Raw genomic sequence first — 72,089 nt, 5'->3', positions numbered from 1 at the left:
TATTTAATTATTCTTTGAGTAAAATCACAAAGATTAAAATTTGAAATTAAATACAAGATTCAAATGAGGATTAAAGTCAGAATTTTTATTTAAATCCTTGATTTAAAAAAAAATGGTATATCCTATCTTTAGTCTCAGGATTCTCGGATTGAACTGAGAAGTTTTTCAAATACAGCATGTTGTCCACATAATCTTCTTTCACCACATTATCATTTCTGGAGACCCAGAGAAATCTCAGTCACTTTAATAATCACCAAATGATTTATAATTAGCAGATATGTAGATTATAAAAATGTTCCAACCAAATTCTCTCTCCACTACAAAATCTGACTCAGTGTCCGCTGTGTTTTAATGTATCTGTAATTTCAACCAAGTACAGTTTATGATTATTATAATTTTATAACAATGTTTTTCCTCAACTCTGCTGATCATTACAGCCCCTTCTAATCTATGGATTTTAGTACTGTAACTGTTGTCATGGTGACAGTGAACAATATTTCTCTGTGGGAGAAATGATTTGGTTTCCATGCTGATTTATTGATACTTAGTGATCTTATTTTCTTAACTCTTTTTTCATCTTTTAATTATAATATGTTGTGGATCTTGGTCTTATATATGTATGATGTAATGGTAATATACTGTAATATCAATGTGTGCAAACAATAAACAAATAGTGAATGAAAGCTTGGGTTTTACTTACTGTTAACATGATGTGTGTTCAAAGTCCTGCTATATTTTTATGGGCTAGTTACATGCATGGATTTCATAGGACACACACACACACACAAACGCACACAAGCATCCTCATCATCAGGGCACACTCGACATAAGTTATTCTTAAATCTTACAATGAAGTTAAACAGAGCAAACCTGTGCTTTTAAGTGCAGTTTGTATTGTATTATCTAAGGTCAAGAACATGGGAATCTCCTCAGATGCAACATATCACATACACTGATGATAAATCAATACAGGAAGTAATCGGTAAAACAAAACAATGTAATTGCAGTAAAATTGTTGGCTCCATGTTAATAACTTTTGAGGGGTGGAAGTAATGAATCACATTTTTATTTCTGACTCATTTGATACTCTGCGTATCTGTCTATGAACCTGATCACTGCTTCAGATCCTCTAGCAGCCCCTCTAGCTTCATTTTAACCTCACTGAAGTATAAACTTCCAGGCTTGTAGGCTTTTCTAACCGGCATTCATTTACTTTAATCCTTCTCTTATGAGTCTTAATGTTTCTCTTTAAAATTATACTTCATACAGAATTTTAAATCAGTTCATTCCTTCTGAAAAACTGAGCTTGTTTCCTCCTTCATATGAATTAGTATTTTTTCCCCCAAACAGAATACAAACACATCAGGAGAAAAAGAAAAAGAAAATAAATAAATAAATGAATTCTCCTTCACATGAATGATAATGTTTAAACTGAACTCATTGCCTCCTGTTCTCTATTAACTGCGCTCTCTCCTCTTGTGCTGCAGTCTGGAGAATCCTTTGTGAGTGTGTACAGTAAATTTGCACTGTAAAGTTTTCAGTCCCAATATTAAAGGAGCACTATATAGTTTTGGAGAGGAAGTTTTAATCAGAAGAGAAAAATCTTCATTGACTGACTTTTTATGCCTAAACAAACTAAATTAACAAATTGTCTTTGGCTGTCTTCTTATGAAGGGCCCCTTTCCTCAGCTCACTGAGGCTAAGGCCCTCCTGATCTCTCTCTTGTCAGTAATTCACCCTCGACCCAACATTTTCCTTTTACTCAAAATGTTTGCCTGAGCAAAATACTGGAGAAGAACCAACCAGAGAAAATAATGCATTTTAATAAATCCATACTTATGGCTTCAGAATCTTGCTATCACTTGCTGACTCAGCTGTGTGAGAAGCATCAGATCTTTGGATTAATGTTCAGACTGTATTCTGATAATCTGCTTCTTATCTCTTTACCTTAATCTCCAAACAGAAATATTCCAGATTGCCGGGGAATATTTAATGAGTAATCGGTGTACCTGCTGAACTGTAGTGCACCTGTTACATTCACAGCCTTGGTGGGAGCAGCTGACTCAGCAGGCTGCTGCAGTGGTCTGCTGCGTCCCTGTTTGACACAGCACTGCTGATGTGTGCTGAGATGACAACTCAGAGCTCATTAGCGGTTTCTCCTTCTATAGTTTTGACTCGTTAATTGAACAACAACATGACAATACACAAGTATAATGACATCCGAAAGTTTTATGACATGTGTTGTACAGGGTAGGCCAAGAAATGTAAAATTCTCTGCAGAGCATAATATCAGAAATTCATTTAAAGGATCCAATTAGCAATGTTGACCAAACAACACATTTAGGTCATATTCAAAACACAGACACAAAACAATCAACAGTCCTACCAATAAGGTAATTCAACTTTAGTTAACAGTTATATCACTGTTAACAAACAATCAACCATTTATTGAGCAAGTGTTTATTGTAAAGTTGCAACTGCTATTTATAATGCTTACAATACAACAGATTGCCAGTGACTCCCAAAACAGCACGACTGTTGCAGCATACCAGGTATAAGAAAACATCATGGTTTGTCTTATAACTACATTACTTTACAACATTACTATAAACGTATCTTTATACTTCAGTTACCTGATGCACTTGACGCAACTTTACTATTGGTAAGCTAAAACAACTCACAGTTGATTTTTGGTTTCACTCTGGACACAAACACTATCCCATGTGAAAGTTCCGTGTTTGTTTGACCCAACCATCCGTCCCTGACCTCCTCGCTAAGCGGACTTTGCCGCTCTTTATACTACCTCAGCTGACCTCCTCTTTTGCTACCATAGTATGGCCACTTGAGGTTGCCATCTAACAAGAAACAAATATTGGTTGTAATAAGTTGCTTTCACAGTTGATATACGTGGTCGTTTTTGATGAGGAAAGGCTGGATCTTTATAAACCTTTATAATTGCTTGATAAGTGGTTTACAGTACATTTGCGTCTGTCGGATGAAGTGTGCAGCTACAATAATGTGAGAATATGCTGAGAATAAGAAAAGACTCCTGACACACTCAGTTCTCTAATCTAAATGTCAAGTTGCTTTAAACAACACAGTGCCAGCTGGAGAAACTGGCAGGGTGTTTACAACACATTTATCTGCAGTATTACCTGTTCACCACCTTGTTTAACAACAATCTACATTAGATGGGCTCATCATTAGACATCTGCTATGTTCATTATACATTCTCCATGCCAGTTTGGAAGTTCTTGAGCATGTAATATCTCACCCACCTACAATGCAGTACTGAGTTCCCTCCCCAGACAGCCTAACAACCATTCACACCTGGGCTCACCTAGCCATAGCAACCCGCATGAAGGCCGGTCGGACCAACGACCCACAAGTGGCCCTAACGACTCTGAAACTCAGAGCTCACACGTGTCCTTAACGACTCTGTAAGGACACTCCCACACAGAGTTTAAAAGCCTGCAACTCCTCTCCAGTTAGTTAGAACTGAAGAAGCCTCTTGGATGAGAGGTGAAATGTCTTCAAGAAACTGAAACACGTCCAGTTGCCTACGATACAGCACTTAGAATTACCATCACCCGGATGACTGAGAACCTTCATCAACATCTTACAGGTGCATCAATTATCAATGCTAATTAGCAAGACCACAATGTAAAAACTACTGAAAAGATTTCCACGCTTCTTGGATGGAGGATGGGTCTTGGTCCAGAATAGATCCCATTAACTTTAGGTGTGGATCCTGAAAAAGGGATGGATCCAGAACCTTTTTCTCACTTTCTTTGACATTGCGAGATCGGACATTTTCCAGACATTTTTCGTTAATTTCTCAGGGAATAGTGAATTGATCTTAATGAAAAAAATCCAGGCATAGGTGGCTGGGATCTATCAGTGTGTAATTTGATGCAGATCCAAAAAAAAAAAAAAAGATCAAGTGGATTTAGATTTCTTTTATTTTATATTGGATAAGGTTTGATTGAAATAAAGGGGACTGTTAGGCCTTGGTGGAGGTATGCTCTCTACTGAGTACTACTGGGTACTGAATACTGCTGCCATAAAGCTGTAAGAAAGTGATGGCTGACTCTATACAGAACAACAGGACTAGGACTCAAAACTTGACTATCTTGTACATTACAGTCTTGGCAGTAGTCTTCATTATAGGTATGCAGTAGCTATATTAAACATTGTTATACTGATAACTGAAGTTTATTATAAATCTATGAAACTTCTACTTTTTTGCTTCGGTTTAATTTTCCTTCACACAGCTCCATTTTGGAAGAAAAAAATTCTACTTGAAACGTTTCCAGCAATATGGATACTTTCCCACAGCAGTGAGCTTTATCAGTGGTGTGCTGGTCTGATGAATGGTATAAAAGGACTGAGGAGGCAGAGGAGAGGTGCACAGCAACCTGCACAGGTTCAGAAGGTATGTTGTTGACCATGACTTTAATAATTAAAATCATATTTTATATCAAATATTCACACAAATTACTATGGAAACTAACTATAGAAGGTCTCAACTTAATTCAGCTACCTGTTTGATTCATTTCCTCTGCAGACACAAAATGAAGGTCTTTGCATTTGCTCTCCTGCTCCTGGTGGCAGTCACCTATGGTAAATACTGTTTTTTGAAGTATGTATTCTGTATTCTTGTGTAATCCCGGTGGGCTGATGAGTTTGTCAAGAAATGATGACCTTAAGTGTCTGATTCTCATCTTTACGTATTTGAACTTTTATGTTTCACAGTTTGAATTTGGTCTCCACTCTACAGCCTGTTTCTGAAGCCCTGTGTGTCTTCATGTGTTGTAGGTGAGGCCCTGCAGTGTAACAACTGTGTCCGTGAGGCTCCTGACTCTGGGAACTGTGCGGAGACTGTGGAATCCTGTCCTCCAGAGATGGATGCCTGCGCCAAAATTACCTACCCTGCCCCTCATGGTGAGTGCTGTGAATTTGTCAGTTAGGTTAGGAGCCGCTCCCTGTCATTCAGGAACTAGTCATGTTAAAGACAAACCAAAAGAAAGTCTGTAGTGATGCAACAAAAGTAGAAGTGGGCAGTCCATGTTCAGTCATGTTCGGCCTGGATTCATTCTAAGAAGACAGTTTGACAGTTAATTAGATAAAGTTTTGCCTGAATATTTTGTAAATAGATTTTCAAGTGTTATTATTAGTCTGTACTAGCAGAGAGTTCCCTGAAGTCTCTCCACTTTTGCACTGGAGGGTTAGTTTCTCTGAAATGCTAGAACAGAACTTTAAAACGGTATCACATGGTCATGTTGCTAAATGCTAATAAAATGATAATCTTGATGTCATAAACACCTTTTACCAGCAGGACATAATGCAATTTGTAATACATATTCTATATCTATCTCCACAGAGAACACTTTCCACAAGTCCTGCTTCAAGATGGCAGAGTGTCTGAAGCTGGCGTTCACTCAGGGACTGAAGGTCAGCTGCTGCAACTGGGATGGCTGCAACCAATAAGCTCCACCTGACTATAAGATACTTTATGTCACCCAAATAAAAGCACAATAAAAAACTTGGAAGAGTCTTTGTTCAGCTGTATTTTTCTGACAAAAATGAAATCAAATAAATTAACTTCATATAGTACCAGAAATAAAAGAAAGGTGATTCATTGAGCCTGGTACACTCTGGCATTTCTCTCCATATCTCTCCATATGCATTAAGAAAATAATAATCTGATGACGTTTTCAGGCCTTCATCAAGATCAACAACCATTGATCTTACAGAAGGCCTGTCATCAGAAATGCATACGCAGGCAGAGTGTGCAGGCGGTACCTTCTTTTCATTCAACTGATTTCCTGATTGCCTTGCACTTAAAGGGATGTGCACATAATAGCCTCTCCATCCAGGCAGTGTGCACAATTATTTTTCTATTGGTGTGCATTAGTTTTCTATTATTGAAGCTAAATTGAGAACAACATACAGTGAATTTTAAAAAGTCACACTCACACTGGAGTGTGCTCCATCAGTCTGTTTTAGAACTTATACATACATGTCCCATGATTTTATGATGATGTCCCATGAAGTCCAAATGGGAGCCACACTATGTTTTGTGCCATTTGAGCAAATGTTTTGAGAGCAAGGACGGTAGTTGCAAAGGTACAAACTGAGCAGTCTATCACAGCTGTAATGCCAGTAGAAACTCAGAATTTGCTTATCTCCGGTGCAAACCCTGGCAGTAGCACTTACCCAGGAAAGCTGTAGCCTAGGTGGCTGTGGTTAAATGGGATTTCAATTGTTTGGTCCTCAACAATCGGACTGAGATGTTGTTGCAGTAACCAGTCTATATATTGTTCTGGCAGGCAGGCAGGCAGGCAGGCAGGCAGGCAGGAGACTGAGGAAAGCTAGGTGGTCAAACAAGCTGAAACAGGCGGGCTATGAAAAGATGGGACATCTGGAGCTGGAGGAAGAGGAATGAGGTAGTAAAAGAAAGGAGGATCAGCAGCAGCCATGAAAATATATGTTTTCAACTAAAAAGTTTATTTTCTGTAGAAAAAAAATGAAATTGCTGAGAGCAGTCAGTTATTGCCCACTAAGCTATAACGGTGGAAGCAGCAGGATTATGACTGTGGGAACTGTTCATCCCAGAAAAATGAACAGAATTGGTCATTTGTTCAAACGCTCAAAACAACCTTTGTTACATTTACCTGACAAGCCCACCTTTGTGCTCATGTGAGTAATGACTGTTCCTAGATGATCAGGGATTATCATCATTAATGTTGCTCCAGGACTACATTTGAATTTATGAAAGAGCGACATAGTCCACATTATTAGTAAGCTGTTGTGGCTCGATGGGTTAAGAACAGGACTGTCGCCCAGGAAACTCAGGTTTGTATCCCATTTAGAGCTTTTATTATACTGTTGACTTATTTATTTATTTTGTATTAAGTTCCCTTATTATTTCTCCTTTTTAAATCAATTTTCTGTCACAGTTTGGTTAGGTTTAGGAAACAAAAAAACTTGGTTATAGGGTTCACACAGGACTATTATTTCCAGGAGACCTCATGTGGTTTATAATTTACCACCCCACCTTTGTGTTTCATTCACACGATCACCAGTCCAGTTCTAATTACTGAACTTCCTGTATCATGCTCAGACCTCTTCTTCTTCTTCTTCTTCTTCTTCTTCTTCTTCTCGAGTTGAACATGGAAAACGATAACGTGTTTGTTTATTCATTCTCCTGTAATGTCGGGTAACAAACCTGTAAGCAACTTTACCGTAGACACTGCTGGACTCCACGCCACCCTGCTCTGCTCAGCTGTGATGCAGACTCTGCCGCAGTCACTGCTGAGAGTACTGTAGTCAAAGATCAGGGACTGACTGAGAAAATAAAACTCTTTGGAAGCACATGTATTATCCAGTGGACTAAATAGTGGGTGAACAGACAAAACAGCTTGGGAGTTTGTGCCATTGTTGTGTATCATTGTTAAATAAACTGAATAATCCTTTGCTACCAGCAGCAGCATCAAGTCTGGACTTGACGTTGGATCAAAGCTGATCATAAGTCCATTTGATAAATGAGGCCCCAGTGCTTTACAGTCATGTCTTGCCAATAAACAGTAAGTTGTAATCTGTGTGGACAGATCAGCTAATATGTAATGTTGCCAAAATAAACAGGCTTAACAAGAATTTTGCTGCTGGACATTGTACTGTTTTAACAGTGCAGGGGTCTCATTTATCAAACAGACTCAATTATGATCTGAAAGTGATGTGCTATTGTATGAGGTACTTATCAGTGTCTTACCTGTAGTAGATCACTGTCAGCTCTCCCCCTGTGTGGGGACCCAATATAGTAAAATTACAGTACAGACAATACAAATACGTATCTGGCGGGATGTCAAGCAACATGGACCTGACCCTCTGGAAGAGGACAGAGCACACAAACACACAAGAGGCCAAGTCTGGGGACACCAAACAAACCAGCATATAAAGGGAGAGTGAGACAACAGGACGAAGATCTAGACCCAAAACATCTGGAACCGACAGCCAGGTAAGAGAACGAGAGAGGTCCGGGGATTGGTCCAGCACAGAGAAGCCTGAGTGAAAAGAGAGGACAGAGATATAACTATTAGAGAGCAGCAGTGGCTTTCAGAAAGTTTACAGTGTTCTCTGCAGCAGAACCTTCATATATCTATTTAAGATTTTACTCGTCACAATTCAGTTTAGGCTAATGTCAGTAGCATCAGGCCAATTGTAGAGATCACAGGATTTAATGATCCAGAATATGCTGAAAGTAAGTAAAAGAATCTGAACTTTAGTGGCGGATTTCAGACCGAATGCACTGTATGCCACAGAAAGTTAGGGAGGCAACCGCCATTCTGACATAACGCCATTCCGACATTAGGCCCTAATTGTCGGAATGGCAACACTTAAACCTTTAATGAAACATCCCATCATTCCGACATTTTTTGCCTCCTAAGGTCGGAATGGTGGTATTTATTTCTTTTTTAAATATCTTGCCATTCTGACACATCTTTTAAAAGGGTTAGGGTTAGGGTTGTGGGTTGCGGATTATGGTTAAACTTTGTCGGAATGCCAGGACGTTCGCATGTCGGAATAGCGGTATGTCGGAATGGTGAATTGTCAGAATGACGGTATGTCGGACTTTTGGGTTGTTGGAATTTTGGGATGTCGGAATGCCAGCATGTAACCAGAAAGTTAGCATGAGCAAATTAGCTAATTGATTTTTTTCATAGCATGCTAGCTGACACACCTGGCGGTTTAACCTTCTCACTTATTTGTCTCGATGCATCATGGGTCCTGTTTTCGTGTCGATAATGCTCCGCGCATATTAAAAACAGAGATAGAATCAGGAAAAGTTCCTGGCAGCTTCCTCTGCTGAATATTCCTCCACATATCAGTTTTTCAAAACTCTGTTGACTCTAAATCATATCTAACTAACTGGAGGGGAGTTGCAGGCTTTTAAACTCTGTGTGAGTGTCCTTAAAGAGTAGTCCAGTAGCCTACGTTATTAAGGTAGGCACCCTGTATTATTTGCCGTAACATCGGCAATTTTTTTTAAATTAACCAGCGGTCCCCCCGTTCTCCTAGTTCTGCATCAATCATTTGGCGTCCTGGTGTGTTTCCGGTCATCAGCCACCATGCACGATATTGTCTCGGGTCACTGTATGTGATACCAACCTCAGGCCCAGTGTGAAGGCGTCGCGCCACTATCGTGCCCACACCACGAAAATCTGAATCCGGCAGAGTTGGTTCACCTGTTGCTCCTTTTTGATTTAACACACATTTGTTATTTACCTTTTTGGGCGATATATAAATTATTTCTATTTTGTTTTGATATTTTCTTTGGTATTAATTGTGTATTTGGTTTCTTTTTCTTGCTTTTAAAACCATCGACTCCCCCGAGATGTCCCCACACTGTGCCTTGTGTTAATTTTGTGTTTTTCTTGTTTTACAACAGGTGCTGAGGCCCAAGCGAGCGGCAGTCCTCCCCTGGTGGTGGTGTTTGACACAGTTTTGGTTGCATACACTGGTGGTTTATAGCTCGGATTTTGTCCCCTTTTCGAGTTCCCTGCCGCAGTGGTAAGCCCCAGCCCTGATTTAGTTCTTTTTTTTGTTCGTTTCTTTTGCCAGTGTGGTGGCTCTCTATTTTAAACTCTTTGGTTAATAAAGTATATTTCTTGGAAACCACGTTCTCTGGCCCCGTGTGACTGTACGAACCTGTGTTGGCCTTGTATGGCTATTTCCTGGGTTAAAATCCCAGGTGGCGTTGTTGACGACACACACTATACATACACCAGCTCACACAAACACACACTCACACCCCGCGCATGCCACATTTAGAATAACCATGACCTGGATGACTGAGAACCTTCATCAACATAATTCTACAAACTACAGTTGGCTGAGATGTTTACACACATTCACTAGCAGTGACTGAAATCAGACAGTAATACTGCTTCTTTCCCCAGGCTGGGACACTCCTGAACTCCTCCATTAACTAACCTAACGAACTAGGTATTTAGTATTTTGTATTTACTAAAACCTTTGTCAGGGTCATACAGTAGACTTTCTACAAACTTAAACTAAAGCACTTGAACTAAATGATGTATATTCACAGTGTCAACTCTCTGGGCGGAGACAAAAATGAAAGCCTTCCAGGGTGCTATCATCCTCCTGATCACCTGCATCAGCTGTGGTAAGTCTGCTTTGTACATTGGCTTTGTTGTTTTTCGACTTTTGTATTGCTCAAAGGCATGAGGTTTTGTTCAAGCCACGAGAACTAATACCTGAAGTCTGTGGTAAAAATAAAAATCAGTGGTAAACACAAGTTTATGATACTTAATCTTCACAGATGAACACCACGTTTATGATTTTTGAAGTGTAAATAAAACTGCCAGAAGTAAAAAGCTAATGTTAGGCTATAAGGGGAGTGCATTGCGGTTGCATGACTTCAAAGCCATCACCACTGTCTCACTACACAATAACTATACACACTTCACCATAAATTGATCGATCACAAGTTGTTAAATTAGAGTTTGAAAGTTCGCATTTAAAGTCTGCCTGTAAAGACGGACTAGTGAGTAGATGAGTCTCAACCTCTGTAGTTTCATTTAACCACTTGTTAGAAACCGCCTTTTTTAACGCTTTTAACACCTTTTAAAACTAGTTAGGGATATTGGGACATGGGTGCATACATGCATGTGCATGGATATACAATAAATGCATAATGATATGTGTTGCATTATTTTTAGGGACCAAACATATTCACGAGACACAAAATAAAAATTCAGAATAAACAATCAAGTGGAACACTAAATTATCCCTAACTAATTTTGAGAAGTGTAATTCAGACGTGGGGTACTTACTATTGTATTTAATGTTGTAGAACACAATGTGAATATCTTTAAGCTTTTGTTAACCACCTTATTTCAGGTATTTAACCAAAAAGCCATTAGAGAAAACCCATTAATTTCGAGACGGGGAACCAGAAGTGCAAAAAAGCTAACTTATTTACAGGTTTTAGGACTCATTCCCATGGATCTCTATAGTTAAGGTTTGGTTCATTCAAGCAGCTAACCTGATTAAGAATATGTAAAGATACTGATTGTGGTTAAAAGAAACCAACATTGACTGTTGGTAGGAGACAGGAAGTGAACAGTGTTAAAGTTATCCCACCCATCCGTCCTCAACAGCTGCCCCCCTGAGAACTTTTGTGGCTCTGTAACAATACCACACTACTTTCACCTTTGCTTTTGACAACAGTTATCCATCCCAAATCCACAAAAGAACGTACGTCGGGAAAATGTTAACATTGGTCATCCAAAGTGTTTAAATGATTCACCAGCAATGCTGCCATTTTCCTGGTGAGCACAGTCAGTTACATTCACGATCAAAAAACGTGTTTAAAATCTGGCCCTTCGTTTTCCAGAATGGTAAATGAATTACTGCTGAACAGTTGTATCAAGATGTATATATACATACAGTATATATTTGTTTCTCAGCAGAGGCACTAAATTGCTTCCGCTTCAACTGTGTCAGAGGCGGTTGCATCTCCAAAGTGGAAACCTGCTGGAGGAACGGTGATGTCTGTGCCACTATCATCTGTCCAACTCCCAGTATGTGACAAAGCTTTTTTGCAATGATGTCCGTACAGAATTTGAAACTGGTAGCTGGAGAGGTGCCACTGGGCACTGCTGAGGTGCCATTGAGCAAGGCACCAAACCCCCTAAATGCTTTCATATTGTTCTTCTGTTCACTGCAGCAAACTTATACGTCAAGAGGTGCATGATGAGATCGGAAGAACCTCGCTATCGCGTTCTTGGCTGTTCGGTTTGGACATGCAACCACAGAGACCGGTGCAATGTTGGATGGTGACCTGATAGGTGACGGTGTCAACCTTCTGAAGACATAACTCGATTATAGCCTTATTGGAAATTGATTTTCATGCCTGGCCTTTCATTTTGATAAAAAAATTACTGTAAATTTTACTGTATTTTCACTTTGTTTTTGTTTTTTACATGTAATTGTATGTGTCTCAACTTAAACATGTTACCCAGTTAGAGTGGTTAGTAGAGTGAGAACTGAAATAGCAGCTGCTTTTGGCAGTTGAAGCAATATGCACAATGCCGCTCTGTAATACTGTGAAATTAGCTGCAAAATAAACAAACAATGAAAAAAATCCTGTCAAAGACAATTCAGACCATTTGTGGAGACCAAATTGTATTTGAATGGCATCACAGTTTGGTAGTCTGCAACCTGTATTTATATCGTAACAATGCAGTGGTGTGGTTTACTTACCTAAAAGTACCAATGATGTAATGTAAATATACTGCATACAAGTAAGGTCCTGCATTCAAATTTATAGGATTATTGGGGCAGGAAAGAAGAGAAAAAAAATAATTCTGCGCATTTTTTTCTTTATCAAATAGGCTCTGCTTTTCTGTGAGGAGTCGCAAGCCAGAAAGGTTGATAACCGCTAGTTTGATCTATAAAATGCATGGCAGTCTGTCGATCATTAGCTTACCATATGTTTTCTTAATCTCAAGAGTCACTGCTATCTACATCCAATCAATGTAGTGGAGTACAAAGTGCAATATTTCCCCTGAAATACAGTGAGGTCTAAAGTAGTAAGAACAGTACTTGCGTGAATGTATTTAGCTCCTTTATTCTATTCATTTTGTTTTGCCATATAACATAAGCAGATACAGACATCTAATTGTCGACCGGTCAGTGACAGGGTCCATGCAGAGCCGGCACAGATCCCCACTGTGCTCCTGCTGGGTCCTCGGCTGACATGAGATTCCCCCTCGATGATGTAGTGAACACGTTCGTGTTCCTCTGATGGCTCATCTCGTATCCACACTGCAGCAATGAAATGATAGACACATCAAGGGAGAGGTGTGCATTTCTCATCAAGAGGGTTGTGCTGTGATAAGTGCTACCTTTTTGCATCACTGCTGGAAAGTCAGTTATGTTGCAATCAGTTGTAACCACTAACTGCCTGCGAGCTGAGGCAAGCCTCTGGGTCAAAAGTTAGCCCTGGTCTTATTTGTAACCCTCCAAAGCCTCCACCTCTGATGTAAATGTATCTCTGAACATGCAGTTTGTAAGCATAATATCAATTGAAACACCAAAGGTTATAATTAAAGAGCCATACTCATGCACACCTTGAAAGTCTGTTTTTCCCATTTTGCAATCCAGCTCTGATAATGTCCACAGTCTGCATGAATTCATAGCAGTTTAGGTAAAACCTAAAGAAATCATACAGATAAGGAGACTCTGAGCTAGTGGATAGAGAAACAGTGTGGTGCACGTTCATACTTCACAAGAACTAGTTCAAAGTTCAGTGCAGATTAAGTAAGGGATAATGTATAGTTCGGAGGTTGTTATGGAGAAATAAACCCCGACAGGTTGTATGGAACCCCCGACACGAAGCTTCGTGTCCGGGGTTCCATACATACAACCTCCATAACAACCTCTGAACTATACATTATCCCTTACCTAGCTCACGGTCATAATTTAAATTCACAGTTCCAAAAATGAATTTATTCATGTTCATTTCTTCAGTTTTTCTTACTTTTAAAAGCGATGAAGACCACTGGAATAGACAATCTGATTTCATGGAATCAGACAGTTTAGTAGTCTGTTTGGTTTTATTTATACATGATGACACAATGCTAAAAAAGAGTTTTTTTATCATACCATAAAAACTATAGATACACACCACATATAATCACTTCAAATCAGCTATTTAAATAAACAGGCACTTTTTGGATAGAATAGACAAAGACTCTGTCAGCGATCAGCCAATCAGTGATTATTATTATCCTTGTAGATTCCTCTTTTGCAACACAGCTGGAAAGTCCGTGATGTTGCAGTCAGTCCCGACCAACCACAGCCTGTCAGAAAAGCAGGTCCTTGTGATTGATTGCACAACCGCTTTAAAACAAAGAGTGTAAAAGCAGAAGTTTGCTGGTGAAGAAAGGGACACAAATTTCAGAATCACACTTGAGCACAAGGTAAGAACAAATTCCTATTATATGTTTTTTTAACCTTTATTTATTCAGGGTTCACTGAGGCTAATGCTCTCCTCTTCCAGGAACTGGATTATACATGTAGATCATTGTTTCAGATGCATACTTTGTGATGCTATGGCTGTTTTGTAAATCTTACTTTCTTTACAAAGGCTGTCTTGCCTGACATGCCTGATATGTGATCTGTAACATCCATGTGGAAAAGGTCTTTCTATGCAAGTGTGCTGAGAACACTGACATCATAAGGGTTGATCAACCCTGATAGCTCAAGGCCTCTGCCGCTGCTTCTTCTCTCTCACTTCATTCTGGGTCTCTTTGTTAGATTCATTCACATTCTGTATGTCTGTTTTATGCTGATAAAAGGGGTTTGAAGGGGACTGTTAAAACCTGATGGTTTCTTCCTTACTAGTATACAAAGGTTGTAGGATGCTCGAATTTATGATGGTTTCCTCAAAACCACAGATCAGTTAAAACTGGACGTTTCTTTATGTTGAATTTACTCTTTCTCTTCCGTCACGCAGCGCTGTGCTTATGCTCTAGTTAGGTTTAGGCACAAAAAACACTTGGTCAGGGTTAGGAAAAGGTTTGGCTTAAAATACCTGTTTTGGTTGCCATGCTCACGGATGGAGATGGTCTGACTTCGCGTGAAAGATAGCCAGTTTGGGTCGCCACAAACACAGCTGGTAATGTCTCCAGGTATCTTTAATAATATCCAGCTGTGTGACTGCGGACGTCCCTTTGACAGCCTTGTTGGCTTGTAATACCACCACCATCCCCTCTACAGCCAGCTGCCACAAGTGGTTAATAAGCATATGATGTGATTTGGTACAAATGTCAGTCTTGGATGTCACTGTGTTTGCTGAAACATTAACTGGTAACATGATATCCTGGAGATCAGCATACATGGTCACAATGGATTCCAATGCGGACAGTTTAAAGGACTCACCTTCAACACTTTGACTTCTCCCTTGTCCATTCCAGACTGTCCTGACCAGAAAATAAAAACATGTGTTCGCTGTTCAAAGAAAACTATTCTAATGACCTCTTGCGGTCTTGTGAATAATCAGCATAGTAAAGTTGTCTTGTAGCACTGCAGTGCACTATAGAGGAGGTCAGGGAGGATTTTCAGCCAAACATAATGTTTTTGACACGTTGCATATCCTGATTCCTGTCTTATCAATAGTCAATAATTCATTTGCCAAGGACTTTTAGTGGGACATTTATCCACATTTGGTGGTCTATTGAGTATTACTGGCAGCAGGATGGTGTATGGTGGATTTGTCATAATATATTTTGACAGTTTTACCAAAATGTGACACATCACAGATTGTACAGCTCGCTGAGGCAATGTGTTTCCAGCTAACAAAAAACATAAATATTGATCATATTAGACCACTTGCACAGCTTTTTTAATCATTGTTTTTTATATTTTAACAGAAAGATCAAAATACAGTTTAGAAAATGAGAGCTGCAGTGTGTGCCGTCCTACTCATGCTGACCTTGTGTCCAGGTATGTGTGTTTTTATTCTTTTCATATGCAATACAATACATTAATACTAAACAAAGTAAGACTGACCCACAGGTTGATAAGGATATAGACTAACAGATAAATTAAGTCTTAACTAGAAACTAAACTAACAGTAGAACTAGGACTGTGCCTAGTAATATTCTGCTCAAGTCAGATGCCAAGAGCTTCATTTGATTGCATAGTGAATACAATAAGTCTATAGTATATATACATATGAGTATAAAATAAACAGCGGATAATAATAGTCAAAGTAGTCTGAGTTATGGTTATAATTAGAAAGCAAGCAGACAATAAATGTAATTTTTGGGGTATTATGGGACAACATATAGTGACATGTATATCACTCCATTCCATAATTACCAATATTTTTATTCTGATTTCTGTGTACAGGAAATACTATATACAGTACAACTGTTCACTGTTTCCCTCTAAGTTTTACTTTCGTGTAGGTGGAAACATGCCTGAAATACTGTATTGGCTGTTAAAAAAATCAAACACACAGATGAACTTATTACTGTAAGTAAAAGGGCTATTTCACTGTTTTAGTGTAGCATCATGATAAAGTTATACATCATCATGGTTATTTTCTTACCGGCTAGTCTACTTGTAGTTCCTGCCCCGACATGTGAGCTAAACTTCCCCAGCGGTGTCCTGCTGCTGCCACGCCCCCAAGTTTAAATCCAGTGATCGCCATTAGCTTTAGTTCCTCTGGGCTGCTACAACAAGCTAACTGTGTTGGCTAAAGCATATTTATTTGGTTAAAGTTAAAAGAAACATAAATGTTGGGAAATAACATTTGGGCTAAAATACAATTTTTTAGTGATGTGTTTAAAAGTCGTTCACAATTTGCACATTGTAATGAATCAGTTACTTTCCTGAGAACTGAAGGAAAAATTTGGAAGTATAATAGCACCCATGCAAAATGAATATTGCACTCTTGTTTATTGGGTAGGGAGGAGCAGTTAATGTGTTTTTGCCAATAACAGATTAGCATAAAAAAAAAGTCGCCTACATTAGATTAAGCATTTTAATCAGAATTTTGTAGATTTAGTAAAAGTTTATTTTAAACATTTACTCATTGAGGTTTGTTTGGATATCCATCTTGCCTCTTAAAAACAGAGAAAGAGCAACCTCTATGGACCAGCCTACTCTGCTGCATTCACTGTATTCAGATGTGTTCAGTTACATTACTTACTCTGTGATGATATTTGTGAATGATTTCATATGTGGTAATATGTGTGTGTGTGTGTGTGTGTGTGTGTGTGTGTGTGTGTGTGTGTGTGTGTGTTCCTAGGTGAGGCACTGAAGTGTAACTACTGTTTCTCAGAGGGGAGCAGCCTCTGCAACCCGACCAGCACCCAGACATGTTCAGGATCAGCTAATGCGTGTGGTGCTGTCATTTTAACAGGCGCGCTGAGTAAGTTTCCTGTGGAGGCTGGGGTGTGCCACCAGAAAGATAAATGCACTTTTCTTTTGATGTTTTCATTGCTCTCTTAATTTATGGATGTAAGTAAGTCACAGAATGCAAGATCACAATGTTTTAAGTCTTAAAGACTTAAAGACTTAAAACATCAGGTGAGGCTTCAGACTGCTGAAATTAACTTCAGAGAAACTGGTCAAGTAAATGTTCAGGAGTACATTATGAAGGGATCAGTATAAACAAGAGGAATGATTACAGCAAGAAAGAACTGTTTAAATGTTCATGTAAGCACCTGATTATTGTTTTAATACAGACTTAAAAAAATGTGAACCTGTCCTTTAATCCAGCCCTGGTACTACTGTATGTGGTTAAAACAGTGGACAAAACAAAATATGATATACATCATAATGTGTACGTAACAGTGACACCTGAGTTTAATTAGATCCCTTTTGTCTTCCTCTAGGCAACTCCTTCCGTCAGTGCATGAACATGGCGGTGTGTCAGGGCTTCATGAAAACACCAGGCGCGTTTGCAACATGCTGCAGCACCGACCTCTGCAACTGAGCCTCTTCACTTCACCCTCGGACCATGTGATCACAGATTTCGACTGTTCAAGCTGTATTCTTTAAGCCTTTCATTGCTGTTACACTCCTGTCATGTAAATCAAAGTGTTGGATCTCCATTCTTTAAATGGAATTAAATAATATAATAGGCTATAATGTCACTAGCACTATGTGAGGTCAATTTAAACCTGTTAGGCTCAGTGCCACTTACTGACACAAGATGGCAGTAGAGCACTGTGGAGAACAAGAAACATTCACTTTGGCCACCATTGCGTGTGTGTTGCTTTTTAAAGGGCATTATTAAAAGACAAATAATGAAATTGAGTGACATTTTCATATCTCTCTTACTCATATGATGAATTTGAATTACAAGTGGTGAGGCTTATCATTTATGAAAGACAAGTCATTTCACCTACAGTTTAATAATGGATTATCTATTGAGCAGAACATATGCAAATTCACCACATTTTCCCGTCACAGGTAAAGATCAGCAGAAATAGAGATAGATGCGTTCTCCTTTGTGTGGGCCGCAGCTCTCAGCCTGCACGCCTCGTGAGCTGACGGCTGGGCTTGTCACTTGTGAAAGAAATTAAGGATCTGAAGGCTATTGTACATTATTCAGTATGTAAACGAGATACAGTTCCAGCCACACTTGCAGAAGTTGTAGAAAGTCAATGTAAGGGTCACGCTGTGTATTGAAGCAATGTTAAACTTTTCATTAACACATGGATATAAGTGAAAACACAAATGTTCATTTGAGTATAAAAGGTCTTAGACTACTGAATACAGACTGTTTCAGATTTTAGAATGGGTGTTGAGTGCAGAAGGTCCATTATAATGCGCTGGTGTCATCATCGTTTTCTTAATCTTGATTATGATCCCACAACTTTCACTGCACGCACATAAGTAATAGTCAAACTAGTAGGAGATTTTATGTTTGACACAAGCATGTAACTATGGAATTAAATCGACTCACACTTTTGGCTGTACACGCTTTCAAGCGACAAGAGCACCACAAACCCCCTCATAAGCTCCAATGTTAATATTGAGCCAAAAACTGCGGGGGAAAGCAGCCAGGTGTCCCCCACTATCAAAACATGCACACTAGGTTAATTCTCCAGCCAGTGCTCTGAACCAAGGCACTGGCTGCAATCCGGATCCGGTCTCCAGGTGCTATAGCTGCTCACTGCTCCAGCAGGATGGGTTGAATGCAGAGTACCAGTTTCAGCACTGTGTGACATGTGATCAAATAGAAGATCTTCCATGCAGAAGGTTGAGAGGTATTTTTCTAATGAATGAGCTCAATGATACAGCGTAGTCCTACTGGTAGTATGACTACTAATACAACTACTGATACAGCTTTTCCTATTACTACTGCTACTACCTGGCTACTACTGCTGATACTACTATGGGGGGTATGCAAAAGGAAGTCAAACAAGTCAATAAATGCATTTTTTTAAAAATTTGACTCTAAACTAGAAAGCTGGATGATGGGGTGGTGGCGACAAGCTCGCCAGCTGCAGCAGTGTGTGGCAGCATTTGAGTAAGAGGGGTTAGAATGAGGAGGGAGTCATGTTTCTGCTTGGTTTGTGACTGATTGGTAACAATGATCCAATCGGCCGGCTGTCAGCTGATTACAGCTGGGGTGTATCCAGTGTAGAGCAATTGTAGCAATTGCAAGTGTATCAGTGTCCTGCATGAACAAAGGCAAAGCTTCATGAAAGGGAGAAAAGGAATGAAATCCTAAAAAAACATGCAGGTATTTGATTTTACTGATATCTAGATTTACTCTAACCCTAACCCAAAAGCCCAACCCTAACCCTAACTTAACCTTAACCCTAAATTGTATTTGACCATGATATTGACTTCTTAACTCAGTAAACTTCAAGAGAGAAGGATGGGAAATAAAGTACTACAAGCTTCTGATTGACTGAATGAAATACTAATAAGTATAGTGAGATTTCATGAAATAATACTTAGTGCTGATGTGAATACACACCAAGCATCAGGCACTTGTTTCTTGAGAAATGTTCTACTCATATATATCGTTGCTTTAAAAACAACTTACCATTCATAATGTGTATATAAGAGTGTATCATCATCTTGAAACAGAGTGGAGATGGATCGAACATGGATCTGGTTGAATTTAGGGGTAAAAGAAACCACATTTAAAATGTTCAGTTCAAAGCCAGTATTATTAATCCCAGTGAAATATGGTCTAAATGAGAACATTTAATTAACATTTCCAAATAATCAGTGAAAAAACTGTCACTTTTGAACCAGTTGTGAGCGTCTTTTGAACGGTGACGCTTTTTAAATGTCTTTTCATCAGAACAATGCTCAATGAGAAGGAATCATTTTAAAGGCCCCCTCCTGTCAAAATATGTTTATCATATTTTGCCTACAGTTGAATGTTTGAGCTTCATTGTGTAGAATGATGGATGTGCAAGAGTTTGACTGTAGAAGGCTGTTTCCACATTCGTTGCTCAAAAACGCTCGCTGAAGATCTGATTCTAAGAGGCGTGTCTATGAGGCATGATTTGTGACATCACAAAGAGTTTGGAAGCCGATCTTGGTCCACATCTTAACAAGCTCACTTCATAAGTCGAGTAATGTAACACAAGAAGGAAATCATATTTTATATCATATGTCCTCTTTAACAATGATGAACATCCCTCCCTCCCTGGTGGACTTTAGGGCTGTTGTATCAGATTGTTGTTCCTCATTGTTGTGCGCTCACATCTGAGGACAGAGAACAGTCGGCAGCTCTCTCTCTCTCTTGGATCGAGCGAGGGGTGTTTCACCAAGCTTCGATCAGTCAGTCTAAACTAGGCAGCGAACATAATCATAAACCAGATTCTGTTGCTGCACTGCCCATTTCTGCTTAAATGTTGTCAGAAACATATTTTAGTCTACTGTTTAGCTGCGACAGAGGAAGTTTGTGAACCGCACTGTTCCTGTACAAAACTACAGTCAAACTGTGACAGTGCTGAGAAAATGTGAATCACAGTCCTGTTCACTGTCCATTTCTCTCCATCATTCTATGTAATACTATATTGTTTGTTACCAGCTGGTCGCCTTACTGTTACCTGTTTCAAAATGGACTATATGGCCTCAACCAAGCACTGCCTGACCTTCAGTACGTCACTCATCACCAGCAGTGTTTATTGGTCTGGTGTGGCGCAGTGCATTCTGGTTCTTGTTGGTTTCTACCTTTTAAGCAACAGGGAATACCACAGCCATTTTTTGTTTTCTCTGGTCATGTGGCACCAATTTCAAAATTAGTTTTGAGGAGGGCCATCTCTCCAGAGGGGAAAGACTTCCTTAATGTTGCTTTTTTGACATCGATCAACAGAAAAAGACCCTTTAATGTCAAAATGAAAACAGATCTCTGTAAAGTGAACTAAATTAATAACAAATATAAAATATTTGTTTGCAGAAGAATTCGTCCCCTCTAAGTCAGTAAAGATAGTAATGCTGTTCTGGCAGCGGCTGCAGCCTGGAGTCTGTGTGGATAGGTCTTTATCAGCTTTGCACATCTGGACATTGGGTTTTTTCCCCTTTTCTTTGCAAAGCAGCTCTGTCAGGTTACATGGGGATTATGAGTGAGGAGCCTTTTTCATGTCCTGCCACAAATTCTGGATGCGATTGAAATCTGGACTTTTACTCAGCCACCTCATTTACTGTATATGAATGAGGGTAGGCTAAATAACAGAAACACCTCTCAGTATAATGCAATACAGTTCAACAGAAACACAAACCTCATCCTCTAAAATGATCAAAAAGTGGAATCAACACCTCTTTAAAATAGTGTCAGTATAAATATTCTAACCTTCATGATGGTAGGATTTATTTCAGGACTGTTATATTAGTAGAAAATCATCCTGACGACAATTAATAAATCAGATGTTCTGACAATTAAAAGAAGACATCCAGCATCTGTGGCCATCGCAGGCCTCTAACTAGCTCATCCAATTGTTTCATGACATGACTGAGACGTCCACCTACTTACCTACCTGCCTGCACACACTCTGCACGTGTACTCATTGCGCATGACTGGAGACTTCCACAAGGCCACGTAGATACTATATTGGTAAAGCTATCAATAAGCTAGCCACACCAGAATGGCAGAGAAAGTGCAGCCAACATTTCCCAATACTAACATGCAAGCTTGACAGTGGTGAGTACTTACAATAGCCATGTTTGTTGTTAACGTTCATTATAATGATGATAGGCCTCTTTTGCTCTAGTTGGATACGGTTAGCGATGACAGTGAGCCTGGGCCTGTCGTTCAAAGCTAACCCAGGAGCACAAAACACACAACACCAGAGCCAGAGAGCAGAGCTGCTGTGCTCAGCTCAGCAGCAGCCTCATTCAGCGGTTAACCCACTTAGCACAAAGCACATACCTACAGTCATTCCAGGTTGTCTTTTCAGACTGAGGTACTTTTGTGTTTATATAATTGTGTCATTTAAGAGAGTCAGATCATCAGGCAGTGCATTTTGATGTGTTTTGGAGGGAGGCCTAGAGGAAGGAGGTGGGGTTTTTCCATTGGATACTTTCAAGACTTTCTGGTGCTGATTTCTATAATATTACCAACCCCAGCTTTAATAAACTGGCAACTGGTAGTAGATTTGAGATGTATTTGTGTTATACCAAGAGATACCTATGCAATTAATAGAAGTGAAACTTGGAAAGGTTTTCATTTAAATGTATTTTAATTATGGGTTAATCCAGCTTTATTTGGCAGAGGAGGATGCTGAGGGAAAACAAATGAGACAGAACTTTTCAGATACTTTAATAATATGTTGAACTTTGCTGAAATGTTTATTTAAATGTTTTCTCACTATGTGGATAAGAAGAATCTGTGTGGCATTAAGTGCATTCACTGTTGCAAATTAGTAGTGTAGAAATGTCATTTTGAAAGACCTGGTTTGTGAAGGGGATGAACATTTTTCGCAGTTTCTTAGCCAGCTGCCTTAACAAACGGTTGTCTGTCAATCATTAATAATACATGAAATATGTTTTTTTTTTCCCATAATAAATTAAAATAAGTTAACTACTGATTTGATTTATTTGACTGATGCAAAATCAGAGTTACATATTGGTAATTTGGAAAATGATGCATTTGTGCCCATTTCTGGTTGTCGGTAAATCAATTTTTAATACATTTAAAAGTCTTAACAGTGAATTAATCATTAACATCCCTAGTTTGTGAAGATTATGACCGACCTTAGAATGAAAGTGGTTCTCTTATGTGTCCATCAACATGTCCAGGCCTCACCTACAGAACGACTGCTTGCATTGAGAAGTGACTGGAGCAGAAAGACTGGAGGTATTCAGTTGGGTTCGGGGGCTCATCTTTAAAGACAGGGTGAAGAGCTTAGATATCCAGAAGCAGCCTGTGACAGACCAACCTCTCATTTGGAGTGAAAGGATCTTGTTGAGGTGGTTGAGGCATCTGATCAGAACACCTCTCTGTGCAGGTATTCAGGGCACGTCCAGTGGGGAGAAGACCCCGGGGCAGAGCTGGAGGGAGTACATATCCCATCTGACCGGTGAACACCTCAGGATTCACCAGGAGCAGCTGGAGGAAGTGGCTGGGGGAGATGCACATCAGATCTATCCTGTATTGTTTGCCGCCACTGTGATCAGGGACAAAAAATGACGTATATAGATAACCTGGTAACATTTTCAATGCGGGACTATTTTTTTTACAGTGTGGAAATACTTAACTGACATTTAAGGTGGAAATAAACTGATGTTTGAGCAAAACAATTTCTTTCAACCAAAGAACCTTGGACAACTTACTCGTAATTTCCTACTGAATTATGACCTGAAGCTGTTTCCTCACGTGCAACCATCTGAACAGATTACCCTGTGATTGTACAATATATAAACAAACTTCCATCAGATCAGTTGCTGGTGAGAAACCCCAGAATGTGGACTCCACACTCAGTAAAACCACAGGGAATGACCAACCTCCTCTATTAAGAGGTGTATCCCATTAAATGGGGTTCCCTTCTGTAACAAGTGCCTGGGAGCAGTGTGGAAATACCATTCAGCTGTCTGTGTGGAGCCTGGAGGACCCCACAACGAAATCTGGGATTCCAGCACACATGCCGAGAGGAAGACACGTGCATACGTATGAGCATTGACTGAAGCAATGGAAAACACGTGGGGGGAAATCCACAACAGACTTGAATTCCTGTGGGTTTTTTTCGGCAGATCCCGATACAGATATTTGTCTGGACTGATTCTCGTCTGATATTAATGTCATTTAAGGAAAAAAATGTAAAAACTGGTCTTATTTGAATCATTTCAGTCAGATACAATAACATTGCACTCACTCACTCAAGTTAAATATTATTATTAATTATTAATATTATTAAGTTAAACATTTTCATATTGTACATTGTACACTCTTCTATATATATTATCGTTATTGTTTCCTATATTTTGTAAGTTTTGATATTTTTAACTTTGTCACTAGTATCTAACTGTAAAACGGCATTCAGAGTGGAAGGCAAATGAAGAATTTTATTGTACAGGGAAACTTGTTTCTTCAGCTGTGCTTATGACAATGCTGAAATCTGGCAATAGATTGACATTCCAACAATATGGTCCCCAAAAGAGGTGAAAGCAACAGGCCGAGGTGGTTGAAACATTAATAAATCCCTTTTAACTGTAACTGTATTACAATATATTTCCCATATTCATGCCTGGAAGAATCTTGCAACACAATTTAAAATGCTCCTAAAGTGGAGTACCATTTTTTAAAAGAAGTGTTTATCTTGACATCAGTTGAACGTCTCGTCTGCCTTCCTCACTGCCATCATTGCATTGCTTACCATGTGTGTCGCACAAGCCAATGGAGACATTGTACATTAATAAAATAAGCTAGCTATCTAGCTAGTTTTGATAATAATTCAACTTAAGTTTCTTGCTTTCAGAGTTTCTGAATTAGATTGTGTCGAGTGTCTATGTAATAATGCTAACGTTAGGTAGAGTCCTACCTTATTCATTCATTCTGGTATTGGTAGTACAGGGTCTTCATTGTGGAATGTAGAACAAGATGATGTGAAATGTTTATTATTTTCTATTCGACTATTTGCAAAGTAAGAACACAGTTGACACATTTAGATAATTGGGTGGTATATGCCTTTAATGTTGCTGTGGTAGTAACACATCAGCCTACCTCTTTGGCGTGTTGGTAGTGTCTTTGTTATAGCTGTAATGATTCAAATTATCCTTTACTGTTTCACCAAAGACTTCATTTTCTCCATTTTATTCCTGTCTTCATTGAAAAGGATCCAAAACAGCATTTAGACCATCAGTGAGAACAATGAGGGAGATCCTCCTCACCCAGCACAGTGAGAGGATGTCTGTATGTCAGACAGTATAGGAGCACTATAAAGCAAAAGGAACATAACTATTCTTTTGCTGTTCACAGTGGTGTATGGGACATGTTGATGCATTATGAGTGTACAACAAACACTTGAGACAAAACTCGACATGGACTCTTCTTAGTTAGGCAAGAAGAATAAACGTTTGTCTGTTATTGTCATCAGTGAGACCCACATTCAATTTGAATAATGTAATAATAGTCCTCATTATATCACAATCTTGTTGATGTGGTGATTTGCTCTGGAAACTTATTTGATGTCACTTTTCATGGAACTTTTTAAGTCATTTTTTATGATTAGTGATCTTTATCTATTGTGGTTATTATGGGCATTCTTTTCTCTCCAAAATTTAAGCAATATCTTATGGTTTTACAAAAAGGACCCAAATGCAAGACAAACAGAGGCAGGCAGGTTGAAAAACAAAAAGTAAGCTTTAGTACCAAGCTCAAGTCCCAAAATGCAAGCAAAAACAACAAAAAAGAGACAAGGAGAATCCAAGAAAACTAAGAAATAATACAAAAAAACAGAGGACAAAACACAGAGAAAAACACAAGCAGCTCAATCTGACCAATCACAGTTCTTGTCTAGTGTAAATGTGCTAGTTGGATCCCCAGAGCAGGAGTGATAACTAGCATTCTTTCAAAAGTTATTCTCTAAAGTGGTGAACACTGTCTTACATGTCTTTTCTTAATCTCCCGCAGGATCTGATATCACCAAGTAATTAACAGCCCAGGATCAATGTCAAAGTTGTTCGCCCAGGAGCGCTGTAACCCTAACCTCTAACCTAACCTAACCTCTAACCCTAACTTTGACATTGATCCTGGGCTGTTAATTACTTGGTGATATCAGGAAGATCTTAAACTCCCATAGGTGTTTAATGGGTTGTGCTCTGGTCACTGTCAAGGTTTTTTTTTACAGTAAGTATTTTCTTTTAATAATGTATGTAAAGAGTAGCAACGAGGTACCGACGATAATATGGTCGGCATCTTTACATTAAAAGTTTGACATCAGACAAACACTGTCCATCTACTGTGACTGCATGTGGGCACCAAGCATCAATGACGTAAACACAGAGTCCTCTGCTGAAGTCCTGCGGTCTGTCGGTCTGAACATGGTTGCAGCTTGATCTCGGATGTGATGAGACCCAGTTGTCCCTCTCATTTTTAATAATAATAAACCTTGCTATTCAGTTAATTTCAGTCATTTTATCACCAAGGATAGGAGACCCTTTGCAGTCAGGGGCTTTGGTAAGGCCATTGCAGATAATGCACTTTCATTCCCACCAGTGATTCTTCAGACTGGTATGGAAGAGTCTGTAATGTTTCTACAACTATCTATTCAAGCATCCCCCCCCCCCCCCCCCAATTAGTTACTGTGAATAATAAGGAGCCTCAATCATAGTGAAGCTTTCATCGCATGTTCAAGCAGGAGACAACTGTCAGCCTTTTCTGCCATCAGACTTAGGTTCCACCTCAATTATTATCCAATTTACAATCTATTTAAGTCTTTTCTATCCTCCAATGATCATCTTATCTAAAGAACAAACCACCGCACCTGTTTTGTCTCTCTCTGCTGTTATTGCCGTGTGTTGCTTCCTAACATTGCCCCTCCACCAGTAAGCCATCAGGTCAGGGGCCTGTCGATTGGTCCCCGGGGAGATCTCTGATTGGCTACTATTTATAGGGCTCTATTTCTACAGATCTGTCAAATCAGCACCAAAGTTTTTATCAAATAAAGACTCCGCATTCATGTTTACTTGTGTCTCTCCTGATTGAACTGTATTTGACATTTTGAAAAAAAGCCAATACCAGCCCCAGCACACTGCCATACACAGCTGCACACACGATGAGTCAATTACACTGTCATAGTGTGTTGTTTTTATTTGCGAAACGGTAAGTCAAGCCCGCAGCAGGGAGCTCCCAGGGATTTTCTTCTTCCTGTTGTGGGTGGACCACCAGAGCATCAGCTCCACACATATTTTAGGAATACCCCAAGCAGATGCAAAACAAAACAGAAAGCACCACAGAGACTTTAGTTGTGGGCTCCTTGTTAGTCTCTCCAGTGAGTAAACTGAGAAGCATTCGGTCAGTCGGGTCGAAACGCGTGGAATTCTATTGGCTTCTGAGAACACCTTATTGCCTTCTAGTATATGAGATGGACCATGTAGCGGTGTAATGAACCTGACTCTGAATCAGAGAGGTAAAAACTCTCAGCTGCAAAGGCTCATTAGGCCAAAGACACAGTACTATAAAACCTGAGAGAGAGCACAACAGTATGAGTGTGTGTGTTGATAAATGCGATGCGGCTGGGAAAAATAGGCATCTCGTTAACACCGCAGGATGCTCCAGCAGCACAAGTGGGGCCCCTTGTGCCAGGCATGAGAGAACCAACAACCTGAGGAGGATCTCTTCAGAGTTTCCGACACGTCATGTTTTCTCCTGTCCCTGGGCAAGGAAAGCAGCGGTGCCCTTCCTGCTTATGAGAGATATGTTTGTGGTTACTTTAATAGAGGAGTCCATAAAATGCTGTTGTTTTGCAGCTACTAGTGAACGCTACAGCTGGAATTCCCTGGAAAATACATTGCCTGTATCCTCCTGAAATTAGTTGCGCTAAGAAGAGAACACTCACTCTCCTGGAAAAAGTTCCACCTGTCTGTTTAAAACAACTCAATTCACCAACATAAACTTCTCCTTTAAAGGACTTAAATGAAAACCACTGGAAAGATGCTATAAATCTTATGAAATATTATAACATCACAGGTATTGCTAATACGGTGGCAGCACATTCAGAATATGCTCACAGTTGTCATGATTCCAGTGTTCTTGTGATGATAGGTTGTACTTCCATTATGGGTTCCTACACATTCTTAATGGACGTTTCAGTAGAGTTTGGATAAACATAGAGAAAAAGTGATATATACAAATCATATTCAAACAAGCATCACTCTACAAATCTAGCCAGTGAGCATTTTCCTGTTGAAAATATGTTTTAAAAACAGCCCCGGCCATCGTTGAAAAGATGTTTCAGTACTGGTTAAAAACTGAAAGTTTTTTAACCGACTTTTTGAAGACGATGAAATGTTTAGACCTTATTTCACCAGGATTTTGCAATACGGCCTTCAACTGATGAATTTGGATGTGGTTTCTTTGTCGGGCTCCAAATGATGTTAGGGCTCTCATTTGCACATTGCAGAGGATGAAGAGTGTCTCTTATTTCAAATCCTGCAATAGAGACACCTGTCAGAGATCAGACCACAGACCTTTGGACAGCCACAACCCTTCCATGTACTTCTACTTCGCATTTATTTCAGCTTGTGCACTAAAGTGCAGCTCAGCGCACATTTTTCTGTCTGACTCCGAATAAGCCAGAGAGAGTAACTTTCTGTATTTTACGTTGGAACCCGTCTTGGGCCCAACACAGTTACATGTAATGTTAGCTGAATGAATGTTTGTGCCTGAAGAGTAAAAATTAGCCTCTGTGTTGAGTTCAAATCATTGTCTCAGGAATAACAAAACCCAGGACATAAAGTCCCGTCACAGACAGTAGGTCCATCGCTTATTATCACTTATCACTTACCACTTATTTTCACACTATATTTTTCCTAAAAGAAGAAAGAACCATTTCAATTGACCTGCCCAGCCTGGCCCATCGGGTTGCAGTAGGTTTGGGTGGGTTCAAATGTAAAGACATGATTTGTCTTTTCTTTTTTTCTTTTACTCATTGGACTAAATCACGGCACAAAAGTAGTCCAACCAGCACAGCACAGTAAAGACGGGCAGTGTGGGTACAGCATCCTTTATCAATTGTGCATCAATATCAAGATTTCCTTTGTCTAACCCAATCACCAGAATAAATGTTGGCAATATGCAATATATTGACTGGCCTTGGCAGCTGTCTCACCTAGTTGTAGCTCCAACACCATCACCTCCACCTGACGATATGAAAGCCAGGCCCTAAACATGTTAGGAGAACAGCTGCTTTGCCTCTGACAGAAGAAGCACTGGCCGATGGTGCATAAGTTGTGAAATCACTAAGGCAAAGTTTGAAGATTTTGCTTCAATTGAGGTCCATAAAATGATGATAAGCCACTGAAAACAAGCCTGGTTTGAGTTATTTAACTGACTTATAAGCAATGTTACAAAACTCCTGAAGTGTTCTCATAAACTATAATCTAGTGTTTATCATCATGTTTGATGTGATAAAACAAGTGAAACTGAAGAAATAAAGAAAAAAAAGTTGAAATGGTTTTGTTTATAAATGTATTGCTGGATATGAATGAGGTCAGGGAGGGTACTGTATATGTAGGGGTCATTTTGAACACATGTCCTATTTGGAGCAACATACTTTTATTTACTTGCGTTATAAATACACTACAATGAACAAAAATATACATCATAACATTCGACAGTTTTGTAACAATTTGAATGGGTTAAGGGTTTTTAGCATTATTTAAGAGAAAAATAACTAAAGCAACATTGTGTAGAAATAGGCACTTTGTGTGATTTGGCGCCCCCCACAGTTTCTGAGTGCAACACCACTCGGAAACAGAAGTTCCCAGGACTCATCATCATGTAATTGCAGTTACAGGAAAAACTCATCACATCAAAACAATGTTATGTGTTGAAAACTTGTACGTTGAAGTAAACATGTATGTCACACTGTGATCCTCCCCTCTCACTGAAGTTACATAGAGCAGAAACAAGAGACAGAGGAGACACCATTCACCCTGTTACAAGACACTGAACCATCAACATGATTTTGAAGCTGTTATTTTAAAGTTAAAAACTTACATAATGTTGCTTTAAATTGCTCTTAATGAAATCCTCCAAAAAGGCTGGGATCAGCCCTAGTCCTGCATATCCAGGGAGTACCCAAAAGTGTTAATCTATTACTTTGGTAAGAGAGAAAGTCAGTCAGACGAGTAGTACTTTAGTGAAAGTATCTGATATCAAGAGTATCAAAAGTTCAGTTAAAAGTAAAAGTATATATATGTTTACATGTATGTATATGCTGTATACAATGGATCCACCAATTATCAGACTGATTAATTTAATCATGGGCTGCTTTGGCTCTGAGCAAATATTCCTCTCAGTCATTGATTTTTCCTATCGTGAGTTTAGGCGCTTTATTAACGGCACAAGCAGTGAGTTCAGTGAACTGACAGCTCCGCCGGCTGGAGTTAAACCCTCTCAGCATCCTGACCCTGACTGTGTGTAGACGCCTAGCTCCTCTGGCTCCTCCCTTGGCTATATAATTCTTGTTAAAGTGGACTTCCATCAGTTTACTCCTCACCGCATCCTCTTGTTTTGCAGCCCCTCTCCTGGACGCGAGGAAGAAGATGCTGGCCACGAGCAGCGGTGTCATGACGAGCCTGTCTCTGTGGATTATTTTCCTCTCCGGCTCCGGTGTGTGCGCCAGGAGGCAGCACGGTGACACTGATGATGATGATGAGACCTGGTCGGAGACGGTCTCCAGGGCGAGGTGTGCGTCGCGGTGCCTCAGCCTGCACAGCGTAGCGGCGCTCTCCACGCCGCAGCAGGTAAGGACCAGCCTGCCTCTCTCTGAGGAGGGGACAGTCACATATTGTGTTGATGGTTGAATGAAACTTTGAACTTTCTTCAGAGCCATAAAATAATAAATAATATTTTTAGTAGTAGAAGTAGTAGTAGTGCAGTATGCAGCTTTTTATTTCCAGGCCTCACCCTAAACTTTCACTTTTCAAATCCCTCTCCACACTGCCAGAGATACTTCATATCTTCATTTAGTCGTCTTAAAAATAGTTTATATCATCTAAATATTGAGTTTAACTACTAGAAACAACTTATAAAATACCCACGTGTAACTTTTTCATTGTAGAAAAGTAGAATTCCATTATAGGATTTCACTTCTGAATCTATATAATAAATGATTTTCACCCACTCACTCACATGTTTCACACAGAGTTCACATCCTTATTAAGACTTTGTGAGCGACCGCAGCAGAGGGTCCAGAGCAGACCGTAAGATTTGTTATCCTGATTATATTGTTCAGAGATCCCTCCTCTGTCTGCAGCTGTCCACACACACACACACACACACACACACACACACACACACACACACACACACACACACACACACACACACACACACACACACACAATGCTCCAGGCTTTGGAGTGATGGGGACAGCATGCCTGTACACTCACTTAGACCAATGATAACTGCACAGAATGATGGTCCGGTCCACAAAAGAAGAAGAAATCAGGCTAATTCATGACTGCCTCAGAGGGGCTGTCTTGATAATCTTTAGCTTTTAGCTCCACTGACTACTGTAAGGACTACACACCTCAGATGCTCAATATCTAATACAGTCAGTCAGTGATGGTTTTGTGCAGCATTGATCTCGAATCATTGGCTGCTGTAGTGTGAAACGCTTCTCACGTTGCCCTCACAGACAGGGATGGGATGGGTTAGAGGGGATCCAGGTCAGCCAGTGACTCGGATCATCCCTCCAACCCTCTGACTGATGGGATAGGGTCAGTGTTGATTTCCAGTTGTCCCTCCCCCCTCCGTCCTGCCACAGATAATCTGTGAGCACGAACAGCACGCCTCTGATGCTGCTGTATTATTGCTTTGGTTGAACAAAAATCATATTCCGATTATTTTGACAAATAGAATGATAATAATAACTAACTAAACTGTCATAATGACAGAATTGAAATACTTTTTTTGACCCAGAGGCATCTGTTGGATCACACACTGTAGCCCAGCCCCAGGGCCCTGATCACAACACTATTCTCATAAATACCTGTCATTCAAAAGAGCGTTTACTCTTGTAATCAGTATTGTAGTGATCAGAGTGAGTGAATCAGCTTCTCCTCTGCAGGGAGAGGACAGGTGGCGGTGGTAATGTCAGATGTGCGAGTTTGACAGCGTGGTTCTGTCCCATCACCAGGAGTTTAAATAATAACTGTATTTACTGAGAGAGTCAGTCTGTTGGATCGCTGCAGAGCAAAGTGAAATGGACACTGTGCGCTCTCCTTATTACAGCCACGGTTTGGACAAGTAAATGGTGCCTGTGGTCAGGGAGGAGTTTTTATCTCTGTCCTTAACCAACAATTTCACATTTGCCCACTTCACTCAGTGATTGGCCAGATGTCTGGGGGTGACAAAGTGAACAGGGTGTGAACTCCCTCAAGCTCTGTCTTCATTTTTTGCAGACACTGGCCCAATCCCAGTACACCCCTTGCCCTGACCACTTATAGGGATCTCTGACCTCTGTTCTGTGCCTTCACACTTAGGTGTAGGGTGTCCCGATCTTTGTTGGGATAGAGGGGTAGGGTGATGTGTCAGGGCTACATGGCCCTCCAAATGCAGATTTTTCTGAGGCACACTTTAAAATGAGGGTTTTGAGAAGACACTGGCGTTGCAATGTAATGTGGTCCGTTTTTTCATAACAAACATAAAACAATAGCGTCCAGTTCACTGATGCCTTGGGAGGTAATTAGCTTGCTAACATAACTTTGTTATTGCAGATTTGTACACGACAGTCCCACTTTTTGGTGTATTCCAATACTGGGTGGGAAATAAAACAAACAAACTTGGAAATGGGATTGGGCCATTGATTTTATAATGTTATTCCAGTTTGTGCAGTTATTACGTGCCTCTCCTCTCTGTGTCTGCTGTGTTTTTCATGCCACCTTTTAGAACAGTTAAACAGTTAAAAAAGGATTACTAGCCAGTACCAATTGGCTACCGATCAGCCACAGCATCCCTATATCATTACTACTGCTGGGGGCTGCCTGGTCAGACACTGTATTTTCTGAGCAGCTCCATTGAAGCATAGTGAAATGATTTTCTGTGCAGCTCAGTTAGTCCTGAGGGAATTCAGAGAGCAGAGCACCCTTCACTTTGCTAATATCCAACCCCAGAGGAGACTATTCAACTGAGCTCTCCATCAATAACGCTCTATTTACTTATTGACAGAGCAAATGTCAGTGTTTGAAAGGCCACATGCTCACAACTCAAAACCACCAACACTACAACTGTCTGTAATCCCGGGGCGCTTCAGTCTGAATGTTCATTTCTGTTTGTATGCAAAACACTGAACACATGTTTAGTCGGACACATTTAATAATCACAAAAATAATCACAAAAAAAAATACAGACAATTTTCCGTGACAGTTAAAAGTGACGGATGAAAAAATGAGAGATTTGTAGATTTGGTACAATGTAATGACAATACATATACAAAACTATAGGGGGCAGCGTAAGTGCTTACTATTGCTCACTATACTCTTTGCGTTGCTGTCTTTGTCTGTATTGACAAGCTGCTTCTATCAAGTAGCTCAGTTAGCCATGGAGCTAAGTGGCCCTATTAGCTGACAAGAGCCTGCCCGCACTGCAGCCTCCTGTACAGTATGAGAAAAATGCTGGTTTTCAAGATTAAAGCCAGTAAATCTATCTCGTAGATAAAAGTATGAGCCTGAAAACAAGCATAATATGGCCTTTTTAAAAATGTTGCTATTTAACATAACTTAGGGTTTTGCAGAATTGTCTTTTCAGCTCCATTGTTTAAACATTTCCTTTTTTAAACACATCAATAAGTCACACTTGTGCACTCAGGCATGAGTGCCAACACACCTGATTCAAATAATCAGCTCATCATCACGCTCCTGATAACGACCTGTTCATTTGAATCAGGTGTGTTAGGGCAGGGAAACATCCAGAACATGCTGGGCAGGCAGCCCCTGGGAACAGGACTGAAACACACTGCACCGGGGGAGATATTCTTTCATTACCGCTTTAGTTTATTTTAACTCAATCCCACATTCACCGTCCTGTTGCCAGATACACTCACCAAGGCGCCAAATGCTGATTAATCCGCCACCGAAAAAAGTCCTCAACAGATGCACCACATCCTCCCGTTTGAGTAACATTTGCTAAAAACTACAGTTACCAGCTGCATTAGGAAAGTAGTGGACCTTTAAAAAGATCTATATTTGTTTTCAGAGCTGGGACAGACCAACACATTGTTGGTTTGTGTATTTTTGGCAGACACAGACGCAGGGAGCGATGCAATAAGAACGTTTTACATTCATTCTGGGAATTGAGGTGAGGAGAAGATGGTAGAAAGGTGCTGAGCTGGAAATGTGCAGGCTGATGAGGCTGTCCTGAGGCACATGGGGAAATGATGTTAAACACAGGTAACCAAACATGAGGGAAATCAGTAAAAAGACTGAATAAAGAGCCGGCGCAGCAACTACCACAGCAGAGACAGTAATCCTGCAAGGAGGGGAAGGAAAGCCATAGGGGAGGTGATGAGCTGATGGGAGGCAGGTGAGCAGATAGGGACAGATGATGAGTTGGTTGCAGGCAGGTGAGAGGGGTGGAGTCAGTGGAGTCGAGGAACATGAAAAAGAAGGAAGGGTCATTACGTCCCTGAATCTTGCTTTGGGGCCAGACTGTGGAGACAGCTGTCATTAACCTTCTCTCTGAAGTGCATTCTCTATTTTTCTGGAGGTATTTCTTCATCAGAAGTCACACGACGTAGATATTTTAAGTTTTAGTGTGTTTCTCCATGCATCACCCATTGACCTTTAATACAGCTGACACCACAGTCTGGCACCAAAGTAAGATTTGGTGACGTAATGACCATCCCTTCTTTTTTAGGTTCCCTGGGAGAAACAGTCTTTCAAGAAAACACCAGGGCACAGTCATGGGGATGCATATTATATGTGTCTAACCCTTTATGAATGGAGGCGAATGTTTTTTTGTTTTTTTTATTTTCATAGATTTAATCTGATCAGGTTAAACATACACAGTGTGTACACCTTAACAAATCCAAGCCATTAGAAAACAGGAGTGCTGATCAGAGACCAGGCTGCCTCTCAAGTCACATTGAAAAAAAAAAACATCTATTACGGCACCGTCTCATGTGACTTGACAAGTGATCTGGATCTGCACTCATTATTTTTCGGCAAACGGCCTCAGGCTCCCAGCAGGGAGCCATGAAGGACATCAAGTCAGGTTTTCCTCCAACAAACTGGAGGAAAAACAGTAATTTGTCTACATACTGAAAAATAACAGTTGTGCTGTGAACTCTGGAGCTCTGCGATGCTCTCCTGACAAACGGTAATTACATGGGATGCCTCGGAGCTGTGACAGCACTGTAATTAGGGCATTAAAATGTATTCCTCTGCACCTAATTCAGTTAGACCCATTTATTAATTTGTGTTTCTGTTTTTGCCTCCCTTTAATGCTTCTCTTCAGAATAATGGATCCTTGGGCTGGTGTCATAATCACAAACAGTGTGCAAAGGTAGGTGACCAGTGGTTCCCGCACTTCTTTAAGTCACAGCCCCCCTTGTTTGATTTTTCTGTCAATGCATGAACTCTCACACAGGACATCGTTTAGGTATACCTCTCTTAAAGGGTAACTTCACCAATTTTACACATTAAAGTGTGTTTACAGGTCTTTGGGAGTAATTCTGCATATGTGGAAAAAGTATAAAGCTCCAGAGGAAACTGCATGTTATCTGATAAATTGCCTCCAGTGATATCACTTAGTGGCTAAGTTAGTTAGCTAAGTTGCACTGTGGGTAATGTAGGCACCAAGTTTTACAAAGCAGGACTCATTATGGACCCTTTTTTATCCCACTCATTCTTCTTCCATTTCAAAACCTGGTACCTCTAAAAATCTATATATTTTTAAAAAAATGTTATTGGTCATTTCTTGTTTGTGATCTAATATTAAAACATACCGTAAAATAATTATTATAAAGGTTGCAGCAGTCTAGGAAGTCACATGGGACTTCCTAGTGTAATAAATCACTCTGCCTTTGAGTGTGTGCACATTGTGTGTACTCGTCGGCAGGCACGTGTGCACCTTCAGTGTGTGTGCATGTTTGTTTGGCAATAAATCACACCCCATGCAAACCGGTGACAGTGCGCTGTGCGTGTGTGTGCATGTACTGCATGTCCTGACGCATGCTGCTGTACTGTAGTGGTTATTACCCATTTCCCAGCTCCACCATTCATCACCCTTGCCTGTTTATTCTCCGATGCCCCATAAATCTCAGCTCTCCAGCTAATACATCAACACTCATGAAAGAGGCACACAGTAATAGATGGAACACACACTTGCAGAGCTCCCACCTATGATATTATGTTCACATTATAAAACGCTGTGCAACTTTCATGAAATCATGCTCGCATAATTTTATTTCACATCCACTGTGTGACTGCTTCGCCTCAGTGTTTTTTTGATATTTAACAGCCCCCATGAGAGATATTGTCTCCTTGCTGAACCATGGAGATATTAACACGCCTTAGCAGCCTCTCACTTTGGTAACCATGCGATCCCCGTGATGGGTAATTGTGATGACATGTTAGCGCATTAGACGTCTCGCCGGCTGCATTATTAAGAGCTTCTACAGTGAGTTATCCGGCCGCTTTAATGAACGATCACAGGGAGAAAATGTTTTCATCGCACCGTGAATTAGTTCGTAATATAAAGAGCTGCTTCAGTCTATTACGTGCAATGTGCATCATAGGCAATGCTTTTCATCAGTAAATGCTCTTTTGATTGGTGCGTCAGTGGAGCTTCATGCTCGATCCTCCCTGAGGATATGTGAATACAGAAATGCGAATGTATAAAACAGTTGTAATATCTTATTATGTTGAAGCCTCAAGTCTTAAGCATCCGTCCCCACTGACTCCTCCCTTGTGATGTAGATGTAATAAGAAAACTGTGGGATAACAGCTTTCCTATTCGTTCATCAGATCTGTTTCACTTCATGAAAGCAAGGTGTTCTTTATGCTTTTATTTAGTGCTTTCCTGTTTGGCTGTATAACAGATATACTTAAGGAAGGAATGAAGGAAAATGTCATAGTTATTGTAAAGTAAAGTATCAGCATTGGCACAGTCAGCACATTTGATGGAAGGGACTGAGGGGATTTCAAAAGTCATAAGACAGCCAAGGTATGAAAGTATTGAATGCCACAATTTCCCACTGCCACCCGTCTTAAAAAATATATACACATATATATCTGCATGTCTTCTTGTCTGACGAAAAAAGTTCAGCACTGTCCATAATTAACCACAAACTGTGCTTTACATGACACACGGAGTTGGATACAATACATGCCGTCTGTGAGTACAGAGCAGTGTTAGCCTTTAGTGGCTTTTAGTTTGGAGAGCCCTCCAAATTACACTCCTGTTTAATGGCGGTTAATTGTGAAATGAGAGGCTCTTACAGTGCGATGTGCAATCAATGCATTCCTCTAAAAGCCCGTGCGAGTGCAATTTACTCCGGAGCAGCTTGCTCCTCTGCGCGCTTAAGTTTTCATCAGTGTACAGCGGCGGAGCGTTACATGCAGATGTGGTAGAGAGCGGTCCGAGCTGCTCGGCGATGACAGGTGCTCTCTGAAGTGTTGCCGCTGAATTCACGGCTCTTTCATCTCGTCTGCAGCTTCTCGATCAAAGGCCAGCGTCATTAACAGGAGCTGTAGCCTGATTACGTCAGGGCTGTGGCTAGCTCCGTTCAGATGCATTGTTTTATTTGTGTTTGGGATGGTTTGATATGATTGGCTGCATGAAATGGAGGCAAAACTACATTTATGTGTTGGAAAATGTGAAAGGTCAGTTCACCCTGATCACTATTATAGCCCCTGTACTTTCAGCTGGGAGATGTAAGTGAGTGGCAAGTTCGCTAGGAGATATTTTTACACAAATATTTCCTTATTAAACAGAGTACAGGTTGATCTCTTTTACTGAACTAAAGTGAGCTTAACTGCCTTGTTAACTCCTCTTAAAAACACACTTTATTCAAACTCAACACAAGTCAAGTTAGATGTGAATATTCTGTCTCGACGCACCGTTTTTTGTCTGCTGCTGACGTCCGTTTCCCTGGGCCATGTCTGACCATTTCTGTCGGAACAACTTTCTGAACTGGCGATCCGACGTTCACAGCCGCCTCACTCATTGATTGGCCAGCTGTGCAGAGGGGAGAGAGTGTGAGCCTCTCTAAAGCTCTCTCCTCTATCTGATGCAGCTGTTTCTGTCATTTCTCATGCGAACGACCGCCTGCAACGCTACGAAAATCCGCCATTATACCCATTAGGGATGCAAATTTTAAGTAATTTCTTGAAACGATAGTTTTTTAAATTACAAATGACTTGTATTTTAATTAAATACATTTTCTCATACCAGTATTTTGTGTTTTATTTTGATATATTTGAAAAGCAAGCACCTGTAATCTGTAATTGTAAAATACTTTTTGATGTATCCATGCCGTCTGATTGTCGATTTAGACATTTTCAATCAGTTAAATTCTTAACAACGATTAATCCATTTATCATTAATCATTAACATCCCTAATACCCATCTTAAAACAATGAGTGCTGGTTGAGTACTCTGTTCCCATAATACACCCATGGACGTAGTAGATAGATGAGCACATATTATGGGTCGTGAGGTCACTTAAACTGAATAATTTCCATCATTGACTGATTTTTTTTTTAAGTCAGAAAAATCTGAGGCAGTCCATCATTCTGACAGATTAAAACTCACGTTAAGACACTAACACTGGTCGCAGAGGGGTGCAGTTGCCCTCCTGGTGCACAAGCAATGCGCGCTGCAGGACTTGCAGGATCGACTTCTAAACTCTGGCTGAGGTGGTGCTGGTAATTCCAGCCTTAAGTGTGGCAGCAGAGTTCTGGTTAAGAATAAAATTAAAATGGCTATTAGTAATCGTCTGTCCGAGGCAAAGACACAATAATGATAATTGCCTCTGCAACAATCTCCTTGATTACACACAAACAAGCACCCAGATTAAATCCATTCGGACCCGGAGGGGGGTATGAGTTCAGACAAGGTTACAGCACATCAATTAGTTCAATTAATTCTGCTTGTTAATGGTTTGTTCAGTATCTTATCTTAGTTGTCTAATTCTGTGAACGTATATCATTCATATTTGCCTGTAGAAGTGCAATAACCACTGTTTTAAAGCCATCTGCTTCGTGTGTGTTGACATGAAAAGTGCCTGCATGATTGGTTTCTGTTTCTCTTCATGCCGTTATAAATGCATATTCTGTAGGCTGCGTTTGTTATCTATATTAAATGTTAATGTTTTTTTTTGAAAATTAAATTCCATTAAATAGGTTATGTCTTATCATCATCTGAAGTAAAGACTTAAAATGCTGGGTAATAATAGATTATTATGGAATTTTTGAGACCCTGTTCGCCACAATGATGGAAAACAAGAAAGTCTGACACAACCCATGTACTGTATGGGTTAGGCATGTATGTTAAGATATAGGCTGGCAAAAATTATTTTTAAAAAAAATGTATTTATGTGATTGATGGTCTGATTTTTCTTGGTTTTTTTTATCTCGTCCCGCGTCTCCTTACACAAAGGGTGAGGCAGGTGTGGGTGGTGGCTCACAGCACTTAACACATCTATCAAGGTTTAGCTTTTTTGAAATATTCCTGATTCTTTGTTTTAGACTAGAAACTTTCAATTGTGTATTGATACATCCCTGTCCAGCCCCGAAGCTCAGACACTCCTGATGGGAAGCTTGTTGAAGCTCGTTGCTGTGAGACAGCCCATCACTTTGGCTCGTGACCATTTGGCCCCATGTCGTCCTCACGGACCCTGGTGGTAATGAGTGCTTGTTAATCCTTCTGTCACTATCTCCTCCAGGCAGACAGCCATTTGCAAGTGCCAGAGTTGATTAGCAACACACTCCCACACAGTCCAGTTCAATTCAGCTCTTTAAAATGAGCTAAGGATGGCACTACTGTAGCATTGGAGTCATGGAGGGTCATCGTGTGTATTCACTGACACCGGTGTCTTAGTTCACAACCTAGACAATTGGCATTGAGCTTGTTGTAACGACCTTCTTTCAGAAGCACTTGGCAGCCATTAGTGGACTTCAATACTCCCTACAGCCCTGTGTTAATGTTTGACGGAGAGCCAGACATCCTTTTCTTTCACTCCTCCGCGCACTTACATTTTCAAATGAATCAAAGAACAATTTGCTTGCATTTTGTTTCTTGGGAGAAGCTGAGGTCTTGTCTTGGGCTGTTGAAAAGGTCTGGAACGCTTTCAAAAGCAGTGCGAGTCGTTGAAACAGGAAGCCAGAGACAAACCGAGCCTGTTTGCTCTCCGAGGGGTTTGTCTGGGCAGCGAATCAAACATTGTCAAGCACCAAAAGAAAAGCATTTTGCACGGTCAGCAGAGAAGTTGTCCGCTCCATTATCTCCGGTTGGTCATGGAGGAGTAGCGCGCGCAAACTGCCAAGTTACGCACACACAAATTCACACAGACACACACACGCTTTACACTGCAGCCAAATAAACACAAGTCACATTCTGTGACCTAAAAGAACAGCTCGGATCGCAAACCAATTCCAATTTGGTGCGAAATTCTGCAGCCCAGACAAAAATATCTCTGCTGTCTTCACCAAAGTGGGACCAAGGTGCTCAAATCTCTCTCAACCACATCAGAAAGTTCCCCCCAGTCAGCTTTATTTGCGGTTTTGGAATGGAATGCTTGATTTAAGCTTGAAATGGAGCGTAAAACTAACTGATGCTGAGGTGACGCTGGGAATGGCACGAGGGTAGGAACGTCAGTCTGGATTAGTGGGCAAGTTCTCCTGTGGAGACCAGAAAGGGGAGATGGGAGATGGCAGGCCTGGCACAGAGCGATCAGACATGCTTCAGGGAGTCTTCATTACATAGCAGGAAGAGCCGTGCGCTACGTGCACTGCACTGTAGTCCACTTGGCAGCCACTGTTTTTCTCCTCTCCACTCTTGCCTTGAAGTGGTGCACATCACTGGCTGATGCAGACACTCGAAAAGCCTGAGTCAGCATTTTAGACCGTGTGACTGTCAAACATTGAAACCCAGGGTAATAATAATGATGATCACAGTTAGAACAGAACATCATGCATCATGTGTGGAACAGGGTCAGTTTACTGACTAATAACTCTTCTTATGGTTCGAAACTCAAGTCCCAGACAATTATAAGTCTCCACAGGATTCCCAAACTGTCAGTGCATCATGGCGTGGAGAGCCCTGAGTTTAAAGACGATGAAAGTAGTGAATTTGATTGGCCGTGATTGCCACGCCCACCTAAAGTATAACGTACTAGCATGCATTTTTTCTGATCCTGCCCCATTTTCAAGGGTGCTACAAGTGTGCCTGATAGCTCAGAAGGTGTGTAGTGCTCTTTGTTTAAATACTGGATGTGCAGGCACGTTTGCACATGCAAGGCATGCTGGGGTGCACGCACATGGTTACTTATTACAGCAACATCATGAACTTTTACCTTTTTAGCTATTCCAAGAAAAAATTAACCCTAAATCAATCTATAATATATGCAGTTGCTGCTTCTGTTGCTGTGCTCTCACTCTTAGTTGCTTGTCCTTGTGTAGCTCGGGTGAAATGCTGCCCCTCAGCCTAGCACACAGAGTACAGAATACTGTACGTGCCTGTCTCGTTTCATGTATATCACATAATGTAACGATGCAGAGCTGTTCAGCTTGCAGACAAGAAGATGCCAACCTTTGTTCCAGACAAACCGTGCAACTTAGTCGTTTTAGCAATTCATCACTTTAACACTTCCGCATTCAAAGGGATTATGCAACTGTCAACATTTGATTTCCTCACTCGGAGAAAAAAAGCGGCGGAGCGGTTCTCCGGCACGTTCCGGCTGCACTGCACCTATGCTGAGAACTCCCCGATGAGCCATGCTGGGAGCACTTGTCTTTGATCACTTGGCTGTGACAAAAGTAGAGCCCTCAGACAGATTGCAAACAAGCCAGCAGCTTATTCAGAGAATCCAACTCCTTTTATTATCTATTTGGAGGTCAAACTAAGTGAACGCACCTAAAATTGTTGCCGACAATCCCTCACTGAACTGGAAGACTTCACTCGCGTAATGTCATCGGTCAAAGCTGAAGCCAGGAAGTGTAACTTTTCAAATAGGTATGATTAAAGGCCCCGACACACCACAGTGACATCGAAGAACGAGCCACGTCACGGCGCACTGTTGTGTAGCCTCATGTCTCCCGTGCCCCTGCCAAGAAGCTGCACTTGATCACACCACAAAGACTGCAGCCAACAAGCTTTTGAGCTCTGCGCCTGCGTGAAAGGAAATACCTCTCTGCGGATATACAAACTGTTGATGTGATCAAGCAGCATTTTCTGACACCACTCCTGCTAATATAGCTGTTTCTATGTCTGATAAAAAGAGGCAGAGGAGAAAAATAAGGAGAAACTGTACTAATTGGCTGAAGTCATGGACCCTTTTCCCCGTTTCTGTTTCTCTTTTTTGCACTGATAGGCTTTACCTGAACAGCCAATCAGTGATTTTTCTCACCGAAGAACCGCCAATTCTACGTGCTCACCGGCCCCAAAAAAACAAACAAACAGACAAGGGCCCGACTGCTTGTGTTTAACTAGTATATTTATTGACCTCATGATGCCCACCCCTTTCAATTCTGGCTTGTCTCTTCACTTCCAGGTGCCTTTTCTGGCTATAAATACAATCAAAACATTGCTGTCCTAATTGATTCAAACAGCTTACTTCGATTTCTCCCGAATGTATGACACCATCAAATCCACCACAGACATCAGATTCAAAAGAACATCTTCATCACAAAGTTAGGCTCAGCATTAACTAGCGTTGACTAGCTTATTATGTGTTGCAGTGGCTCTCTGTGAGGAAAGTTTTCAAGAGCTCTGACTAACTCAGCAATTAATCAGCAACATTTACTACATTTCTCATCAGCAGTCACTGAAGCAGATGATTTTCAGTCTGCAGGTCTTTTTTTCATTTGTTACCTAACAATGTAACATAACAATATATTTTATTGATGACATCATTTTGAATAATTAGCTTGTTATGCAATAATAAGCCAGTAATGAACTGTACTGTGTGTAATCGTATAAACTACTAGATGAGGCCCATTTGTGAGTGTTTCTGATGAAGAAATATTGTATTAACACCCACAATCAGACAACTCATGCTGTTTTGTCATTTTTGGTTTGAAATATGTATCTTAGCCAAAAAAGTACAGTACACCATAAGCCTGTGCAACAAAGCTATTATAAATAAGTCATTGTATCTACTGACATATGTTTAGCTTTTTATTATCTTCACATATGTGATCTGGGCACTTTCCCTGGATAAAATGGCAAAATGTTGGCCGACTGATAATTCTAGGTGACCACAAGCAGCAAATTAAATACATTTCACACTTCCACATCTGAAACTTAACTCAAGTTAGATGATCCTTCATAGAAACCAACAGTCTGCTTTTATTGCTGTTAAAGGTCCCTTGCTGCTATGTGGTGATGCTGTGATAAGTGCATATTGGTTTGCCGCATAACCTTAATATAACTACAGTGTAACTACCACAACTATAAAAACAGGAATGACACACACAGACAGAATTCAAACACGTACCAAGTCTGTGTGAGTTGATGTTCACGCTGTGGTGGAATGAATAAAAAATAACAGCTACCTGGAAGCCCTGGAACACAGTGTAGATATAAAAACAGGGTAATGCTTTGGAAAATGTGTGAGGCAAACTGTGTTTTATTCATCACATCGGAGTTGGTTGAGCGTGACTGGATGATGATTTTGAAAAATTGATCTCAATGTGCCATCGACAAAAATATTTCTTTCAAGGAATCTGGAGCCTTGCGAGGGAATAGAGGGGAGTCTGGGTTTGTGAAGGAGTGATCCTAGAGATTTCGTTATGTTATGTCTTATATGTCTTATCTTGTCTTGCGATCCACATTGTTTACGTTGTCTCTTTTGTATTTTTTCTCTCACTTGTTGCATCACTTAAAAAAAAAAACCTTGAGAACCTTGTTCAAATCTTGATGTGAGTTTCCTAACCCTGGTGCGTTGTGCTGGATAGACTTGCAGAATGGACGCAATTGGATAGACCTACAACTAATCAGAGCGGCAATACATGTGCTTTTTCAAATCCTGGACCGGCGACACTGCACTGTCAGCCAAATCCAATCAAACCAGCCCTGTATTAGATAACCTGTTGTGAGTGGGTAACCCTAACCCGATGTGTATCTGCCGGGGAAAATGAAACACGAGCTCACAGGTTCAAATGGTTCTGAGTAAACTCAAGTTTGTTCAGAGTTCACAGCGCTTCTCTAACTTTCAGACAACTTGCCGCGTCCTTGGGACGCTTCTGTACATTGCACTCTTCCCCACTGTTTCTCACTACAGCATGAAATTACAATCAGTGTACACTCGCTCCCCTGGGCTGCCTCTGCTTACTAGGGCAGGATCCAGCTTTATGGTACAGAGGACGAAGCTGTTAATTGGTGACATGCTCCAGAAACATTCATAAACTTTCCCTCACATACAGTATGTTGTAACACAATCCATTTCAGATCAGATCTGCGCTCTTATTGACTCTGGATAATACAGCACACAAGATAAGTCAGCAACATGTCAGACTGTTGAACCAATTCATTTAACTGCTTTGTGACAAAATCTGATTAAATACTGCTATTTGCTTTTTCCAAATATATTTTGGAGGAAATGTAATTACAATTTGGCACGTTTCCAGTTTAAAAGTGCTTCATTTGTAGACAGAAGTCATACAGTGTGGATACGTGTACATTATAGGACTTTTACCCTGGAGAAATGAGTAAATGTGCAGAGCGTGTAAGATATTGGAATAATTAACCAACATCAAGGTGACCACACATAAGCAGTTGCCGGGAGTAGATAATATGAGAGAACTCATTAAATTAATTGAAAAAAAAAACATTTGACACGTGATTAAAAGATTGTAGATCTTGTTCTTATCCGACTGTAATCTGTCTCATTGCTCACACTTGTTTTTTTCACTTCCACAGTGCCTGGAGCCCTGCAAAGACTCCTGGGAGATGAAGAGGAAAAGCAATTGCAGAGAGATGTGTGAGGTATACTGCAACACATATTCAAACTGTGTGCTTTGTGCACACTAGGATCAGGGGTAGCCCAGACTAGCTGGCTGCACACATGCACATTTTCAGTGATCAAGTACGTGCGTGTGATTGGATGAGAGGTATTCCAGTAGAGGGCTTATAGAAGTAGGGTTACTGTATCATAGCCTTCATTCAGCACTGTTAATAGTTAAGATCTTTGGATCGGGAGTGAAAGTGACAAGATTTTCCAGCCTTCTGTGGAATATTCTTATTAAATTAATCAAAGCATGAAATTAAATGAAAAAATTAAAATCAAATCAAATCAGAAACAGTTAAAGATAAAACAAGTTAACTGGTTTTCTCCAACCCATCTAGCGCGTGTTTCCTAAAAAGCACTGGGAGTGTGTGACCAGCTGTGAGTTCCTCCAGTCGGTGTTGGAAGTGAAGCAGGGCGTCTGTCCACCTCCGGACAGAGCCAGCGGCTTTGCAGCGGCCTGCGTGGAGAGCTGTGACAACGACCGAGAATGCTCCACTCAGAAGAAATGCTGCTCCAACGGTTGTGGCCACACCTGCCAGTCTCCCAAAGACCTCTACAGGGGTAAGTAGAGTGAGAAGGACTCGCCCAACAGAGACAGATACTGGATAGCATGCTAATGATCTAGTGAGGACAAAGTTAATTATTCTACTTTGGTTGCACTACAGCAGGTAAGCAGTGATGAGATTCCAGCACAGGAGTGATGTGAACTGATCCTGTATATCACTTCTATGGTTAAGGTTTGTTAGGTCTGGATACAAAAACTAATTGGTTAAAAATTGGTTTTGAAAAGGTCAAGAAGAACAGCACAAGCCCATACTCGACTAATGCACTTTGCAACTAGAAGCACATGGAAGAGAAGCTGAATACATTATTAGTAGAAGGAATACAGAATCAAGAGGTCAAGGTCAAGCTTTCAGCAGACAGATGAAATGAGCTCATGGAGGCTGAGGAGAAATGTTTATCCTCATTAAAGCACAAGTTCACTTAATATTACTACTACTGGAAAGTTGGGTGGAGTTTTCGTCATCCACAAAACATTTCTGGAGCTTCACAGCAAAACAGCATTGCAGCATTCTCCTGAACAACTGAAGTGGCTGGAGACTTGTTTATAAAATGTAAAAAGCAACCAAAACGCCAGATTATGTGTGGCGTAATCCAAGTTTTCAGAGGGCCAAAGATCCCAAATTGAACTAAAACCCCCCGAAAAATCAACATTATTTACACCCTCTTTTAAGCCGAAATAATGACTGTAGCTGCTAAGCTGAAAGCATCAGCATGCGCCCCGTCATGAGCTTAGGGTTAAGAAGTTTAAATGATGTTCTTAAAAATCAATTTGGGATCTCAGGTCTTGAGGAGACTTGACATACGCCAGACAAACTGTATGGAGCCATTTTATGTTTTTATTTGTGTTTTTTGAATGTTTTTTTTACATTTTAAGACAAGTCCCCAGATACTGCAGTTGTTTAGGAGAATGCTGCATGCTTTTTTGCCGTGAAGCTGCAGAAATGTTTTATATCTATATTCATCACCCCATGGAATTCTAAGTTATGTAGCTATATATAGTTATATATAGTTGTGCAGATAATCCTGCAGGGTAATTAATACTGTACATCTAAAATCCATGATTCTACTCCTCCTTTGCAAAAGCTGAAAAGCCTAATATATGTCTTTAATGTCCAATCGGCCAGTTAAGCTGTTGCTCAAAGATTCCATTTTGGATATAAATGTATTTATGTTTTTTCATATTTATGACCGATAAATAACAAAAAACATAAATTAATTTATATCCAGAATATCAGCCTTTATCTATCCACTATCCACTTCCATGAGCAGGATTAAACCACTACTGCAAATATCCTCAGACATGATTGTGAGAGGTAACAAGAAAATGTCATTCTTAAACTTCATGAAAGAATAAAATATTTTCACTCTCCAAAAGAAATGTTCACTTTTCCTTTATAATGAAGATGTCCAGACAGATTTGGTTGAGCTCAGGACTCAGGACTGCTGTGTGTTTTTTTTAAATAAGTTATTTCAATGTTAAACTGGACACAACTGGACCAGGACAGAACAACACAGAGAAGCTGTTGGTTAGCAGGAGTTAGCAGTTACTTTTGCAACATGTAAAGCTATGAGTTCATCCAAATCAGTAATAAAGTTTTTTATAAATCCATGGCAGCATCATCAAAATGATTAAAGTGTTTGTCTTGGGATACACCCCGAGTGCAGGATGAGTCATCAATAGTTTTTCTAGGAATTGACTAAATCTAAAATGCCACTAGGAAAACCTACAAAACAACTCATTTGCCTTTGTTGGGCCTGATATGTATAAGTGAGATACAGAGAAAGACATGATGTGATGAGAACTTTGAGCCAATCACAAAATAGTAAAGGTCCAGCATGTATGATTTAGGGATAATCTCCTGAAACTAAGAATCATTGTGTTTTTGTGACTTTAGAATGAGCCTTGTATATGTGGGTCCATGAGACACGGGGTGTTCAATGGGGTTCAATCTGCAACCACACTGCAAGACCCCACTAAATCCTACACACTGGACTTTGAACTGGACCCTGACACATCCTGGGAGATTAAACTAGCTACTGAAGATGCTGCTGCTGCACCATCCCAGCATAGACTGTAGCTGAAATCAGTAAATCTAAAATCTTCTCTTTAATTTGAAAATACTTTCTATTATAAAGGTTCAATTATCATCAGAAAAGTGCTGCCATGTTCTAATTATCATTATTAATAAGCATCACTTACTGTGACACACACTTAAACTGTCATACATTCCCTGTCAGTCTAAAAGAGATGTCATCCCAGCCTCCCTTGGGCCTGTACTCAGATGAATGAGGTAATTCCAGGTGAAACATCTCTTGCTAACAAACAGTGTGCGGCTGAGAGTCTGAGTCAGGTGGAGTTTGCCCTACTTAAGCCTCCATTGTCGGAAGAGGGATCAAAGAGAGCTGGTGGAAAACAGATTCTGTGAGCTTGCAGCAGTATGTTCAGGCCTCACCAATGGTACCACACATGATAGGAGGGGAGTAATGTGAGGAAACTCATTTTGCCTTTTCACAAAGTAGCACAATGCAACGCTGTACTGTATATCCCTGCTGTCCTAAGGGACGGGTGCTGACCTGACTGAGAACTCCTGTCCTCTCTGCTGGGACATATGTGCTGAGAATCACAGTAGATGGTGGGATCTAAGCCTGACAAACACATCTGCTTCCTCACCAGGCTTTTATATAACATCCGATATATCTCTGCATATGTCTGTAGAGATCATAAAATGTGAATAGTTTTTCAAAATCACAGTCTGTTTGGCCTATAAAGGATAAATGCATCATGCAAATGTAAAAAGTTGGTAAAAAAATCATCCCTTTAGTTTTATTCTGTTCTACTTCTGGTGCATGTACAGTTCATGGCTTGATAACATGGTTTTGTCTTCAGGCGCTCCTCTGAAGCCGCGGAAGGAGCTGGGCTTTGAGGAACTCTCCTCTGGTCAGCTGGAGGTTCGCTGGTCCTCCCGCTTCAACATCTCAGCTGAGCCCGTCGTCTACATCCTGCAGAGGAGGTGGAACTTTGGCATCCAGCCCAGCGAGGACAGTGCCACCTCCTGGCAGGTGGTTGCACAGGTTAGTCCACTGCACCCAATGTAGATGTAGATGTAAAAAAATCTGGCTAAACTAAAAATAACTGGTGTTTCAGTTGTGATTTATGACGCCCAGTTTTGAAGACCTTTCCTGCAGAACCTATAAAATCTTAGGGGTAGGTCAAAAGACTTCTGAAGGTCTGAGACTGAAGCACAAGCACTTTTAAAAGTCACTGCTAAAAGTAGTGTGCCGGCACATCCCATGAATGCTCGATTGGATTGGGATCTGGGGAACTTGAAGGCCATATCTCATGTGCCTCGGGCCATTCCTGAGCAGATTTTGGGATGTGTCAGGGCACTTTGTCCTGCTCGAGGGCAACTGCCGTGGGAGGTGTAGCAACCCTAAACCTAACCCCAGTGTTATTCACTTCATCTGTTGGTCCTTTTATTGTTGTGGCTGATGGGTGCATTATTTATTTCTGAGACTGTGGATTTATGTCTTGTCTTGCTCCCTCCAACACTTCACCTGATCACTCATAGACCACGGAGCAGGGAGCGAGGCTGTCTGACATCCGTCCAGGTCGCTGGTACCAGTTCAGAGTGGCAGCCGTCAACACCCACGGGACCAGAGGTTTCACCACGCCCAGCAGACACATCCACTCCAGCAGAGGTCAGACCGACACCCTCTATATTCGTGTTTATGTGTGTGATCCTTAAAGGCACAGACAATTCTAAATGTCACCCCGAAATAACTAGCAGAGCTGCAACATGATTGTTCAGATACTAGGCTGAATGTAACAGAATAGCAGATGAGTCGAGCATAGAGTCTAGAAATAATCAGCTGCAGCACTTCAGGGAAAAACAACCAATCACAGGCTGGATGGTATTCTCCATCATTTTGTGACTAAAACAGTTAGGTTGAGCATTCCACTGCAACATGTTCTCACTCCCAACTTGTCAAGCATGGCAGCTCTGGTCAGTGGCCCAAAGCTTCAAGCTATGACATTGTAGGTACCCCTCCATAGCATCAGTTTTGTATGTGCAGGGCTCTGCACTCAAGTGAGCGATAATAAATATGCAACATCTGGTTAGACTTTTAAAATAAAGCTTGTCGACAAACAATTCACATGTTATGAGTTTTGAACTGTAAGCACAGTTTAGGCACCAAAACTACTTGATAAGGTTTTAGAAAATATTGTGGTTTGGGTTAAAGTAAGTATGCAGGTTCAATGACATAACTTACGTGACTTAAAGTAATCTTAAGAAATGACACTGAAGGGGAACCGACAGTGTGACAGTCTGAAGCGTTGGGTCACTGACCAGACTGCCACATCTGATGCGTTGGGAGGGAGAACGGGCTGTCCACTACAGCGGCTACCAGCCACATCTGATCTGATCCCACTAACAAACTGCATCATACACTACAGACTGCCGCTTAATGGACATGGAGGAAATGGTTAGCCATACATCACAATCAAGAAATTAGTTCAAGAAACAATCGAGGTGGTGGCCTCTTGTGTTGAAGTTTCCCCTTAGTTTCCTGATATGTTTACCATGTCTACACCCTCTATGGCTGGGGTTAGGTTATGGTTAGAAATAAAGTAGTATGTGTTCAAACAGAGTCCCTACTAATAACTGTAGTATTACTAATAATCCAAATAGTAGAAGTAGCAGTACTGACTTGTGCTAAATGTGTTCTAGATCCAGAAAACCTTTTATTTCTGTCATTTCAGCTTTTATGTTGTTGATAAAGTCAACTTTCAGTTGCATATTGCTGTGTCATGTATAACTGCATTTATTTTTACTTATGGAAAAATGTTAAGTTTTCCTTTAATATGATGATGCCTCCAGTTATTGAAAGCTAGTTAAACTGAAGAAAACTTGTCTATGAGTGGAGGGTTTTGTTGAATTACCAAATACAAAATCATCTACTATTATTATGTCAGCATTAGTATGTAATATTACTCTGTGACCGCATGTCAAACGGTATTAACAACATCCCCTCACCCTCAGACCCCTCCAATCCTCCGGCTCCCACTGAGCTGAGAGTGGCCAACATGAGCTTTGGCCCTGGCAGGGTGGTGTCTGCCAGGCTTCAGTGGAGCACGCCTGCTGACCTGGATGTTCCCGTCCACCACTACAAGGTCAGCTGGAGCTGGACTGCAGTCGGACAGGCCTCTGCTTCATCTCTGACCAAGAGGAGGAAGACAGTCAGAGAGGTGAGGACTGACAGATACTACAGCACTCTGAAAATGTTGCAAGGATACTTGTTGATGCCAGCCTTCATTAAATTCACAAAAAGTCAAGAAAGGAGATATTCTTACACAATTAAACAGAAAAATACATCTGTCCACCTTCTGAATTCAAGTTTCTCTCTTTTACTGAACTAAAAGGAGCATTTTCAGCCTCATTAAAGGGGCACTATGTAGTTTTGGAGAAGAAATTCAATGTCAGAATTTTAACAATTACAATATTAATGAGGTAATAATACAAACTCAGAAATATTTACTTTTTCCATAACTGAATAAACAAGCTGTTCTGAGAGGACAATAAAATCCCAGAACACTGTTTGAAGCTTAAAAGGTGGCAGGGTCCGCCACATATAAACAAAGTAAAACAGTATGAAATGATGTTGTCCTTTAAGGTCAGTTTGTTGAAGCTGTTTGAACACTTCCAACAGTTAGGAGGGCTTTAAACTGTCCCTGCTGAACCATCAGTACAAACAATAATAACAAAATGAGGTCAAAATCTACAAAATCTACATTTTTAAAAGTGAAAGGTAGGCTAATAGAAATTGCTGGATGAACTCAATTTGATTAAATCCATTCAGTTTAAATTTTTCAATTCCAGATTTTTATTTTTTATTTTTTTCTGAGAATTTAGCAACGGAATTAGATTGTGTTCCTGAATGAAACAACGACCTCTGAGGCTCATGGGTCCTGTAGTACTTGGTGTACTCTAAGAAACTCAACTGAAAGAAATAAAAATGTGGTATTTGTAAAATGAAATTATTTTTTGCAAACAATGAAATCACATCCCAGTGTTAAATAAGACTATAATCAGACTCAGACTCAGACCTTGAGGCAGTTGTTAAAAATAACCCTTGCATGCATGACTGAGGTGGGAAAGATCTTCATAGGTCAACATAATTCATCTTGATGCCTGTTGTAGACGCACGGTAGCATGTTCAGTCTCTGAGATCTGACATCAAGGAATGGTGGCAGGTAGGATGGACTAGCTGAGAATACAAACTGGCACATGGCCTTTAGCATTCCGTAACTGGCTGCTATTTTCAGGGCTTGTGGAAAATGCTGCAAGAAAAATAAAATGCGAGCAATGAAGATTTCAAGAATGATATTTTTGATGATTTTAAAGTGGATAGCTTGACTCTTATTTTCTATTCTATTCCTGTATGAGTGTGTGTGTGTGTGTGTGTGTGTCGGGTCCGTCACTGTTGGCATCACACCACAGAACAGGTCACTAAACTTCGTCACGCATCTTGAATGGCTGTTCTGCTTACAGAGGACTGTACGCATCCTGACAGGATGTGGACCTCATAGCTAAGAACATATCAAAACATTTTCTCCCCTCAGTGAGTGTGTCCCCTGTGTCTAATGTTCCATCTTTGTAGCACAGATATTTCTATCTTCCTACCAATACACCAGATGTTGTTGTGGTCAATGAAGAGTCCAAATCAGTGTTTGCCAATAAATACAGCTCTTGAATACCATCTCAGAACTTGGCCATTAGGTGCAGACTACTTGTTTTTATATTTGGCAGCCTCGGACATACACACAGGTTGGTTGTAAGAAGGCTTCGTCAACTTGAGATACCCATAAAGGAGGCTGAATGGCATTCAAAATTCTGCACTGTCTCAGCTATTATTGGTAGTTGTATGGCGGTATACCCCTGAGGACTGCTGTATGTTTTGTACTGTGAAGACCTATGCCACTGGTCCATGACTCTGTACTCCAGTGGACCTCTGATGTTGGTGTGCTGTTCTATGGAGACATAAGTTAAAGTGCGTCTGTGTTTATGTGTGTCTGTGTTCAGAACCAGGTGGAGCTGGACAGCATGCGGTCTAACAGGAGCTACAGTGTGGAGGTCCAGGCTGTGTCCTACTGGGGACAAAATCAGCTCAAAGGACCCCGAGCCATCCTCCACTTCACCACACAGCGCTGTAAGTCTTTATACGCAATCAATAAAAGCGATTTTAACATTTTGAATTCAGCCTAATACTTTTGTCAGGATTTGCAAGAGAAGAACGTGTCTTCTGCTCAAAGGCTATACACTTCAAAACCGCATGTTGAAGTGTTTAGCCCTCCCACTAAATGTTTCCTCTGGGTTTTTTTAAATGCATTTGTATGATCTTTCACACTTTAATTCAAGTTTTTTCCAAGTACCATTGGGAACTGAATATTTAAAAGACTTCCTCCTACTAGGATGTTAAATCTCTGATCCTCCATGTGTCAGAACTTCACTCCACCCAGACACAACCTTAACTTCCATGAGCTGCAGTTCCTTTCTTGTATTTTTCTTAAACAATATCATTTTGAATATCAATTTTTTTTTTTTATAAATCCTTACTTGGTCCATTCTTTTTAGTTGTAGATGGGGGTATTTAAAATGATATTTTATTATATATTTTATCTTGTTTTGAAGCCACCAGTGCTGCTCCAAGAGCCCCTACAGGTGACATTCTGGATGTGGGGACACCGTTCTACCAGGACGGACAACTCCAGGTTCATGTTTACTGGCAGACCAGCACAGGTATGTACCAGTGTACACGTACAGTATTTACATGAGCTTATGTGAGTGTCTGCCATTAAGATTAATGATGCATACAATTGGTCTTCCTCTGACACACACTTTAAATCTGTTTTATAAAGAGTATAGAGAATCTAGATTCTGCTGCATTGTTGGCCGCTGTGCGACAGTGTCTTAGTGTTGTTTTTTCATCATTGCATCAAATGGATTTACTTAAATATTGTCATCACACATTTGCCCTAACTTCAACCTGGGGTCTGTACTCAGAATAAATATAACTTCAGAGAGTTGGACAGTATTGTGAGTTCAGGAGTCTCACAGCCTGGGGAGTGAAGCCGCTCTGTGGTGGTACAGTAGCAGACACTTCTGTATCTTTTGCCAGAAAGCAGCAGGGTAAACAGACTGTGGCAATCCATTCATTTTTGTAGAGCTGCTGTTACAGGACAGTGTTGTATGCTCTTGTTGTTTGTATAGATCCTTCAGTTGAATTCTACAGAATCCAGTGGGGACCAGAGCATTGTAGTCACAACCAGACCAGACCCATGGAGAAGACCAGCACACAGGTAACCTGTTAAAACAACATTGTCATTGGAAAATTCTGTCAATTTTAAATAGTTATAAGCATGGGATACCACTCAAGTGTACTTGCAAACTGTACACACTAATTAATTTATCAATTAATTAATTAATAAAGTTAGAAAGATAAACTTTTCATAGTGGAGTGTTCAGGATGAATTGAGGAGTCTCACAGCCTGAGGAGTGAAGCTGCTCTGTAGTCTGGTTGTATGGCAGCAGACACTTCTGTATCTGTTGCCAGATAGCAGCAGGGTGAACACGAACATGAGCATTGTGGCTGGGGTCGGTGTTGTCTTTTAGTATACGTTGGGCTCTGTGCAGACATCTCTCCTTGCCAATATCACTTATGCTTGGTTTCAACTTGTTGTTATGGACATTTGATGGGCGAACATACTTACTGTTTATATTGTTTGCTATATGAAGTCACTTACAATAATCTTGGATCCGGCATTTTGAGAATCAGCCATCATGCACGGACTAAATGTAACGTAACGATAATTGTCTTTGTCTGATCTAGGAGAGCTTTGTCAGCCTGCAGGGCTTGCTATTCTCCTGTAAGTATAAAGTCCTGCTGCAGCCAGTCAGCAAGAAGGGTCATCCTCTGGCAGAAAGCGCCATGTTCTTTACTCCCTCCTGTGCTGCCATCCAGGCCAAGAGTCCAAAACCCATCACCTGTCCTGGAGAAAAAGGTGAGACCACAGAAACCCTAAGTCTTGAAACTACATGGTCATGTCAAAGCGATGGATTATTTTATTTATGGCTTTCTGCTCACTTGGTCACTTTCTAGACTTTTCCTGGGTCTTCTGAAAGCTTGATGGTGTCAGTATGAAGCATACTTACACTTTTTGTAGCTTGCAAATTCTGTTTCATTCACTTGTTCTGTTGATTTCACTGCTTCCAAAACCCAGCTTCCCCAAGGTGGTTTAAAGTCAATGTCATATTATAGTACTGACTGCAAGACTTTTAAATTAGGGGGGAAAACAGTCTTCTAGTTGTAATTGTGGGATTTCTCAATACCATTATTTCCCACTTAGTAAAACAAACAGAGTAGATGCCATACAGAAATGTCAGTAGCTTTGTTTGGTTCTGGTGTCACTTGTTAACAAACTATTAAATAAAGCTTTACTTCCACTCATCTGAAATGGGGGAAAATATTTAACACTGTTTGAATGCATGACTCCAAAGTCAGAGTAACCTGGGTTTTTATAGTTCTTCCTATAGAGTGGTGTAATCTGTAGTTCTTAAAATCATTTAGCATTTTTTGCACATCCAGTTTCCTTATCTCAAAGTCAATGGTGTTCTGTAATTGTTTTTTTGGTTAAATGTCTGAAGTAAGGCTTAAGATATTTACAGGTTTTGTTCTACAATATAAAATACATAATTAAATGTCCCACAATTTAATTATAAGGTGCTAATGTGTCTTAAAAAAGGGCGGCAGAAGTGTCTGCTGCTAATGTATCAATGAAAGAAAACATTTAGCGGATCTTGATTTGATGGATCTCTCAAACACTTGTAACCGTACTGGTGCAAGTGCTGGAGCAAATACTGATGCTGCATTTGTTCATCGCCTTTATAAAATATGGATGGCGCTTCTGGATCTGAAAAGTGAATCCATTGCGCAAATGCCTTAAACCTGCATTCTTTCTAATAGCCAGCAGGGGGCAACTCCACTGGTTAAAAAAAGAAAGCCAATTATATGTATGGAAATGATGCTACCTTTCACTTGATTTATTACCCTATTTAAGCATTTAATAATGAGTTTATGGTCTTCAAGTTTTCTTCAATACAGCATGATGTTAATTTTGTAAACGATGGTCTCACTCAGAATAATGTAGATGATAAAGAAGGGAATGCTTTTGGAAAGTGGTCGTCATTCGGTGGCCCACGGGTCACATCTGGTCTGACAAAGTGGGACCCTTTGTCAGACCAGATGTGACCCGTGGGCCACCAAATGACCCACAGAATATTTATCAAGTCAGGAAATATGCTCATCTCATACATGATACTCACAAGTGGGAGAGGCCCAGTCTGTCCGGAGAGTGATTGTCGATTTGCTTACTAGTATTAAGTTACTCTTTAAAAAAGAAATGAATGAATATAATGAAATGCTTGTAAAATCTGTATTTTGTATATTGCTAACAAAAAAGTAAAAATAGAAAGTTGAATGATGTTGAAATGGAACACAGTCTAGAAATAAATATGCACAAAATATTCAATACTGGATGAGAGACTATCAGCTTGTTCTACTTGGTTCTTGGCATGCTCCTTGGCAGTTTCCCGTATATCATGAACATGCAATAAGAACTTGTTCACCATACTACCACCTGTCTTCATTTAACCCCTGGCTCTGCTTTTCTTCAGCAGTGTCCCCTCAGAAGGTCCTGGTGAAGGCAGTCAACCTGACAGCATCCTTTGAGGTCCGGGGTGGCAACCTGACAGCCATCTTTAGCTGGGATTTGTCCACGGTCCTGCGCCACCGGCAGTTGACTGGTTATCAGGTGACCTGGGCGGAGGTCATCCCCACCAGCCGCCACAACAACAACAAGTTGCCACACAGCCTCATCTCCCAGTCCCAGATCCTCCCCCCGGTCAGTGTTGTTATAAACTGTAAATCTTGAGTTTGGTTAATGTTTGGCTGTAGGCTCAGTATACCCACTGATGGTACAACATCTGATGTACATAAATTAAAGACAGGGCCATTTCTTCACAGAGGTCATGTCCTCTGTATCTTTTTCTTGGAATTTCAAACTTTAGTAACCACAATCCTGCTGAAAAAACAAATCAATGAGCAGCCATTACTTGTGGCAGAGGTCACACATCAACATTTTCCCTGCTAGAATCATACTCCTAGCCTTAAACAAAAAAAGTGTAAGTGTTTAAAAACATTTACAACAAATATACATCTTTATGTTGGGAAATACTTACAAAAACATAAGTAGAATTAGATAAGTTGAATTATTAAATTGACAAAAACCAAACCAAATAAAATAAAATAAATTATTCACATAATTTTTTGAGTCTTAACTTTTGGTGTGTTTTCTGTCTTTTGTCTTTGGAGTCATGACCTACGGCCCTGCGATGTGAGGGTGGCATGTGCTTTGATTTTTAATAGAAATATTGTAAGCACTGTTTTGCAAGAAAACTGAAATGGGAATTGTGTTACAAAATGTCATTATTTAAGTGAGTTAGTTAATTTTTTTTTCCATTTCTGTTTCATGCCAATATCTGTCCCATCCCACATGGGATTAAAAGACACCATCGCAACGTATAGAACATCATGCCATCTTCTGGTTTTACAAATATCAACAAAAATGAACAATACATAACATAATTTCAACTTCAAAATACTGTATCACCAATTTCAAATTAATTGTTCAGTTAAAAGAATTTTTACAAATCTACAGTTTTTCTTGATTTTTTTTTCTCTCCAGGTAACTGGCTGGTCTGAATGTTTCATATGTTCACAAATCTTTGTGTAACAGGCTGAAATGATAGGTTAAAAATAAAAACTTTGTTGAAACAGAAAAGCCTAAATGCTAAAGAGTGAAACGGCTATAATAAAGTGAAAATGATGCACAAAATGGATGGAATGAATGAATGAGATGAAATGCAATTTTATCATTCTACAGGACTAGCAGTCAAAATATATCATTTTCTCTGTTATTGTCTTCTTGGTGCAGCTTTCCTCTGTGCAGCATTTCTGAGTTTTAATGCATATCTGAGTCGGATTTATAGTTTTCCTGCAGGCAGATCTCAGGGTCCACTGAGCTGACAAACACTTTGAAAACCTTTAGTCTGCATCTCCCCCTCAATTTCACACACCTTGAGCATTTTAAACTTTGTCTTCTGCCTTCTCACTGTTTGTCCTACCTCCTCTCTTTCAGGATGGTAATGTTCTGGTGGTGTCAGGCCTGCAACCCGCCAGTCTGTACAGGCTGGAGGTCCAGGCCATCACAGCAGAGGGGGAAGGTCCTGCAACCAGCCGGACCTTCCAGACTCCCGAACACAAAAGCACCCTGAAGCACAGTAAGGACTGAGAGAAATTAAAGATTTGTTTTTTAAAAGTTCTCAACAAGACAAAAGAGACCAGGGTGCATGAATAGAACTTTACATTCTAAAGTAAGTAAAAACAGCAGTGTTGACGTGTCTGTGCCCCTGTAAAGCTGCAGGCCTAGCAACGCCCCTGGTCCAGGCAGAGCAGTTAGCTAATAGGGCAGTTAGCTCCAGAGGTACCTGTGCTCACGGTAGCTAACTATAGCCAATGATACTACCAACTACTACCAAAGAGCAGCAGTTGCCCTATATTCTTTGAGCGAACTTCCAAATGACTCTTTTAATAAACAAAATATCTAAACTGATCCTTAAATCTATCTAGATAATCTATCAAAATGAAATCAAAATGAATCTTTGGACACACAATGATGTGTTCATGCTCAGTCAAATGTGATTGGCTGTAACACTCATAGGGTGAAGTTGTTAAATCTAAAAATGGCGTCTTAGTTTTTATGATTTTTATGTGTCCTTATCTATCTCACACTGCAGAAGAAAATTGCTTGGCATAGTCAACATCCTGCATTAAGTAGTGCTGTGCATCGCTATATGTACATGTTGTAAACTGAAGTTATTGCAGGTTCCCCCAGTAAAACCTATTGCCCCCCTGTTAAACACTTTACATTGCATGCAGGTGTGGATGATGGTGCGTCTGTATGTGACAGTCCTGTGAAAGACTGGGTACTTCTCCCTCTACGGCTGAATTTTCTTCTTTTGTTCTTGCCTTCATTACAGCTCCTACACAGTCATGTGCACCCACATGGGTCTTATCACTTATCATAAGTGATTAGACCTCTTCTCAGGACTGTGTGGGTATATTGTGCTTGATTGACATCTCCCTCACAGCTTTGTTGGAGTTGTTACTGTTGGACAAGTCATGCTACTTTTATTATTATCAGCATATGGTGTTTGATTACATTCCCTGCTCTGCGTTACTTCACTCTGAGCAGAGGTCAAATGATAATGTATGAGGGTCTTGAAAGGTTTTCCCATTTCGTAGGGGGAGATTTCAACCACTGCCCTTTGTAACTCTGAGGGGCAAGGGGCACTTGAGAAAAGGGTGATAGGTAGGGGTACAAATTGTAAAGGGGATTGAACCTATGCCCTCTGCTTTGGCTGTCTTGCTTTCAGAATTTCTTCTCCACCTTTTCTTCTCCACATTTCATAAAGAGCACATTATTTTTTAGAAGATAAACTGATAGCTAATCAAGCCAATCAAGCTTACCAACAACTGTCTTGTCTCTCCCCATTCAGGACCCAGGCTGAGGAAGCATCATCATAAACAACCAATCATTGAGAGGCACTGAGCCCGGACAGCAAATCAGCCTGCATGAACCAAGTCCCCCAAACTCAGGATGATCAAGAATCCATAGAGCAGTGGTAACTAATGACAAGTGCAGCTTCGCCAGCTTCATGATGAATTCTCCATAACAGCTAGCAACCATTTTAATCTCGCCCTGCAGTATCTTACAGTGGACCGAGCTGTTAGTTAAAGCTGCTATAAGTAATGTAGCATTTCAAAATCAATGAAGCCACTGACAAGATTGGCAGCCTTTACTGGCCACAGAGTTGTATGCTTTTCAATGAAAGCAGACTACAGGAGACTAGTTAAAATGAAGTTTTAACTATTCTCCTGCTATGAAACTGGAACACAGTCTCACAGCAACAACATAAATACTTTGACAGGCTGCTAATTATCGACTGTGGTCTCGTTGATTTACAAGAGCAATACAGAGATTTCACAGTTAATATGACATTAAGATATAATAAATCAAAAACACAGCAGATCAGACATGCTCTATGTTTTACACTATAGTTCATTTACTACATTGCTCTAAAAAAGCTGGAAAGTTTTATGCAACATGCACCAGTTTAAGAAGTTGTTCTTCCCTTTGACTCCCAGCCGAGAGATAAATCTCAGCACTTTTTGTGATATGTGGGTGTGAATCATGATCGCATGTAGACACAGTAGCTATACCATTTTTATGACCTGTAGGGCTGGGTATGGTCAGAACGGCTTCGTAGTAATAGTGGTGTCAATACGTGACCCGAAGTTTGGACCCAAAACCTAAAAAATGAGAAATATTATATTTTGACACAAAAGTTGTTTTCTTATCACAGAAGTAATGGAAACTTTATAAATGTGTTAAATGTTGTATATTAATGTAAATCAGCACAGAATGATTTACACTTTGCCCAATTGGTGATCCAGCCGTGGTAGAGCAACACGTTTCTGTCTCAACCCGTGGAGATGAGGCTGAAGATGCCCAGAGGTTTCGTTAAAAACACCTGGTTTTGTTGACTCGAAAACAGTGATGTGGCGTTGTCCCTACTTCTCATCGAAATTATTTTTTATTCATAGCCAAAATATCCAGTGGTTTCACTCTTACAAATGTTGAAACGCAGTCTTAAACAGCGGTCACTGGCGTGGCAGCCTCGCCTGTAACTCCACCAGCATCCCCTTCAACTCCAGATATGAAAGTCAGGTCATAAACACTCAGGCGATCTGTATAGAGGATGAATTGGTAAACTTGCCAGTCACTACCTATCTGTCTGGACTAAACGCTTTATCACAGGTTAGTTAATGATGTTACTGAGAAATTAATGTGTGCCGATTGTTCCTGTAGATCGAAGAGAATCAATAACGAGTAATGTGTGAGGGTGATGGCGTGACTACAGTTTTTACTGTGGAAAAAAAATGGCCCAACCATAAAACACCTGCTTTTAGAATAGAGTTTGGCTTAATGGTCTGTCCATCCGAAAGACTGCTGGGAGCACAGGGTATTTAAACGTTAATAATTCACGTAACTTGAGCTGACCTACCTTGTAAACAGCACAAAGTAACATAAGAGGTGGAGCTAAAAGTGACCTGTTTGTACTCTCTGGACTCATAGTAAATGGGTGTGTAATGAACACAAACGGCTATCAAAGTAGAAAGACAGACAACAAAATGTGTAAATAAAAAAAAGTGATAGATAACAGAAATACATGACCAGGACATTCAATAAGGTAGTCAAACCCTATTTCTTTCATTTTTTTTGATGATAATCACAGATCAACAACATCGCATGAACGTTTGTCTGACTGGCCATATGCTATAAAGCAAAACATAATACTTATTCTTTGTTATTAAATTAGCAAACTCCTCGGAATTTGCATTTACCACCAGTCAAATTAGAGCAACTGCTTTGACCCAAATCTGAATGTGCTGCTCTTATCTGTCAACCAAACAGGAAGGTCATTACAATATAGTATAAAGTATTAAAATGAGTGTTTACTCAGTGGTATTTAGGTTTGATACCCAGCCCTAATTCCCTGCTGTATAATTACAAAGCCCTATTGATGGAATTGCATGCAAACACCCGAAAATGTTGTCAGTGTCATTGAATGGTACCTTCATCTATTTTAAAACCTGAAAAAATATTTCCTGCAACTGATTCTCTCGGATGACTTTTGTTGTTTAAAAAATGACATGTAGCTCCCTGTACTCTGTAAATTCTGTATAAAATGTTTGTATTTATTAGTTGTGGTATATTTGTGTCTGGATGAGTGTCTACTGTAACATAACACACCTGTACTGTACGTGTGCTCAGCCTTTTGTAAACCTCTAGAGACCCTGTACAAAGATGTTTTGTAAGTAAAGATAAATCCCATGTCAGTGTGTTTCCAGCTCTGTTTTTATGCCTCTGCGCCGGCTGCTGTGGCTAGAGGCGTCATGTTCATGTGTCGTCTGTCTGTCCGTCTCTCTGTCTCGTTCTCTCCAATGCAATCTTACAAACGCCTTGAGGGAATTTCTCCAAATTTGGCTCAATTGCTCACAGGGGATGCCAATCTTTGACCTCAGCTTGTAGTGAGGTTTGTTCCCTGGTGAGGGGGGCGCTGATTTGTGCTTGATAGAAGTCTTTGCAAGCAGGCTGCTGGAGCTTACTCATTCTGTATTATTTAAAGGTGCACTATAGTGTTGGGGAAGACATTTTAATCAGAAGAAAAAGACCCTGCCATCTTTTTCATTTCAAACAGTGTTCTGGGGATTTTCCTCTGAGAAGACCTTGTTTATTCACTTAATAAATATTTCTGAGTTTGTATTATTACCTCATTAATATTGTATATATTGAAATCTGACTTTGAATTCCTTCTCAAACTACATAGTGTCCCTTTAAGTGTGCTAATCTGTTAAATCAGCTGCTATAGTTACTGCACTGAGCAGATGCACTGGGACGCAATCTGATTGAAAATGGGGAAACCGCTTGGAAATATCAACTTCCAACATGCAATGGACTGGGTCATTATATTTTGGTGGTCACGGGTGGTCATATAGCACCTTTAGAAACAGAGTTTACAAAGTGCTTTGACAATCCATTATTCAGTTGCTAATTATGACAACATTTCCCACATATGTCAAATAGAATAAAATGACAAAGTGATGACGTGTCCAAAAGGTCAAAGCTCAACCTCACTGTGACATTATAACGTCCTGCAAAAGCACTTTCCTCATCATTCAGCACCATAACTCTAGTGTAATTGGCGACACTATCTTGGGTGTCCACCTTGAAACCGTGCTGATTGTAGAAATCTTCTGTGATATCGGGTTGAGGACGTGTGTGAAACAGCCATTTATATCTGAAACATTGTAGTCGACCACAGGCTGATTGGTTTTGTTGATACTGACCTTCAGGTGATGGTCAGCGCACCATGTGATGAAGCTCTCTAATAGTCTCTAAGTTAAGACAGCATGTAATTCACTCAGATCATACATGTCCAAATAATGATGACTACCATTTGCTAAAAAAATACTCCTAATACCTTTTATTAAAATCCATCCGTCTTCCCTGCATACAGTATATGGTGGAGACAAACAACCGTGAGGTGGTAATTCCAGTTAATTTCTTATAATTTGATCTTTTTTCTCTCTCTTCTCCCTCATCAGCATTTTTCTCCAGTCCCGGCAGTGACCTATGTCTGTTGAGATAATTTATAATGATGGTGTAACCAAGCTGTATTCCTTAGGGGAGAAGCAAAGCCATGAGAAAACAAAGATCTGCACTCTAATTCTACCTCCATTATTCTTGAGTTGGTGCGCAAACAAAAGATTTGAAGAAGCCCCCAGGGATATAGTATGTGCCAGTACGGATGTGTGCCTTTCTACACACACACACATACACACATACACACACACACACACACTGCCGAGAAACTATCAAGGCTAAGCAATGATTGCATCACGCCTCATTCCTCATATTCACACGCTTATGGTCTTTTTCACGGTGCATGCATGTGTCACAGGTACCGGCAGACATGTTAATACTCCTCACACACTTTCCAAACATTTACTGTGCGCCTCCCTCAGACATAGAGAAAATAGTCCATAGCTGCCGTTGTACTCGGATCCACATATCAGAGTGTCAGGAGCAGCTATGTTTAGTCTCCCTAATGCTCTGCATATGATAATGAAGCTCAGATGTAGTGCATCTCCATGATGAAGTATCATCTGAAACACTTGCCTGCAACATGGCAGAGGATGAATGTTCTGCAGGAGGAGGCTGCATACAGACACACAGTGCAGGGAGTCTATTTGGATAAGAAATAGATTAGCCTGGAGCATAAAAACACATCTTTACGCAGGATTTATGACCATTTCAAGGTTTTTTCCCCAGCAAGACTAAATATGTTTACCACTGTGGAGGGAGGAGGAGAGCAGAATAAAGCAGACAAGAACAGATATTCTTTATTACGTTAAAGCCACTCTGAGGAGGGAGTAGGTGAAGTGTAAAGAGAACTGAAATGATGAGATATTTTTCCCTTAAAGGCGCAGTTCACCAATTTTACAAATGAAGATCAGTTTACTAGTCAGAGTACAACTCAGACTATAAAAACAGCTGTTTAATACGTGTGTACTGTATGTGTGATGTGTTCTGTATATATATCCTGTACGCAATATTATTGACTGAATCTTGCTAGCATAAAGCTAGCTATCTGGCTAACAGCTGAGCCAAAGGGTTCAATGAGCTGAGCGGACTAGTTTATCTCCCGTTGCCAAGGCTTAGCTAAGGTCTGTACTGGACTAGTGAACAATGTTTCTGTTACATAAGAACCTTAGTGTAGTGGTTGTTACAGCTAAGTAATGCCTGCAGTCTTCCTCATGAGTTGCATACAGCTCCAGCAACCTCACTGCAAAATCTGTTTAGTATATTTGTCTCATTTCTAGTTAAATGATCTCATTGTACTTAATATATATCACCTAGAAATTAGCATTTAAGTGAGATATAGGAACCTTATTTTTTATTAGAGTCTAGAAAAAACTCAAAAATAATTGAAGGCAACGCGATAATTCCAGTCACTGTGATCCTGTGTATTCTGTGTTTCTTTAGACTGACATGTCGGTCCCATCATGTGGTTGATTGTGATTGTGTGGGAAAAAACAAGCCCTAATACAGAGACAGGATTGTTGTCCTCTGCATAAAACACTTTTATGACCCATGGAGCACATAAAGGCAGTGTGGATGATGAACTATTTTGATGAAACCATTTGAGCCCCCCCCCCCCCCCCCCCCCCGTCTCCCCGGCGGTGTTCAGGGCAATGTGTTTTTTAAAAACATTAGTAAATAACGGCTCTCCAAAGTCCTGCATAAAGCACAATAGCAGTTTTATGACTTCGGCCTTTGAAGTCAGATATGAATTAACAAACAATACCAGACTTGTGGGTGTTTCACATGTTTGCGGTAACTTTTTCGGGTCACCTACTTAGAAAATGTGCATTTCATTTTCTGCATCCTTAAATGATTGTGCACCGCAGAGGGTGCAGATCACACTCGGTGTTTTTCAAAAATTGCACGACATCTCATGCACGCTGTGAGCTCAGAGTGTTCAGAAGTGCCCCCTCCCCAAACGCTCACAGAAGTTGGCCTTGGTCGAGAGGACTCATTCTAGATGAAAAAAAAATCCTATATTTGATGTGTTAAACATCAAAGGCGGTGTGTTTTTTCCTTGAAATGGACCGTGTGAGACGCGCATTTAAAGGAATTGGAATGAGATGGCGACCTGCTGTGCTGGGACCGGCATGGGGCAGAGCGGAATGTTTTATGTCTATATGTTTGTTAGAAATGCATTCTTCTGATTATGACTCTGTACTTCAATCTAATCGCACACATCTGTTGGAGACATTCACACATCCCTCCTTTCTCTCTACAGCATTCATTTATACTTTCGTGATCATGTGGACAGCCATAATTAATGACAACAACATCCAAAGTGGTGCTCCAGCTCTTGTAATGCCGCAAGGAATATTTTAGTGCTCTACACATCATGATTTTATTGATTATGTGACACGCAGGCTGCCTCGGTGCTAATGTCCTGTGTCTGTCTTTACTTATTTAGTAGTGGTATGAGCAGTTTACAAGGACAAAGCAGGACAAAGATGTTTGATAATGAATTCTTGGCTCCAAATGAGCAGGAAGACCTTGTAATGAAAATGGAATTTTGTAATTTAATTTGATGGAATGTGCCCTGTCCTGTGGAGGGCTCTCCAAAGCTGCTGTGCACACAATACCCTCAACACACTGAGGTAAGACCACTTAGATAATCAGACAGAACCAGTCTTTACATCGTGAATGTACACTGATCGTTTGTTCTGTGTGTGGACATCGAAGGCCATATGCCAGAAATAAAAAAATACCTCTGCTGGGTTTATAATGTGAAGTTCTCCAGGTGCAGCTGAACTGATATGAATGTCCTAAACCTGTAACACCATGTTCAGGGTGAATACTCGATTCTGATTGGCTGCAAGGTGTCAACTAAATCCTGATATACAGACACATGGAACCGCTCACCATTCTCAATTATTACGTTACAGCCTGTATCTAAACTGAGTGGCACTGGAGTCAGCTGGCTGCAGACAGCTCAACGTTACAGACAAATTAAATAAAAAGCAAGTCTGAATATCTTATTTAGTACACTGAGCCTGACTTCAATAGAGCATCGGATAACTGAGCTTCAAAACTCCTTCTAATCCTGCTTTCTTCCCTAATGTAAATATTCAAGCTAACGTTGTGTGAGCGGTTTGCACTGAACTAGCGTGTAGCCTTATGAAGAGAGACAGAAAAGATGAGATCAAATCATGCATGCGTGACCTGCCCAGTGAGAGGATAAGGCACTAATAAGTCACACCTTCTTCAGGTCAACACCTGTATTTAATATACAGTGATGAATGAGTCATTTACATTCAGCCACTTCTCTAATCTTATACACTTCTTGTAATTGGACAGTCCAGGATGTGGGGGCTCACTTGATCTGCGGCTGTCTGTGTAAGAACTGGCACTTGGGACATCTACTCTGGAATAATCAAAGTTTACCACTGCAGCATGTGCACACTCACTATTTATTTTTTTGACATAACAGAAATGGTCTTTTATGTGATTAGTTCCAGTCATATCCACATTAAATAAAGACAGTAGTGTGCTGATGTTTTTTTTTTTTAAGGTTTAATTTTATTCATTTATTTCGCAAGTTACTTGCAACTCAAGATTGTGATGATGGCCGGCTTGTTTTACGCTATGTATGCACAGTGGACAGGCACAGGATCAACATCTCTTGTTGCTGTGGATATTGTTCTTTTCATTTCTGTTGTTGTGAAGGCATTTAATTTGTAACATTATAACCAGAGCCCAGCAGGACGCATGTTTATCATTGAACACTTGAGAAAGTAACTCTGAAGTCATTGAAATCGACTATTTTCTTAGCACCCCACATATTGTCATGCTCCCCCTTAGCACAGGCAGAGAAAAAACCCTGGCGCCGACCATGGTGGTCTGCTAGTTCGTTCCTATGACTGCTCTGATTGTTATGTATTCTTTCACTTTGAAACAGTAACCTTTGGGCTGATGACCATGTCAAATTTTTCTCTCACCGCACAAGTGCTTCATTCAGCACTCTTTATTGACCCGCACCCTTATGTTGTTATTTAGCCTTTCTGTTGAATCAATACATTTTATTTAATAATTTAACAGTTTTTAACAGTTTAAAGCTTAAGGCCACTGACCCAGCTGCCATGTTTAACAAGTTTGGAGTGAGAACATGTTGTAAAGAGACACCTTTCACAGTAGTAAAACATGCAGTCAGTGGATCCATCATTTATTTAGATATAGTGCAACTTTTTCTGTGCAGTTGATAATGACAATTGTATTACTTTCTAGGTGTTCCAATACAGAGGGACTAGATAAACAAAGTCCTGTCAGATATCAGAATAAAACAATACAATTACATCTTGCTTCCTGTTGGCGTGAAATACACTGTCAAAAATGATTAACTCAGCTGTCGGGGGTGGAAAGAGACTAAGATCAGAAGTTCGATACAGAAATTACTCATCCTCCTACGGTGCATGCACCAGCTTACTAATAAGGCCCACAATGATATATAATAGAAACCAGAGGTATTGGCAGCGCAGTGGTTGGGCTCAAGGTAACACACCGTGAATGATGTTGACCTCTGTCAGTCTGTATTCCTGTCAATATTACATTGCTGTGGAAACCCACAGTGAGCTCTGTGGCTGCAGAGACAAACCTCTCCTCGTCATTTGCATGTCCTCCAGGTGACACAGAGGGGGAACGGCTTTTGTTCAGAGCTGGAACAAAGAGCGGTGCATGCCTCGACCGGAGGCACTGTGTTCATGGTCAGCAGAGTGAGCCACAGTGTTGATTACAACCTTGGATTCATTGATCTGTGCGTTTTACCTCATATAAATGCAGGCCAGTGTTGTTGTAGCCTATTCGTTAGATGATGGCTATTGATTCCACTGCATTACTGGATCTCGTAGCGGAGGAGACAGCATATTCTAGAGTATTTTTTCGCCCTTGAAATGCTACATTTTGTGTCATTTTATTCAAAGAGTTAACAGAAGAAAAGGTTTTACACCTTTTCCGGCTCCCCGGCTCGCCATCATTGCACTAAGAAAGAAGCTCTGAAGAGAAAAACTTAAATAAATGGTGACACAATTCTTCATTTCACATCCTTCTCACCAGCTGCTTCCTCCACACAGGCTGAAGTGTTAAGCAGATGGACTGTGAAAAATAGCTAGGAGTGTGTGGAGCACATACAAAGAGGAGTGCAATCGCATGCGTGTGATAATGTGCACCCATACACATGTAAGAACACACCACAGTTGGATGCAGTTATCCCCCCAAGATCCAAATGATGGGGTCTTTGAAGAAGTGCTGTCTGGCGGTTTTCCTAATGCTGATTTGTGTTCCGTGGCTTATCCTACTCGGCTACAGGTCCTCTGGGATCCACAGAATCACTTGCCCTGTGAGGGAAGAGGCCTCACAAAAGGAGACTCACAGTGAAATCGATCCATCTCAGGCTGATTTGCAGTGCAGTTGCTGCCCTTTCAAAGAGCTCCGAAGTACTACGGTGTTACAGAAGGAGTAGCAGCGTAGTCTAGAGGAGGATTGCTCACTTCAGCCATGAAGGTTATGCAGATGATGATAGATTAAAGCTGCCAAACACAACAATTATTTTGGCACACCCTCGTCCTCCTCAGATGGTCATATTTGTGCCCAACACTTGTCATCAGGGGTCCCAACACATTTTTGGCCCGAGTTTGTTCTCCACGTGTTATCGTTTTATTGATGTCACAGGGCTCTGCCTCTGTTTTTCTGAAAAGTAAACCTCTGATCTTTGAAAACCATAGTATACGAAAACATTTACCATTGTTGTGAAGGTATTTTCATAGTCCTCAGAGACTTTGTGCATAGGAGTGCACAGGAAGAAGAGTTCAGTTTTCCCTAACCGATCACTAGAGACCGAAGTATGATGTCGTTTTACGTCGACACTGATGCATAGCCATGCCAATACACAAGTTTTGCAGAGGGTTTAAGAATGGCAAAGTAAACACAAACTACATTGTCGGGCAATATTGACTCCCTGGTGCACAGACTGACAACAGCATGAGTCCTGCCCAAGGCTCTCCTTGGAGTGAATAGATTCAAATGTCTGGCAATGATATGTCTGCAGAAGTGACAAAATCATGCTCTAAATAGCACATTGTTTTTCAGTTGGCAAAATCCAAAGTATATCCCAGCACGTTCTCACTCCCAACTTGTCAAATACAGCAGCATGGTCAGTGGTCTTAAGCTTCAAACTAAGTCGCTCTACAGTACATAACCCTCTGGAGTCAGTTTTGCACGTGAAAGTCTTCTCAGTCGAGTTAACACTAATAAGTTATATGCAACGTGATGATGAGTTCAGGAGTCTCACGGCCTCGGGAATGAAGCTGCTCTGTCTTCTGGTGGTATGGCAGCAGATACTTCTGTATCTTTTGTCAGATAGTAGCAGGGTGAACAGACTGTGGCTGGGTGGGCTCTCACTTTACTGCTGTCGCTGATGCTCTGTAGATGGTACCAGTGATGTTCTGCGCGTTTTACTGTATTTAGGCAAAATAAAGTACTTGGTTGGGGTTAGGCAGGAAAAAAACTTAGTTAGGGTTAGGAAAAAGATTATACTTGGGTTTGAGTGAGGTCATTTACATACTTTCACTTACATGTGTTAAACATGTGTCCTTTCACACTTGGCAGCATTACACTTTAGCAGTGGTTTACACTTTACAAATGTGCCCGTGTGATTTTCTGTGTTGCTTTATTCTGCCAGTACTACAGAATTTTACTGGAGCGCGAGTACTGACTGGAGTTCCCAAATGCTTCGATTCAATGATGTGTGCCCATAATGCGATGAACAAAATGGATGAATATACCTTTGCACCTACATGTGTTTGCACATGAGCCTCCTCACTGATAAAACACAGACAGCCTCATGTTGGTTGTGAATGCATCAGAACTGTCGAGAGGGAAGAGACAGCTGCCCTCATTTCCCAGGTTCTCTCCTCCAAAATGCTAATGCTGTGTTCTCCTGTAGGTCTAAATTACAAGCTGTCCGCTTCATTTAGCCTTACTCGGGCCGTATTGGTGGGATTAGAGCCTTTTAGCTGGCTCACATCATGGCTGTGCAGGTTTCATCAGCTCTCACCATGACTAATGTAATTTCCATCAAATCCAAAAAGGCAAATATGCCAAGCCATGTTATTGTTGTCTTTTAGTCTCTGATGAAAAGCTCACTGGCTCCTCCACATGCTGCTGATGGATGATGATTAGGGGTTATTGATATTTCTGACACACTACACACACCACACAGCTCTGCTTGAGGGGGAGGGTTTATTGACATATGATATGTCGTCAGTGCTTAATGATCAGCTGTAGATATTATTGGTAAAACCTTAATTCACTTCCAGCATTTAGAATTATGATCCTAATTAAACAACATTCATGTGATCATCAGAAACCTATTCAGAGTTTAACAGTAAATCATTAAATGTGATGATGATGTGTCTTTGGCCGTGCCTGCAGCTCTGTGAGGCTGTATTTTGAGCAGTGTAGAGCTAAGCACTGCCGGCATTCTAACAGGCTCACAGGGGCAGATTATACCATTATTCTATCATCTTAAGACACACTTTGACTCATTAGCCTTTAGCTGTGCCTAATTCTGTGTCAAATTTTAACTGTGCCTTCACTGATATTATTATTTTGTTATTGTTGCTGCTGTTGGTGCTGTTGCAATATGATAGCAACATATATATATTCCTGACATTGTTCTTATTATTAAAGCTATGATAACAGTAATGATGTATTATCATTGTTGTAATTATTTTTAAATTATTGCTTTTACTGTATCATCACTCTTATTTCCTTTTCCTCTCTCGTGTTTCTTTCTTTTTTTGGTTTTATTTTGTTATCCTCTGTATGCCGTAAAGCATGTTGGATCAGCATATAAATTAAGTTGAATTGAGTTCATTGTATCGCATTTTTCACGATTCCTTGAAGACACTTTACGTAATCATATAATAAAAGGAAACAACACATTAGCTAATTAGCACCATGAATGTATTATTTAGCCCATACGGCGGCGCCACTGAGCCTTGCTTCCAATGTTGCCCAGTGGCCACTTGTGGTATTGCAGCAAAAAGGTCCCCTCCACGACAAAAAGCCCATAGAGCATTATCATAAAAGAGACATCTGGGTTGGCAGGACACTTCAAACAACAGAAAAGTTTGATTATGACTCTTTCTGTTGTGAGTTTTTGATCCATGGAGGTCTAATATTTGCAAAACTTTCCTCAAGCCGAGTGAAAGCGAATTTGAATCTGTGACATCATCACAATGCAAAGCCAATGGGCCAAGCAGGAACTTGTGAGTTGGGTCAGCAGGAGAAACACTACAGTGCATATTCAGTGGCCTGCTGCATAAACAGGACAACCCACTCTGAACAGACACAGACACCTTGTATAATTACATTCAGCGTACACATGTCATTCATAGAAAGAAAAAAAGTGTTCTTGCGAGATGGAATGGATGGTTTCATGGACATGTTTAGGTACAACAGGATTTACACAGATCAAACTTGAGCTGCGGATGCAAAGCCATCAATTCACATGCTCAGTGGAATGATGAAGTTGTTTTCTCCACCATTAGGTGTTAATATGTTCCGATCCATCCTCAGGCTGTGTTTTACTCACACAAGCAGACACACACACACTTTCCCAGTTTTCTCCCCTCTGAGGTACAGAGTCAACACGTCTCACAGAGCACAGCTGAATCAGAGCTGAAAGAATTTTTCTCAGAGCGTTTAGCAGCCATTTACACGTATGTGCATGAGGCGGCCGGTGGGCAAGTCAACGCTGAGATCAGCAGGCCATCTTTTCTCTGTCTTCAAGAGGGCTTCGAGCTACTTTCAGAAATGACACATATGCGAAGTGTGAGATTTATTTTACATTCCAGCCCAGACACAGTGTGTGTACTGCAGAATCTGACAGGAGAAAGCAGTGGTGGTCTGTTTAGTATACAACATGCCTTATATGCAGTAAAAGACTTAGGATTTATTTGGCTCTGGGTGGGCATCATGACAAGTTGAACTGTGTTTAAATGATAATACATGATTTGCTTTTTGTTTTTATTGTCTTTTAAATGCAATTTTAATATTTTCTCAATGTTTTAACGTCTTATTTAATGCATTCCTATGTCTCTGTAAAGCACTTTGAATTGCCTTGGGTCTGAATGCGGCTATATAATTTAACTTGCCTTGCCGTGCCTTATCCATTTAAGGGTCAAACAGAGCTTTACATGGGTTCCCCTATGTGCCTTGGGCCAGAATCA

General features: G+C 40.5%; 2 protein-coding genes and 1 long non-coding RNA gene across 3 annotated transcripts in view; all 3 read left to right on the top strand.

Moving 5' to 3' along the window:
- arhgap1 (Rho GTPase activating protein 1) overlaps positions 1-683 on the top strand; it is a 22,398-nt gene extending 21,715 nt beyond the window's left edge. The window contains exon 13 of the mRNA XM_084347532.1: positions 1-683. This exon is cut by the window's left edge and continues 4,944 nt beyond it. The gene's annotated coding sequence lies outside the window, so the exon portion shown is untranslated.
- A 13,228-nt stretch (positions 684-13,911) lies between these two features.
- LOC311253252 lies at positions 13,912-16,949 on the top strand. Its single transcript, XR_014621655.1, has 3 exons — positions 13,912-14,012; positions 15,465-15,537; positions 16,850-16,949. It is a non-coding gene; the product is annotated as an uncharacterized lncRNA (long non-coding RNA).
- A 13,333-nt stretch (positions 16,950-30,282) lies between these two features.
- On the top strand, positions 30,283-60,007 carry anos1a (anosmin 1a; the record flags this gene model as incomplete). The annotated part of the gene is made up of 14 exons (XM_084346690.1): positions 30,283-30,483; positions 35,198-35,245; positions 44,825-44,890; positions 45,251-45,473; positions 48,364-48,548; positions 49,046-49,175; positions 50,519-50,724; positions 52,559-52,685; positions 53,168-53,275; positions 53,747-53,835; positions 54,366-54,537; positions 56,210-56,436; positions 57,733-57,874; positions 59,153-60,007. 14 exons carry the CDS (start codon positions 30,283-30,285, stop codon positions 59,203-59,205), a joined length of 1,977 nt encoding a protein of 658 aa, XP_084202816.1. The 3' UTR covers positions 59,206-60,007.
- Between the last annotated feature and the right edge of the window lie 12,082 nt (positions 60,008-72,089).

Source organism: Pagrus pagrus (assembly GCF_965226575.1).
Source record: "Pagrus pagrus genome assembly, chromosome: 24".
In the NCBI taxonomy this organism is placed as follows: Eukaryota; Metazoa; Chordata; class Actinopteri; order Spariformes; family Sparidae; genus Pagrus; species Pagrus pagrus.
This window is presented reverse-complemented; position numbering and strand designations above follow the sequence as displayed.